Source organism: Eumetopias jubatus, unplaced genomic scaffold (genome assembly GCF_037043125.1).
Source record: "Eumetopias jubatus isolate StellerSeaLion01/CBP00866 unplaced genomic scaffold, mEumJub1_p1.0 scaffold_17, whole genome shotgun sequence".
Lineage (NCBI taxonomy): Eukaryota > Metazoa > Chordata > Mammalia > Carnivora > Otariidae > Eumetopias > Eumetopias jubatus.
In genome coordinates, this window is record NW_028274823.1 from 64822112 (window position 1) to 64894200 (window position 72089).

The following is a 72089-nucleotide window of genomic DNA, read 5'->3' on the forward strand; positions in this document are numbered from 1 at the left end:
AATTTGATATATGTGTTAGTCTGTTCAGGCTATTACAATAAAAATATCATTGACTGATTTATAAACAACAGAAATTTATTCTCATATTCTAGAGGCTGGGAAGTCCAAGATCAAGTTCCCAGCAGGTTCTGTGTCTGGTGAGGACCTGGTTCCTGATCCGTGAATGGCCATCACCCGATATACCCTCATATGGCGGAAGGGGCAAGGAACCTCTCCAGGGACCCTTTTAGAAAGACACTAATCCCATTCATGAGGGTTCCATTCACATCACCTAATGTCTTCCCAGAGGGCCCACCTCCTGACACCATCACAATAGGGGTTTAGATTTCAACATATGAAGTCCATCACAGTACCCAAGCTAACAAATACGAAAGTACATGGCACAATGCCTGGCACAGAGTCAACATTGAGTAAATGCAGTATTTACGCCTGATTTCCTTTCCTTGAACTGAGTGATGCATTGGAATTTGTAATGGGGCCCTGAGTGTGCGCCATTATTCCTGCACTCTCATTGCAGCTGGGGTCTAGCGGGTAGTATGTGAGGGTTTGCTGTGAATGTGTGTACATGGGTTTGATGGGGTAGGAGGGGGAAAGAGAGGCAGACAGACAGACAGAGATGGAGATCAGAGGCAGAGAGAGTGGGGGGGGGCGCAGGCAGAGGGAGAGAATCTCAAGCAGACTCCCCGCTGAGCACAGAGCCCGACTTGGGGCTCTATCTCATGAGATCATGACTGGAGCCAAAATCAAGAGTCAGACACTTAACCAACGGAGACACCCAGGCACCCCTATTCTCACTTCTTTTTAGTTTATTCTCTTCTTGGAATTTTGGAAATTTTTGAAAATGTAAATTAGATCTTGCTTAGAACATGTTGACTCTTTGTACTATACTTGGCATTTGATCAGAACCTTAGTCTTGGTCTGGCAAGAGCTCCACTACCTGGCCCCAGTGTAATCCTCCTCCCTCAGCTTCATTTCCCTCTTCTCCGCCCCCCGCCCCCCACTACAGCTCCGCCACACTAAAATTCTCCCAGAATCCCAGCTCGGAGAACTCAAGGCCTCGCCCATGCTTCTCTCTCTTCTCCTCTCCACTGCCCCTTTCTTCCCTCCCTTCCTCTTTCCCTCCTTCTCCTGGCTGACTCCTACCCGGCCTTCATATCTCTGTGCGTATGTGATTTTCTCTGGGAGACTTTCTTCCTAGGCCCGCCTCTTACTCTTTCTCACAGAACACCTCTCCCATGCTTTCTTCTTAGAGCCTGTGTCACATTTCAGAATCAGAGAATAATGTGTTTAGTTGCTTTCTGGACTGTTGCCCCGTCTTCTATGGTGGGGATGTAACAGTCTTGTTCCCCATCGTCTTGCCAGCAGCTAGCCCACTGCCTGACACACAACTTTCCATAATGCTGGTTAATGATGAATAAATATCCCACATCGTAATCCTGGGATAAATCTAACTGTAAGGAACTCACATTTTTTTTTTTTTAACTTTTAGAAGCTGTTTATTTTTTTCCAGCCTTATTTCCATTTTGCTTGCCTTTGTGGAAGAGCAGCTTAAGGCCACTCATTGGTCTTTCCTCCACATTCAGTGGCCCGGGCAGTGGGAACCGGTGGGCTGAGCACTCCAGTTTTCAGTAGGGAACTGCTGAGTCGCTACCGAGGGCACCTGCCCCCACTCTGGACCGGGCCACGACTTCAGGCTGAGTAGCAGGGGACTCAGGAGCTGGAGCAGCCCATTCACCCTGAAATTCCCCCAGGGTTACTTCCTTTCCAGCAGCGGCCTACTCTTGGTCTCTTCAGGCTCTCTACCGAAGTAGAGATCACGCAGGACTCCCATGGTCGCTCAGCCCTGGGATCAGTCACCGCCAGAAGCCACCGGGGAGGCTGCCTGGATCTGGTTGGTGAAGGTCCCAGAGGTGAAGCGGCCCGCAGTAGGAGTGGCTCCAGGGCCAGCAGCAAACGTCAGCCCAGCTCGCTGGCTGGGACTCCTGGAGGACAGGATGCTCACAGCCCCCCCCCCCCCGGGTTTTCAAGGGCAAAGATGGCACGAGCTGCCGGCAGAAGCTTCTCCCAGGTTGTCTTCAGATGTATGCTGTAGATGCCCTCACTTTTCCTTCCGCAGATGTACTGGTCCATGTGGAAGCCAAGGTTAGTGCCACCCAAGTGGGTTCTTGCTGCAAGGAATTTGAGGGCATCCTCTTCCTTCACTGGCAGGACATCAAGGGCTCTGGACATTGTGAATGTTTCCCTTTCAGGTACGACGGGAAACACAGAAGGTCGCCGTGGGGACCCCTCTTGGGGTAGTGTAGAAAAAGGTGGAATTCACATTTTCTCTCCTCACAGAGGAGTCATAGTTCTTAGGTTTGCAATCCCAGAGTCTTAGAGAAGCCACCCAGAAAACGGAAGTCCTGTTTATCTCTAGATTTAATTTTTTGTTTGTTTCCTTATTTGGAAATTTCCTTATTTCCTTCCTAAAATTGAGGTATAACTTAATGCAGAGTAAATTGCACAAATACTAAATGCACAGAAGGTGAATTTTTCATATGTACACCCCATGGAAACATAACCCAAATCATGATCAAGAATACTCTAGAAACCATCAGGCTCCTTTGTACGCTTCCGATTCCTTAACGCCCTCCCTGCCCCAGCTGGTCAGTGGAGATCCACTGATTTCCATCTCTGTAGGTTAGTTTTACTGCTTTGAAACCTCATGCTCATGGAATCATACAGTGTGTATGTTTTTGTTTCTGCTTCTTTTCCTCAGTATGTTTTGAGATCTTATCAAGTTGCTGTGTATAACAATAATATCTCGAGTAGTATTTTGTTGAACGTATATACTACAATTAATGCATTCTACTACTATCAGATGTTGGATTGTTTTCAGCTTTGGACTGTTATGAATAAAGCTGCTAGGAATACTCTTGCACACACGTTTTGGTGGGCATGTCTCTGGGGATAGCATGGGGAGTGGGATTGGTGGGTCTGTATCATTAAATCAGGTTCTTTTGTCCTGTGGTGCATCCTTCAGAAAGTCCTGGCACATCTCAATCTAAACTTACAACTGAGATAAGCCGGGGGTCAACATCCATGTTGCACTTGGCTTCTGGTCTGCGAGGAATCCTTTCTATGGCTTTTAAATACATTTCAGGGGTTTGTGTCAAAGTCATTTTACTATTTGACCCTGAACCTGTGTGATGACGAGCCTGAGCTACGTGAACAAAAAATCATAATCGGAAGGGGGTCTTCCTGTTGAAGCTTCGGCAGGAACCCTGATAAGTCATCTCAGAGATGGAGCTCTGAGCCAATAAGAAAACATTATTTGTTTAAATCAGTGAGCTACGGAAACATTTCTAGGACACTTTTTTCAATTACAATTATCCAAAGGCAATAGTTTGGGCTGTTCCTATGCACGGTGGTAGCTGTTACTAATGTGTCATTTATTCACTGACTTACAGCACTGTCAGTAGTAACACTGACCGTCTGCTATGTCCTAGGCATGGGAGACTTCCTGGCATAACCGTGTAGTGATTTCTTTTTTCCCTTCTACAGGAACACATAGAGTTAATAAGCTGCGACTACTGAACAACATTCAGTAAATTCTGTGTGTCCTTTTCCCAAAAGATAAATTCGACCAAAGGAGGAAAAATATAAGCCCCGTAGATTCTTTCACTAAAGGCCTCTTTGTCTAGAAAGGGCACTTGCTTATTGTTTCATATTTCTACCAGAGAATTCCCAAACATACCTCAACGCCCTTCACGACGTAAGAACAGCTCAGAGTCTGTTCCAGGAGCTGTGGTCAGGGCAGTTGGAATCCCATCCCCATTGGAGGTACTGGGGCTATTGCTTCTCTAGACCACAGACAGGGCTGAGACTGCCCCGTGGCTACTTCTAAGAACTCAAGAGGCTTATCAGCGTGGGGGGCTGGGACCACCCAGCAGGGGAAGATGAGAATGTTCAGTAAAGGAACTACTGGATACAGGACACAGGAAATATCTGAATCATGCTTTAAGCGGAGACTCAGAGACAACCACACCATTTGGATACCTCTAAGGAGTCCTGAAACATCTTTCTCATTGCAACAGCACCCCAGGGATAGGAGGCGGTCCCCAATTTTGGCTAAATTCTACAATAGCATTCAATGATTTCATTCCATTCTCACTAGACGCTTACTAGAAACAGATATGATCATCCCCAATGCTAAATGGGTAATGGGGATTTGAACCCAGGCAGCCCAACTACAGAGAGCCTGACAGTGGGTTCCAACCTAGGGTGACACCTTCCATTCTCCACCCTACCTTCTCAGACTTCATCTGAAAATACCCTGCAGGGGTACCTTTACCATGCAGAGGAGATGAAGAAACAAATAAATATGAGGGAGGAGGAAATGGAAAATAAAACCCCCACTGGGTCTGGCTATTAATGTGTCTGCACTGTTCCTACACTTGAATAGATCTGGTTCTGAGTCTGCTACTGAAAAGGAACCAAAAATGACCTTGAATTGAAACTCTTGCCTAGGGAGGTGCGGTGATGAGCTCAGAGAGACCACAGCACATCTCTGCAAGGGCTCTGAGCACCACTGTCATGGTTGCTTCCAGTGGGCTGAGGGGGTGCTGGTTAGGTGGTTTCCGGTTCTGATGGACTACCTGTCTGCCAATGCCAAGCCTGGGTTTTCCTCTCTACAGGATGGAGAGGATGGGAGGTGAGATGGCCTTTCCAAGGGGGAGAATCTTCCATCAGTGGCTTCTTAAGATGTGTTGGCTTTGTGGAGGCAGAACCCCAGTTAACAGGAACATGGGGCAGGGTTCTCTTGAACAATTACCAATGTTAGCCGAGACCTCCCCGACCTCATTTCCTATTGTTCTCCTTATTTGCTCTGCTTCAGCCACACTGGCCCTTTTGCTCTTCTTGAAACATGCCAGGCACATTCTTGCCTTAGGGCCTTTGCACATGCTCTCTCTTCTGCCTGGAACCTTTTCCCTTAGATACCCCATAACTTTTATCTCTCTCAAACCTCTCTTCAAACATCCCCTTTTAAGACCATCCCTTGTTACCTATGCTAGCCATAATTGCATTCTGAACTCCAACCCTCCCCCCCCAACACATACACATGCTCTTTCTCCTCTTGCCTGCTTTTGTTTATGCAGAACACCCTACTATCCCCCCTACTGTACATTTTATTGACTTCTCCTGTTTTTTGACTGTCTCGCCTAGTTGAAAGTAAGTTCAACGAAAGCAGGGATGTTTGTCTGCTTGGTTCTGTGTTCCAGCACCTAGGATAGCATGTAGCCAGTGCTCAATAAAAACATGTTGAGTGAATTAGTGAGTGAATTAACGAATCCTAACTCTGCCAGTTAATAACCAGGCAACCTTTCACAAATTAGTTAACTTTTTTCTATGCTTCGCATCTGCGAGGTAAAATTGAGATGATAATTCCTACCCTCCCCTTGTGAGTTTTAAACAAAATTACAAAAGTACACACCAAGCACAATATTTCCATGTCCTCAATGATTTACTTTGTGAGTTCAATGAAGATAATACAAGTAATAGAAGCAAACATTTCTAGATTATTTCGTATGGGCCAGGGACTGCTTTAAGCATTTTTCTTCAAGATTTTATTTATTTATGTGTCAGAGAGAGAGAGAGAAAGAGAGAGGGAACACAAGCAGGGGGAGTGGCAGAGGGAGAAGCAGACTCCCCGCTGAGGAGGGAGCCCAATACGGGACTTGATTCCAGGACCCTGGGATCATGACCTGAGCTGAAGGCAGACGCTTAACCGACTGAGCCACCCAGGCATCCCTGCTTTAAGCATTTAATGTAGCTTAATTCATTTAAGTCTTACAACATCCTGTAAGGTATGTAGTATTATTATCATCATCCTTATTTGAGAAATAAAGACACTGCAGGAGAAACTTGCCCAAGGCGACATAACTAGAAAGTCATTGAATCTGGATTTGAACTCAAGCCTGTCTGTCTCCAAAGTCTGTAACTTAGCCACATCACCACACTGCTTCCCCTTGACAAGAAGACACAATTAATATAATGCAGGCATAGAAAAAATTTATCTGAGTAGTGAAAACTTCAATTTACAGTTTAGTTTTTAAACTACTAGAATGTCTTCATAGATCAAGCACGATAATCATTCAATTTCTAAATCAATTGGAATATTTAGATAGTGGCCAAACTGTATTTAACTCCAAGCCATGAAATATCTTTGGCCATGGAATACCACCATTGAGGCGATATTTGGAAACTGTGTTTTATTTAGACACAGTCTATATGACCCAATACATTTACATTTTTAAATAGAGAGCAGTGTCATTTAGTTTCCAAAGCCGAGTGGAAACAAAAACTAGGGCCATGTAGACACGCCCTACACTGAGCACCTGCTTTTGAGGTGGCCTCAATTCCGATCCTGTTTTTCTTGTGACCTGGCTTCCATCACTTGTGACTCCTGTGCCTTTAGTATATCTCATCACCAGCAGTTGGTCACTCGTCATCTATTTTAAGTTTGTTGTTCAAATGCTACATCTCGCTCATGGGAGAGAGCTTGAGGAGGCCGTGTCTTCTCCATTCATGGTGTTGGTTCTATAAGTCACCATATACTCAAAGCGGGGCTCAACACGCACACATTTTCCAAGTCGTCTTTAAAGGTTTTCGGTTCCCTTTTTTTTTTTTTTGGTTTCTATTGCCCTCCCAGTAGTGGTTAAGACATTGCCAGTTTGTCTTTCTTCTCATGATTTCTCTAGAAGGCTTCATGGCCCAGGAAGGAGTTCAGCTGGGACCCAGTTTTAATTTCTCATTGTTTTCAGTCTGGCTCTTCTTCGTGCGAGGAATAGTAAGTCATTCAAGTCAGCTGGAGACAAAGGATTTTAGCATATTGTATTATGTCACATTATATTTCTTTCTTTCTTTCTTTCTTTATTTATAAAGGTTTATTTAATCATTTTAGAGAGAGAGCCCAAGCAGGGTGAGGGGCAGAAGGAGAGGGAGAGAGAGAGGGAGATAAATAGACTCCTCGCTGAGCGTGGAGCCCTAAGTGGGACTCTATCTCACGACCCTGAGATCATGACCTGAGCCAAAATCAAAAGTCAGCCTCTTAATTGGCTGAGTCACTCAGGCACCCTGTCACATTATTTTTAAATGATAAAGGAATTTTCATGGAAATCCAAGAACAGGAGCCATATTAAGTCTTGGCCTCAAGGAGCCCAGAGCTCAAAAGTGACTCTAGGATCACAAAGGCTCCTGGCTGTTCAGCTGCAGAAGTTCATGGATCTTTGATTTCTCTGGTTAGACAACACACTACATGTCTACTTCTGGTCCTAGTACTAATTGATGGCTATGTTTGCTTCAAGTTCAGGGCCTTAAGAGAGAATCTGATTGGTCCAGTCCATCTTTTAGGGCAGACTGTAATTCCCTGTGTGTCCAGTCGGCCCAGGGGCCTGGGCCGGGGCCAGTCATCATTGGACAGAGGAGGTGGGGCACTGAATACTTAACGTGGCAGTCTGGGCCTGCCCCTTCAGCAGGAAGTATGGGCTGGGTGGATCCCCACAAAAGAGGCTGTGGGTGGGCTGACACAGTGCTGACCTTTTCAGAATACAGTCTTGTAAAAGAATGATGTGTTACCCAAATCACATAGTGTTATACCCAGGTAAGATGTTGTTATATTGACAAAGATACAGATGCAACATGGAAAGACATGTACAAAACCACATGCATTAGCCATTTGCCATTAACATGCTTAAAACATGAAACCAATGTCATTACTTGTGATATGTTTTATCTAAAAACGTTTGTCCTTTCGTCTGACAAGTCTAGCTGTTAAAACCCTGTGGCTTTCTCAGTCAGGGCCTCCAAGTTTTGGTGAGTAGATAGCACTCGGCACAACGTTAGCTGATGCCATTCATAGAGAGTTCAATGTGATAACCAATCCGAAGTTGCATCAACCTTTGCAGTTTCCCAGCTAGTTATTGAGGTTTTTCTGTGATTGAGTTGGTCAAAACCCACTGATTAGTTATTACCTTGACTAAGTATCCACTGTGCTTTAAACATGGACAGAATAGACTCATGGCTTCAGAGGTCTCTTGTGTCACGTCTGTGGTGCCTGTGGCACTGGTGAGTATTTCTCTGAAGACTGGTCACAAACCACCCGGGGACCCTGAAGGACAAGGGACATATAGAGGGGCCATTTTGATCAAGATGAGACTGGCAAAGGGCACAGGTCCAGGGCTGGATGCATTGCTGCCATGGGTAGGAGTTACCGTGGCTGTGGCAGCGAGGGGGACTGCAGATATAAAGGTGTGCGACATGACAGACTTGGCCAGCATCTCAGTCCTGGAGGAACAAAATGCCCTGGACACGACCACAACCTTACGTTTAAGGTAATTGTCTTAAGACAGGTTGAGTCACTACCCACAGCAGGTGTCAGTGACCTGCATTTGTATGAACTCTACTCTCTTTTCTCGAGTCCCCAGCAGAAACCAGTCTCTCCCGTCACTGAAGGGCCATAGCACTCCAGCCCTGCTTCTCCATGGCCCACATCACTTTCTACCTGTATTCATAAGCTATCTGATTTTTCCCCACCCTCTGATGGACATTTCTTTCTTTCTTTTTTTTTTTTTTAAGATTTTATTTATTTATTTGACAGAGACACAGCGAGAGAGGGAACACAAGCAGGGGGAGTGGGAGAGGGAAAAGCAGGCTTCCTGCTGAGCAGGGAGCCTGATGCGGGGCTCAATCCCAGGACCCTGGGATCATGACCTGAGCTGAAAGCAGAGGCTTAACCGGCTGAGCCAGCCAGGTGCCTCCGGACATTTCTTTTAAGAAAACATTAACATCTGATTCATCCTGGTGTTTCTGCCATGGCTCAGAACACAACAGGCATCAAATAAATACGTATTGGATAAATGGGAGTAAGAATGTAAACTGCCTTTTCAGTCACCAGATCGACTGGGTTCCAATGGTGCCTCACTGCTCTCTCTGCACACTTACAGTATCTGGCACAGGAGGAAGGTCAAGGGGGGACAACTGCTGATTGAAACTAATTTCAGTGTCAAGTTTACTTAAAATCTTCAAATGTCTCTAATGGAGATACCATGAAACACCATCAGTGTTTCTTGTAATATAGGGAAGGGCACACGGGCCCAGTTAATTACGAGAATGAGGACGGAATCCTTAGGGCAGATCAGGAAAGCTGTCTACATGTCGAGAAGGAAGAGAGGTGGGTAATCGTGACATTTCTTAACTGTTTACAATGTGCCAGGCCCCATGGTAAGCATTTTACATACATTAACTCATTTAACACTCAACTGTGAATGTTAAAAGTAATTATCTCTTTATTTTTTGTGGTTTCAGGTTTTTACTTAAATTCTAGTTAGTTAACATAGAGGGTAATATTGGTTTCAGGAGTAGAATTTAGTGATTCATCACTTACATACAACACCCAGTGCTCATCACAGCAAGTGCTCAGGAATTATCTCTTTGCTAGCTACAGATTCTGACTTTTCTATTCTAAAGATGTGTTATTTGTGTAATGATTGTTTTAAAAAATATAATCCCAATTTTACAGCAACTTACTGACGTGTAGCTAAAGTGAGGGCAAACAGAGGACTGGGATTTGCTGGCTGTCTTATTGCCAAGTTCAGCTTGATTGTCAGTAGTATAGTTACAACAATTGTGGATAAGGTTTTGGAAAACTGGGCTCTTCTCAGAATCCAGATCAAGTTAACATTTTCTAGCTAATAGAGAAGTAACTATTTCGTTCTCTAAGCAAAGGGTTTCTCTAAAATCACAGAATATCAGAGGTCATCTTGCCCAATTTTCTTAGTTTTCCAATGATTTGAACCCAAGGAGCTTTGAGGCTTTGGCCTTGAGCAAACCAGTGATGAAACGGGGCATTAGACATTAGCTCTTCGGACTGTAGGGACATTTCCCCATTTTGCACACTGTCAGTCAGAAACCCAGCAAGATGTTGGTGGCATACTTAACTGGATAATTGAGGAAAATTTAATGAAGGGACTATTTAAAAGGTACGGACAGAGTTAAGAAGACCAGCAAAGGCCGTGAAGTGCTCCAGGTCATGGGAGGATGAAGAGCTGTTACATCCAAAGGCCCCGGGGGAGGCAAGGGCAGGAGCAGTTACAGACCCCCAGGGAGGAGGGGCACCTAGAAGGCTCCTGCCAGGCACTGGGATTGGGTAGAGGAACACAGCCCATGGGCAGCAGCCTGAGTGTGGGGGGCACAGATAGCCCAACCTCATTCTTTTCCCAAATGGAAGCCAAAGGTCAAGTAAGCTTGTTGATTCAGTTCAAAGAGGACGATAGAGCAGGACACAGAGCAGTGAGGAAGGGTAGAAAGTGGGTTCAGAGTTGAAATACCTAGCACATTTGCCCTCTAGAAGATAAATCTGGTCCTATCTTCCCTCTCACTTCAGCTTGAAATCAGTAATAACCTGGACAACAGAGACGATTTTTAAAAATTCTCATGGTACGAATAATATATATTTGTAATAGAAAAGCCAGAAAGTGTAGCTGTCTAAAGAGATTACAATTACTTTCAACATTTATGATATTTACATTTCTAGGCTTTTTCTATTCATTCACGCCACAAATATTTATTGAATGTCAATGTTCACTCTCTTCTGGGCAATGTGTATATTGAAATAAAGAAAATAGACAAAAATTCTTCCCCTCTAGGAGCTAACATTCTAGTGGGGATGAGTCACCATAAACAAGATAAATAACCCAAATGATAGTTTGTGGGATGGTGGTTAAGTGGTAAGAAGAAAAATAAAGCAGGGGAAAAGAATAAGACTGTACTTGGGGAGGTATTATAATTTTAAATAAGGTGGTCAGGGATGTGTGTGTGTGTGTGTGTGTGTGTGTGTGTGTGTGTGTGTGTGTGTGTGTGTGTGTGTGTGTGTGTGTGTGAAAGAGAAAAAGACCAAGCAATGACTGTCTATTTGTCGGGCTTTTCCTCTGGCTACTTGCTGAGTGTTCAGGTAGTGGGGAGTGTAGGTGGTGTGACTTTCCCCCTCCCTCGCAGTTTCAAAATGTCTCTATTTAGATTTTTTTTAAAGGGCAAAGCTTTCTCCACTCCTTATATTAACCATTTTAAAAGTGCCGTGGGGAATCCTCAGTGCAAGTTTATTAGCCAAATTCTTGATATCTATCTGTCCCTTTCTAGCTGAGTGACTTGGGGGAAATCATTTCACCTCTCTGAGGTTCAGATTCCTCATGGGCAAAAACAAGGGTTTTGGTGACCATTAAAGGAAATTAGATTAGATCTGTGAGGGACCTAGTGCCCAGCACACAGTTGATGGTCAGTAGTTGGTGGCTTCTTTCCTTCTCTGGGTGGAGCTGGGTAAAAAGCGTGTTCTGGTAAAAACTACAGACTCAAGATCCACAGAACTAGAGTTTGCCGAACAGGCTCATAATGGTCATAGCTGCATCAATTGGCCACTTATGTACACAATGGAGGCCCATACTCCTGCTTGCACAGTAGACAAGTCATAGAAACAAGGCTTGACTCCAAATGTGGCTGACATCACAGCCAGTGCGCTCGTTGTCAGGTGCTGTGTTCCTCCCCTCCCTGCCCTGCTCTGTCCCCATGAAGAAAGGTCAAGGTTGGATTGAGCCAGAGTGTAGGGAAAGGTTTTCTCTTGGTTTGAAAGCCCTTGAAGATCTCTAGACTACGAGCTCCATTATGACCCTGGAAAGGCTTCCTTACTAAATCCCACCAATGCAATGGTTCTAAAGATGGGATGCTGGGCTGATTGTCTGTGGATTATATAGGGAAGTTAAAAAAAAAAAAGCCAGGACTTTACCCCTTGAAATCCTAGTGAAGTAGGCCTGGGGAAAGGCCTGGCTGTCTATATTTTTATGGCCCCAGGTGTTTCTGATGTGCAGTCAGGTTTGGACATCTCCCTAGGACCCAAACTAGTGCATCTCGGAGATCTTCTCTTTCTTTTTCCTGGCTGCCACCAGAAGCATGAACTGAAAATCTTCCAAATGGTTGTGAGCATGCTGGGTAACCTGATACAGGCTTCATCCAACTCCTTTGATAAAAGTCCTGGGACAGGCCAAGGTCTAGGTGCCTTGAAGCCCTAAGAGGAGAGCCTCCCTCCTGGTCAGCCTAGCAGTCAGTGTTCTTTGGCCACCATAAGAACATTCCATCAACTATACTATCCTACAGTCCACAGCTTCTGTAAGGACACGATGAGAGACCTTGTCAAAAGCTTTGCCAAAATCAAGGTACACAGTGTCTGTCTGTGCTGCTCCTTCCACTTAACACACTAGAAACGCCATCAAAAGCAAAGTACATTGGCATAACTCTTTTTTTTTAAAGATTTTATTTATTTATTTGATAGAGAGATAGAGAGCACAAGCAGGCAGAGAAGCAGGCAGAGGGAGAGGGAGAAGCAAGCTCTCCACTGAGCAGGGAGCCCGAGCCAGGGCTCGATCCCAGGACCCCGGGATCATTACCTGAGCCAAAGGCAGCTGCTTAACCAACTGAGCCACCCAGGTGCCCCGGCATAACTCTTTATCAGTGAATCCACACTAACTGCCAGTGATTAGCAACTTGTTTTCCAAAAGCTCAGAAGTAGTTTTTTTTAGAAACAGAAGAACCTACTGTCTTCTTGGTAGGTTTCCACAAATGTGAGCAGGGAAAATGGTGCTCACATAAGTCAGTAGAAAAATCCATTTGGGCCTCACTTAGATTTAAACACTGCATTTCCATCAAGAACAAGGGCTCAGATTATCAGCATATCTAGGAACTTTGGGGAGCAGGTTGTTGAGAAGAAAGTGTTGGAATAACTAATACAGTGGTCTTGAAGTTGTACATTTACCACCTGTCTTTGATAATCAAGAAAGGTGAAAGTTACACAGTCCTTTGTATTAAATGTAGATCATTTAGTTTGTCTACACTGGCAACCTCAGGCCCACTTCCCATCTTACTGCTCCCTCAATGACAGCAAATGGATGTGACCTCTCCACTCCTCCATAACAGCAAACATGGAGTCAGTGTTCCTAATTAAAAGGGAGTTTTTAAAATTGTTTTATGTTTTTTATTTTAATTTGTCTTTTAGATGAGTTGGTCTTTTCTTACATTTGGGTGTAGGGTGACTGTCAATTTCCTATGACTCTTTCTGTGCCCCAGCCAGTACTTTGAAAGTGAATTTTATTCGCTGAAGGATATGGCTTCATCAACGTTGCCCGATATGTCTGATCTCTGTGTTACCTTTCATCTTGGTGCTCATGATTTTAGACCCAGCATGAAACACTTTATTTGGCTCATTTATCCTGGGGTTTCCTATTTGAATGAGACCCTCTCTATAAAAATCAATGTATTAAAAAATTGTAGTAGTAATACAAGCTTGAAGAAGTATTCTTTACTTTGGTAGAGGATTCACTACATGATCCTTCGAGTAATGAACACAGCCAAGAAAATATATTTAAATCTATGCTTTCATTTCCATAACTCTGTGTGTCGCATATGCTAGTCTATATTTGTAAAGACTGTCTTGTCATTGTCCATTAGCTGTCTTTTCTCATAAAATACACATATATTCTTTCGTCTTGTTATAAATTATGATTTCAAGTTAATATTTTTCTGGGTATTATTTTTTAATCATTGAAGAACATGTAAAAATGTTGAAGAATCAGAATGATAGTCAGCATCTAGTGAGTGCATTGACACCAGGCACTGCTCTCTCAATGCCATACATGCATTCAGTTATTAAAACTACATATTAAACTATGACATTAAGCTATTATTATTATTCCTTCTTTACCTTTAACTGTTTTTTTAATTCTATTATGTTATATTAGTCACCATACAATACATCATTAGTTTTTGATGTGGTGATCCACGATCCATTGTTTTTGTATAACACCCTTTTTTCCAAAATATCATTCCAAATCTTATAACTTAAAGAAAGCTAGTATTTTTTTTCTCCATTGGGAAAAAAAAGAATTCTAATATATTAATAAAATACTTCTTCATTGCTCTTTTGGCTTCCTAAGTAAGATTGAGCTAGGGCTGCATGAATGAATCTTTCATGTTAAGGCTGGAAACTTTTATCAAGGAGCAGTATTAGATCTATGTTACTAGACCCAGAATGGGATTTAAAGATTGAGCACTTACAATATGCAGGACACTATGGTAGACATTAGGGAGACAGGGATAAAGAAGACACACTATTCAGATTCCTCTTCAGCGTCCATTACAATAAATTATCTAAGTGCAGGTTCCATTTAGGCCACTGGACAAATGTCCTGATGCATTTTAGACCCACACTCACAGTGGGTCTGATTGTATTGTAGTGTAGTGTAGTCTGCCAGTGTAGACTAACTAAATGATCTACCTCTGCCCAATGCTGTCCCCAACTTTCCTGAGCCTCCCTTATGCCTCCTTATGTAATATTCTTGAAGTCTACCTGCGTTTTTCTTGGGCTACTCCACACTCTTCCACTTGGTCTGGATCCAAGGCTCTTCATGACATAGACTCCATTTATTCCCCAATCTATTCCCAAAAACTTTCTGCTGAGTGGATTCCTTGTGTCTCACACCCTTGAACTACCCAGTCTTTTAGACAGAGGGGAATTCATCTACAGACAGTGATGGTTATCTGAGCCAGTACAGACATCGGTTAAATGGTGATGCTCTCACCCAGTCCAGGGGTCATGACCCTCTTTTGGATGTTCTTTCTTCCAAAGTGGGCAGAAGGTCCACCTTGTGATTTCTCTGAAAACCTGTTAAATACTTTGTCTCTCCAGCTTCCTTCTACTTTGTCCTTCGACCCAATGTCTGCAACGTCATTTGTCAAGGCCAATTCCTATAAAATAGTAATGCCCCACCTCATGCATGATCTAGATGGAGGCTAGATTTCCAGCAACCATGGAAATAATTGAGAGGAAGCGTGGCGGGGGGGGAGGGATAAAACCTCAGAGCAGCCAAAATAGCAGTCATCAAGGCCATGCTCTAAACCCTATGGAGACTTCTAGGCTCAGTTTGTTAGCTGCCTATTACTGCTGTAACAAATCACCCCAAACTTAGTAGTTTAAAACAACACAAATTTACTGTCTTACAATTCTGGAGGTCAGAAGTTTGAAATGGTTCTCACTGGGCTACAATCAGGCGCTAGGAGGGCTGTATTCCTTTTTGGAGGCTCTCGGGGAGACCCCATGCACTTTCCTTTGCTAGCTTCTAGCTTGCAGCTTCCTGAATTCCTTGGTTTGTAGCCACCTCCCATCTTCAAAGCCAGCAATGGTTGACTGAGTCTTCCTCATATCAGATCACTCCAACACTCCAGCTCCTCTCTTTCATTTCTAAGGAAACTTGTGATTACACTGGGCCCACTCCGTAATCCAGAATGACCTCCACATCTCAAGGTCATCTGATCAGCAACCTGAATTCCCCCTTCCCATGTAACATAATATATCCAGGTTTCTAGGGATTAGGGTGAAAACATCTTTGCCAGGGACACGATTCTGACTTCCACACCCACGCTCAACTGTACACATCATTAGTCCACTGTAATACAAATATGGGGTGTGAGCTGTTCAAAGTCAGGAGTGCTGTGAGTGGCAGACAGCTCTCTGCAATAGGAAGTGAGAGCTGGGAGCCTAATGTCAAAAAAAAAAAAAAGAGAGAGAGAGATCAAAACCGAAAATCAGCCACAGAACCAGCAAATCGCAGGAGTCTGAGGTCACAGAGAATAGAAAGAATTCTCTCCATCTACTTCATTGGTTCCTGGGGATGTTCTGTTTCATGCACCAAGCTTTAAATGCTGTTCAAAACTATCACCCTGAGTCTTTAAGAAAATGTTTTATTCAGTTTAAAAAGCAAGCAGCACACCATATTTAAAAAATAAAAAAGGATTTAAAAAAATCATAAAACATCCAGAGGAAATCTAGTGAATATTCATCACACTTCTCAGTGAGAAAGGATTCTCTAAGCAGGAAAACAAAGGAAGAAATAAAAAAAAACAACCAAATTTTTATATAAATAGATATTCATATTTATGCCTTAAAACCAGATTGTTTAATTATACATTATGAACAAATTTAAAGGTAAGCAGCAAATTGTGAAAATTATTTGTCACAAGTAGTATAGTTAGTAATCTTGACAGTCAGTAATCACACAAATCAATGAGAAAAATATTAAGGCTACAAGAGAAAAATGGGCATATTATATGTAGAAAATATTCATGGCAAATTAGTCTATAAAAATGTTTAAATTTAATGGTAATAAAAAGTCGAAATGGTTATGGCAGTTTTAACTTATCAAATTAACAGTGATTTTTAAAAAATAATAGTATTTAATGTTGGTGAGGGTGTGGTAAAATAACACTTGTATAAACTGCTGGGAGTATGTAAATGGCACAAATTCTTTGGAAGGCAATTTGTATGTATCAAGATCCTACAGATATTTATATACTTTGACATAGGAATTCCACTTATAGAGATCTATTCAAAAGAAAAAAAAATAGAGACAAAGTTTTCTGCAAAAAGATGCTCATCCTTATTTATAATAAAAGCAACTGATTTATCCAGTGAAGGTAATGGTTAAAAGTAAAATATGATACATTTATATTACAGTCAGAGCCATTAAAACATATTTTCAAAGAATGTTTGATGATCTAGAAAACATTAAGTGAATTGTGAAACATTAAAAAAATACTTCAGCATACATATGATGCAGAATAAGGAAAATTATGCCAAATGTTAATAGTTATGGATCTGTGAGTAACCTTTGCCTTATTTTTTCTTTTCAGAATTTATAAGCTTTTGAAAATAAGCATGTGTTTACTTTTATACTCAGAATATATTGTTTTGTTTTTAATAATCAAAAGTAGAGATGCGTGTAGTACACTTTAGAAAGATTTTTAGATAAAATTGTTGAATGGTTTTGGTATTTGAAACTTCAGTCATGTGAACAATTCATCTATGTGCAGTCCTGTCTCCCAAGATGGTAGATAAGACATTGATGTAATTTGGATATACTGGCTTGCCTTAATGAAAAACAAAACTCTAAATTCATATAATTGGTTAAGAGTTTGGCTTATCAGAGCATTTTGCAAAGTGTGTTTCAGGAAAAATGGAGTGCTTTGAGTTGCTCTGTGACATAAAGTATTTGGAGTTCAAATAAAATTGGGAAATACTGTATAATTTATTCTCTTTTTGGAGGGTCACAATTTACATCTTCAAGGCTCTGAAAAGTCCTACAGTAATGAATCTGCTTTTTCTTTCTTTTTTTTTTTTTTTTGAAGTATGGTTGACACATAAGTTACATTAGTTTCAGGTGTACAACATAGTGATTTGACAAGTCTGTATGTCATGCTGTGCTCACCACAGGTGTAACTACCATCTGTCCCCATACAACACTATTACAATACCACCAACTATATTCCCTATGCTGTGCCCTTCATTCCCAGGACTATTCATTCTATAGAAATCCACTTAGTTTTGTTTCAACTAGAATTTCCCAAAGTAGTGCTTTTCAGAATTCTATTGACTCACACCTATTAACATCTCCCCCCGACCAAATCATGTTTCATGTATGCTATACGTTTTGGAAAATCATGGGTTTAAGGAAAGCTCAGCGGACTCACTTTTGCTCACAGTTTAGACTATGAGGCTAGATGTGAGTCCGATTTCGATAAGCTTTTCTGGGACTGTCAGGAAAATTCTAGCTGGAAGGATGATAAGGTTATGACTGGGCAAACTTGAAGCTCTATGTGGTGGCTACCTGCCTGGGAGGACTTCGAGCTTTATTTCAAGTTGTGAGGTTCCCCTCCCCCACCTCCCACATCCCAACGCCAGTCCCAGCCAGTGAGTAGCTGCCAGCCCCAAGTCCTCTGAGTTGCTGAAGCTTTTCCTTTCCAAGAACACGGTGCCCAAAGGGGTTGGGACTTTCCAGGCATGAAACCTGAAAGGAAAATACTTCTCCGACCCCCTGCTCCAGATTGCAGAATAACGTGTAATCTCATAGTTAAACATGGTACATCTGGGTGCGATGATAGGGTCCATTTCTAGGAAGTCAGCCTTATGTTACAAGATAAAGAATACACGTGGGGTCACCAGAGAATGGTGCATACAAGTTCTTATGTGTTTCAGCGAGTAGCCTGTGAGTGCCTTCTTTCCATCTGGTCTCTTGCCCTCTTCCCACAAGGGTCCTTTTCATCCTTTTCAACCTGTGGGCTTTTCCTTAAGGTTCAGGATGCCAGGCAATGTGCTCTTTTTGGAGCTGGAGGAGCCACACTATGATCTTCAGGTCCAGCCAAAAAAAATGTCTTCGGCTTATAGTGACATCCTCTGACAGCACTCATTAAATGTCCTCCTTATACGCCTAGAATCTCTGCCTCTTTTATCTGGCTTCAGCAGCTTCCCAGGAAAAGGTGGAAGCGGGAATGAGGGAGGGGAAGACTCTGGTGAGAAGCATTTGCTCTCCTGCTTAGCTTCACAGATCCCCAGGACACTAGGGTAAGCTGGGAGCTTCATGATCCCCTCATCCAGCGGCTTGTGGATATCTAAGGTTTCATGGACAGAGGAGAATTCAGAGAGGCCTCTGGAGCCATATTTGCCACTGCAACCCAGTGACTCTGCTTTTTATTATGTTAAGATAAGATTTCGTTCAAAAACAGATCCCTGCTGCTAAAAGAAAAAGACTGAAGGCAATGGGTAGTCCAGCTTTATGCATGAATCTCTCTGCAACAAGCAGTCATGCAGCTTCTTCCCATACTCCTCCAGTGATGGGGAGCTCATTACCATTCCATATTTGGTCGTATAGTATATGAAATAGAAATCTGATTCTCTGAGACTCCTACCCGTTTGTCCTAGTTCTGCTTTCTAGAGACAGATGGAAATAGTTTAAACCAATTTCCAGCTTTAAGCTTGACCAGGGTAGGGACTTTGTCAATTTTGACTTTTGGTGCATCTCTGGAACAATTTCTGGCACACAGCAGGAGCTTAATAAGTGATTAATAAATGAATGCATGAGTACCCTTATATATCTGTTATAAGATTACCATATAACTTGAATCTTAAAAATGACACATCTAAGGGCTCATGGGATGAGAACCTCCCTATCCTCCTAAGAAGTCTGGGATAGAGTGGCAATATGCTAAGGATCTTTGGGTATGGGGCAAGGAGACTTGGGATTTATCTTATTCTGCTAAGTGCTTCTGAAAAAAAGCTTAAACAGGCACTGCATAAAGGCAACTTGATAATCGTGAAGAAAGCTACCAGCCTCTTGTCCGGGAATAAATTGTGACCCAGGCATGAGGGTCATGCTTACGTATCCTCATCATTGGTGGTCACCAATGTTGTAGACGTGAGAGGCACTGGAAAGTCCCACCAGCTCCCATGATAAGGCCAGAAACTTCACCATTAGAGAGTCATTTCTTTGGATAAAGTACTTATCTTCTAAATATAAACACATTGAGTAGCCAACACCTTGGAGTGAATTAGCTGACTGGTTGTTTTCTTTAAGGATAAGAGTCCTTTAAGATACTGGATTGGGGGTGGGGTGGGGAAAGAACTGGGTATCAGAGAGAGAAGGGACAGGGGCAAGTTAGCTGGAAGGTGAAAGAAAGTGCATTTTGTTTAACTTGATACATGTACAGCTCCATGCAAGCTGCCGTTTCAAAAAGGCTATTAGGGGGGATGTGAGGGCAATCTGGCTGCAACATCTGTCACCCCACTGATCGCCAGGGTTGATTCAGCTGATCTGGCTGGCTAGGCAGGTGTCCCCTCCCTCCCTCACTACTCCATGTGCCTCCCTCCTGAAGCTGTGCCCTCAGTCGAAGAGGACAACCTTCCCCAATAGAGGAGGACCGTTCTTCGGTCAAGGGTATACGAGTAGCTGCGCTCCCCTGCTGGAACCTCCAAACAAAAAGGCTATTAGGGGAAGTGTGTTGGTCTGGCTCCATGGAAACCCACTGAAATGGCAGACAACCCCCACCCACCATTGTGAGTCTTCCATAAGAATTTGATGCAATAGCACCAGTGTGCTCAAACATTTTGGAAGATAGGTACAAGATATGTTTAAATGACTGGTGGGGACGATGTCCAAGCTTGCCTGTGACCATCCTCTTACCACAGAAGGGAAAAACCAATCCCTGACAAGCACGAGGCTGATTATCAGCCGTGTGATGAAGCGTTACTTCCTGTGCAGGACATTTTCAATTCTTGAGAAATTCTTTCCCAATCAGAGTGAGTGACAGTTTTAGAAAACGAAGGCCTTTGTTTTCTTCTTCTAAGTGTGTGCTCCCTCCTTCCCTTCACTTCTCCCAAATCATATACCTACCTCAGAAGAAAGGTTTGATTTGGGAGTGCGTGTCCACAATGGGTGGGGGGCATGGTAGTCAAAATATGCAATTTACCTGCCCTAACAGACCTGGAATTACCCATACAGACATCTCTTCCGTAGTCCTTGCAGCCAAATGTTGCTTTTTGTTCCTTTGCTGATAATGCAACTAATATTATTATCCATGTGGGGGTGTGTTTATAATTCTGAGATCACATTAACATTACTCATTTAATGATCTGCAATGTTTTGAAACCAACGTGTCTCGCCATATCCCAGAGTGGGATTTTTTTTTTCTCTACTGATGCTTTGATCGATAAGGACCGCCCATGACCATGACCTTTAAGATGCACAGTCTGTAGGGTGTGGGACTGAGGCTCAAGAAGGCAAAGGCCATCCTATCAGCAGGATCGCTGTTGACTCCCGCTCAGCAAATTACAGTGAACCCTTCAGGGCAGCTTGGATGCTCTCTGCACTGGTGGAAGGCTCAGGAAGCAGCTCTGACTGAGCGATTGGCACTGAAACTGAAGCCAGCACAGGTGGCTTCTTGAGTTTTCCATTCTGGTTGATTAGAAGGATAATGAGGCACTGTGTTCATGTATTGATCACACATGGAAAAAATGCCTGCCTTATGGCAGGCCCAGTGTGCAGGGGTGAGGGTAAAGACTGGCAAGACATTATCCGCCCCCTTAAGGAGTTTTCAGTCTAGCAGAGAGACAGACCTATAAACAAGTGTGGTAGATTACTTACAAAGATATAGTGTGGCAGATCAGAGAAAGTAGTCTGCTCTCCGTGGATGGGGAGGGGCCAGTTAGAGAAGACAAGAGAGAAATAATGCTTGGGCTGGGCCTCCAAGAAGAAATAGGCACTTGTCTAGGTGGGAATGAGATGCAAATACAAAATTCATAGATTTGCATTTGCAAATATGCAGAACAGCATAATGCTTTGGGGCGAATTTCTAAAAGTTTGATGGCCAGGGTCTAAGTTGGAGTGAGAGAAGGGAGAAAGGGAGAAGAGTAGAGATGAAATAGGGGGGCCAGGTCAAAGAGCCCCTTGCAGGCTCAACAAAGGGTTTTTATTCTCCCCTGTAAGCAATGGGAGCCACTGGCTAGACGTTAAGTAAGGTAGTGACTTAGCAGAACTTCATTTTAAGTATCGCAGGGGAGAATGGGTCTGAAGGTGGAAAGACAGAGGAGTCAGGAAAATGCACTAGGAATCTATGGAGATAATTCAAGGAAAACATGAGAGTTGCAACCGAGGCTGTGGGAGCATGAAGGGAGCAGAGACGTTTTGGAAAGACAGAATCCCCATGACTTAGTGGACATGTAGTAGGAGGAAGGGTGGGAGGGGAAGGGAAATGAGAAACCTAAGGTGACACCCAGCGTCCTGGTTTGAGTAACTACAGATGATGTGGGGAGGAGAGGGTGTAAAAGCAATTAATTCAGTTTTGTGCCAGCTGAACTTGAGATGCCTGTGGGATGGCCAAGTGGAGAGGCCCAGCATGTACTTGCTTATGTGGGTTTGATGCTCAAAAACTAGGTCAGAGATGAGGAGAAAAACATGAAAGTTGTTTACATGTAAGTAGTTGAAATCATGGCAAAGGATGGCCACGTCCTGTGAGAAGGACTGACAGCCAGAGACAGATCTTTCAACTCAATCACTGAAAGCAGTGGGCAAAGCAAAGGGGGCCAGAAAGAGAAGAAAGGGCAAGTGGGTACAGGGAGGCAGGGAGGCAGGGAAGAGGCTCTTGAGATGAAGAGACGGATTAACAGCATCAGAGCCTTTGGGGAGGCCAGTGAGGCGTAGGTGGGGGGCGCCCGTTGGAGAAGGCCATGGCTGGTGTTGAGGGAGAACCACTAGAGTGGGGAACTGGGCAGGAAGGTCAAGGTCAAGTGAGGGGGAGCAGGTGGGGAGTGAGTAAATCTAGACGGAGCATTGACAATGCCTGTGGAAGTCCTGCCTGTGGAAAAGAGAGAGCTTCACAAAAATATTTGGAACTACTGATTTTGTCTGTAAGTCATTTCACAAGTGAAAAAACTAGGGCAGCCTGATGGGACAAGAAAGATTTAAAAGGTAGACATATAAACTACTAAGCCCTTGCCACTATGTTCTTGACCCTGGGCTGGGTGCTTTGCCATCATTACCTTGAGTGTTTTTCTTTCATCTCGTCTTTCATTTTCTTCCATGTTTTCTGCTGCTGTTCCCCTCCCCTGTTGGACCCCATCTCTGCTATTGTGGTTTTTTTGCTCCTTAGGGGCATTTGGGGTCTGGATACAACCTGAGAGGTAAGAGATCATCTCAAAATTTTTGAATAAATGGGGGCAATAATAATAAATAATAAACGTTAAACAGTAAGAAATCATGTCACTAAACCCTCATCAGCCATTAAAGAAGTTAGGTGAGAATGCTGTCTGAATGAGGGTAGAGTCCCCACAAACACAGAGGGTTGGTGTGGTGAACGAGGTGGTGGTGGGGCCCGGCATCCATCACACAGAGCTCACCTGGTGCATGTTGTTTCTAACAGCATATCCTAAACCAAGCCTCTGCTGATTGTATAATTGTGGAGCTGGTAATCACCTATTTCAAAGACCTGGGAGCCTCAGACAACTGAAAAATCAAAACGCAGGTTGACAGTAATGCAGAAGACACACCTTCCTGAGTGCAGAGGCGGCGAACTGGAAGAAGTAACGGTTGGAACAACCATCAGGGTTTCCAACTTCTTGAACTTGGAAGGAGTCATTAGGTGAATAAATAGCACACGCCCACTCACCCTAGCAGAAACCAGGAGGACCCAGTGGGTAGACTGGGAGTAGTAATAGAAGCTGTAAGTGTTTCCGGATTGAGTTTTTAATAGAGCTCAGGATCCAGTGGGGCCCTAGACAATTTGTGAAGTAGGCCAAGTTTGGTCCCTCCCATGGCTTCTTCCAGCATTCTTCCTCCCTCCCAGACAGCAGTTTCTATATTATAAGCTCAGAGGAAGTACCAGGCACTGGACTAAGCATATTGAACACATTCACTCATTGGTGTCTTATAGCCATCTACTGAGATAACTACTATCATCATCCCCATTTTGCAGATGAAAAAAAACTGAGGTTTGTGGGATGAAGTAACTTGATCAAGACACATTGTTAGGCGATCCAGGTGTTTCTGGTTCTTATGTCTATGTCTGCGCTTTTAATCACTTGGCAAGAAGGCTGTAGCCAAGATATAATCTTTGAGCTTTGTCCTCAGTTGGCTGTTTCCTCTGAAAGTGTTACTCCTCCCAAAGCTTTTTGGTACTGGAAAAGGCTTCAAGAATCTCGAATCTGACACAAGTCATTTCCTTCTTTGATATATAATGCATTCATGAGATTTGAAAATCAAAAGGATGGACATCAAACAATAGATGTAGATACTATTTGTTTAAGGCATGGAAGGACTCCCAGAGATTTAAAAAATAATTATAAAAATGCTAACTATGCCTTGCCTTCTGGATACTATATTTGACACTACACTTTCAGATTTCACTGAACTCTTTAATTTGTTCTTTTTCTTCATTATTGAACATACAATCAACCTATCCTCCATTGAACATCCAATTGAGGCCAAAGACTGGCCACTTTTAGCACACCTAATCATTTCTATTTTTGTCCTAAATTTATTAAATTGATGAGACCTCTCTGCTTATTTTCACTAATATCAGCATTTTCTTTTTCTGTTTCCCACTCATTTTTGTAAATGAATATTTGAATAATCAGGCATGAACCTTCCATTATCAATATGGCGCTGCTGTCAAAACTGAACAATCGTGTAGCTCCAGTACAGGAGAATTCCCAGCGTCGTCTTGTCAGTTAACGAACGAGCATCTGCACTCAGCATGTGGAAAACAATTTTGGCGTAGGCGTGTCTAAGGTATTGGAAGTGCGGGCTGTAAGAGAATTAGACATATGACAGTCAAGAACTCTAAATAGATCAGTTTAGCAAATGTTTAAGGAGAGTCTACTGTGTGCTCCACCTTGTGCTAGCCTGTGGACACTGAGAATGACCTGCCATTCCATGATCCTTTTGAATGGGTCCATTGATTGGGGTGATATTTGGGGTTGAGAGTGATGGCATCAAATTTCTTTGATCAGACTTTCCAGGTGGCCACTGCATAGCCTTTTGCAACGAAGGGCTCACATTTTTTAAAGCTCACATTTATTAAGATACATTAGGTGCTGGGAACTAGTCTAAGGGCTGAGGACAGAGATACTGGTGAGGTGCTCTAAGGAGCTTCCAGACCAGTGGGGACACAAACAGATAAATAGATAATCCCTTTGTAATTCACTAAATGTGTTGATAGAGTATAAACAGGATGCTGTGGGAATATAGGAAAGGACTCTCAGACCATCCTGAGAATTCAGGGAATGCTTCTTGGAAGATTCTTGAATAATAGGTAGGGATTAGCCAAGTATGGAGAAGTAGAAAGGGTGTTTTAGGTAGAATGAACAACATAAGTAAAAATGCAGACATGCATTTGGGCCTGCAGTTCTGAATCTCTATGAGACAGAGTCGGAGATGAGGTCGGGGAGTCCCAAAAGGACCAGGGCATGCTACATACGGCATAAAAAATCTCACAGCACCTTCTCTGGAACTGGACCTTGCATAAATGGCTCCTCATCCATTATTTGTTGCTGAAATAATGGTGTAATTTTGGTTTTCCCTTAAATGTAACTAAAACCATCTTCTCACTCTAATGATCGGCCAACTTTGGACCTCTTTGAGTGAAGTCCTGATAAAACCAAAACAAAATTATCATTCTCTGGAAGAGCAGTTAACCCCCAAGGATCATGATGTGCACACTAAATTTCTAATTAGGCTGCAACAAATGAAGTTAATTTATCCATAGGTATAATACTATCACAGGAGTGAGATCCACCAAGCTGACCAGATCCAATCCTTAGACACATTTATTTCCCTAGAATGTGAGAAGTGAGTTATAGGAATCCTGTTGTGATCTGCAGAGGTCTTTTACATGAGGGGAGTAGCCATCTCTGCCTCTTTCAACACATATGAGCTGTAGCTAGAACTGCGTAAACCCTCTGCCTAGAGAGCTTGACCTCCCTCCCAAGGCTGCCCAGCAGACCCCCTCCTGTTAGCATTCTCCATCTCACTGCTGCTCATCCAACTTTTCTGGTTTTTCACAGCTCAGCTCCCCAAATGTATCACTTTTTACTTTTATTTTAAATAGCTTCATTGAGATATAATTTTCATACCACACAGTTCACCCAGTTAAAGCTGTTTCGATGACTTCCAGTGTATCCACAGAGTTGTACATCCATCACCACTATCAATTTTAGGACATTTCCCCACGCCAAAAAGAAATCCCACACTCCTTGGCCATTACTCTCCAACCTTCCGTGCCCCTCAGCCCCAGACAACCACCAACCTACTTTCTGTCTCTATAAATTTGCCTGTTCTAGACACTTCATAGACATGGAATCACACTCTATGTGGTCCTCCATGACTGGCTTCTTTCACTGCTTACCTTTTTCTCATGACCTGTCACTTGCTTGTCTGACCTCAGAACCTTGTCCTTGGACATGATGTGGGTATCTTCCTCTTGGCTTCTTGTACCCCCAGTTAGAACCATATCATTGGTCAGAATCAGATGTGCCTGACTATTCTAGTAGGCACATAGTCAGCTCAGGGAGTATCCTTGACCTACGACCAAACCTTTCCCTTGGCACACCAGAGAACCAAGAGAAAATCTGGAAATGGTAACTTCCCCACTTCACTGGTTAAGAGATTGCATGTACCCTTGGGAGTACCAAAAGAGCTTATATTCCAGATTACAAAAATTTACTGGACACGTGTGCTACCATTCACTGAGTTCCCTTGCAGATCATCATTTCTGTTGGACCCATGAATCCTCTTTACACATTTATCTGCATTTATTTGGAAAATGCTTTGTCACCCAAAGGCAGAAAGCTTGCTTATACTATGTGCAGGCAGAAGGAGGAATAATTTTCTTTTGATGTCCCCTTATTTCTCTTAAAGAAGGCACTGACTACACAGGTTGTAATGCGAATGGTGATGTGGATTATCTTGAAATCTTTCAACCTCTCTGGTTCCCTGAGTTGTCCAGGAAGCACAGCAGTGACTAGACATGAGGGACCTTATGATAGGACTGTGAGTCCAGACACCCCCAGTGTTGGGCTTGTGCAAAGAGGAAACTAAGAGGAGGAACTATTCATCAGTACCCATCTTCACCCACGCATCTATAATTACCAACAACGGTTGCAGTGCAACCCAAAAACATAAACACGGTGAGTTGGCTGAAGCCGAGGGCTCTATTTATAGCCTCCATGGACCTACTAATAGCCTTAACACCCTCCTTGAAACAGACCCCAAGTTGGGAGCAGGGGGCAAAGGGGCTGTCTCAATTGTGAGGTGAAGTAATAACGCTACACCTGCAGTTGCACATGGTCCGTGTATAAATGGCCAGCAAAAAACATCTAGCCATTATGAGAGAGGCATATCGCAAAAACAAACCTTCTGGGCAGGCCAGACAAGAACACAGAACCAAAGGATTTCCAACTCAGACTTGGAAATTATAGGGTTTCATTGGGAGGTGTGACAGGGGCCCGTCATCGCTTCTTGGATGTTTGACCTGAAGCATGTTTGTTCAGGCAGGACAGGAAGTGGTCAAGAAGTGTGACATAATGGAAAGAGCAGGGGCTGGGGAGTCAGGCAGCTCCACATTGAGCTGGGTGGCCTTGAATGAGTTTCTTGATCTCTGTGAACCTCAGTTTCCTCCTCCTTAAAATGGGGATACTAAAAATATCTACCTCATAGAGAGCTGTTAGAATCACATATGGCATACAGATCCTTAAATGAGATTTTTAAAAAAGATTTATTTATTTATTTTTAGAGACGAAGAGAGGGAGGGTGTGAGCAGGGGAGGGGCAGAGAGAGACAGAGAGAGAAAGAATCTCAAGCAGACTCTCACTGAGCATGGAGTCTGGCTCCAGGCTCGATCCCATGACACTGAACTCATGACCTGAACCGAAACCAAGAGTCGGCTGCTTAACCGACTGAGCCACCCAGGCGCCCCCTCACAAATGGGATTTTTTTATGAGCATAATTACTAATGATGCATTATCATAAATCAGGATTTCTGAAAGATTTGCACAGTATAACTCACAGTGGGTTAATTCTGTCATGTCTTTGAGATGGTCTATATTATTTTTTTTAAAAAGCTTTAAAGAATTGAGAAATATTTTTAGAAATTCTTCTCCTACATAGATCCTACAGAGCTATTTTGGAAAGTTGAAAATAGTTTAGTTTGCTGTATATTATGTATTTTCAATATTCAAAGATAATATCTATTTATATAGCATAGTTGCAAATTCCATTTCTTGCACACGTTAATAAGGACCAACCTATTTGATTGGATCATTAAATTACATTGTATCTATTCTAATGTTCAGGAAAACAAAGCATAGAAATTCTCTAAGTAAAATGTTATTTAGTCTTAAAGAGGATCAGAGAGGTCATCGTAACCAATCTCCCATACCCCCAATCATCTACAACATCCCTGAGATTTGGGCACCCAGCTCCTGCTTGAGCCCTTCAAAAACTGGGGGGCCCAGAGGCAATCCATTTCATTATAAGGGGGACCATGGATACAGTTAAGAAGTTTTGGGGCACGAGGGTGGCTCAGTCGGTTAAGTATCTGCCTTCGGCTCAGGTCATGATCTCGGGGTCCTGGGATCGAGGCCCACGTCCGGTTCCTGGCTCAACGGGAGCCTGTTTCTCCCTCTCCTCCCCGCTCATTCTCTCTTCTCGCTATCTGTCTCTTTCTCTCAAATAAATAAATAAAATCTTAAAAAAAAAAAGTTCTTCCTTCCATTGAGCCCAGTTTGATCTCTTTTACTCTAATTCATTGGTCCTGTTTATCCAGTAAGGAAAAAAGCAGAACAAATGCTTTCCTTTACATAATGGCCCTCAGACTCCAGAAGAAAGAGACCAGGGCTCTTCAAGCCCTCTCTCCAGGAAAACATTCTTGACCCTCTCACAGAGCCACAAAAGAACTCCTGATCTCTTGCTCAGTTAAATTCCTTTTCTGGGGCTTGTTTGCTTGTTTATCTAGCTAGCTATTTATTTACTTATTTATGAGCATTATGAGTCAATCCTCTTCTTTCTCTCTCTTTCAAGCTGCCTTGACTCTCTCTATGTGGACTAAATCCAAGTGTGTAAACTACATGCAATAACATTTTCTTCTCTCCCCCTCAGCTACACTGGAGCACTTTCATTCCCTAAGTTTAAGTTTGTTGATGCATGTTAAGGAACACAGATTTCACTTTGTTTTAATGTTAATCCAAGCTAGAAGTGGTTTGGAGATAAATCTCTGTGCATGCACGTGCACACACACACACACACACACACACACACATGCGCACACACACCGAGTCATGTAGGGCATTCTAAAGTCAAAAAGAAATTAGTGTCTAGTTATCTCACTTTGGGTTTCTACATAAGTATAGATGCTTATCCATTTGCTCTTTGGGGCATCATACACATTTGTATGTAAATTTACATAAAATTTCTAGCCACAAAGTCCCATATTAAAGTAGTTGCACCAAGACCAAATTGATACTTGCTTGCTAATAGTTCTTGTAGTTCAGGGTGATAATGACAGCAATAGTAACAATAACACCAATGACACTCGTAAGTTACTTGCTGGCTTACTTGCTTAGCTTGCTAACTCCATGCTAAACGCACCTATCTATCTACTTAATAAGAAAAATTATAATAGACGGTAGTATCCCCATTTACAGATGAAGAAAATCAAGTTCAAGTTCAAGTTCCCAAATGCTGAGTACACATGAGTAAACCTTCCCCAGGGTCCCAGGATGAGTAGTTGGCTACTGTCGCTGTCAAGTTGGTTGCCGAAGTCCAAAGTCCAAACAGCTGGCTTCCAAGCAGCTTGCTGTTTAGTTATTTAAAGTCAGGGCCACTCAGAAAGGCCAAGCAGGAGGAAAGCTACAAGGATTCTGTAAAGCACGGACTCAAGGAGTGTGTCATTACCACACCCAGCTGGAACCAAGACAAAGGCACCAGGGCAGAGGCTGGGCAGCCCTCCGAGACCACCAGAGGGTCCCAGATGTAGGTGTGAGGCACATAGCCCAAGGATGAGTTCAGAAAGGGCTCAGTGAGGAAGGGATCAAAGGAAGAGATTTTTCTATTTGCCCAGAGCATAGAATTACATACACAGTGGCTGGGCTTCACTGCCAATGTCAGCATATACACGCTAGAGGTATCCATTTACAGACCACGGAGGGGGCAAGTGCGATTCCTTCTTATCTGATGTTTGAAGTCTCACTTGCCAGGCTCCGCTGGAAAGCTTCATGTGTACCTGGTATTCTGCAATACTGTGCCTTTGCAAACTGGGCTCAAAACACCATTTTGTGAATCAAATCACATTTAAAATAAACTAGGATAGCTGGATCCTTAATGATGTTAATTATAATATATAATATTACACAATAATAATGATAATAAACTATTGTTAATTATTCTGTAAAGTGAAGAATTATTGCAAAATCATTCCCTAATTCGTTTTTAAAACCTAAATATCAACTAGAGGCATCAGATCACCTCTTGCTCACATCCCATAGCTTTTAACATCTACCTCAAACATGGTAAAAATGATATTCAAGGAATGAAGCACAAGGACTCCTATGGTAATCATTTAAATTTTGATGTCTTTTCTGTTTTCAGCCTTTTTCATGTTCATTCCCATATCTGATGTAAATTAACTTGTTCAAACTTAAGGCTGCCTGGGTCGCTCAGTTGGTTAAGCTTCCAACTCTTGATTTTGGCTCAGGTCAGGTTAGGATCTCAGGGTCCTGAGATAGAGTCCCACGTCGGGCTCCACGCTCAGTGGGAAGTCTGAGATTCTCTTTCTCTCTCTCTCAAATAAATAAATAAGTAAATAAATCTTAGAAAAAAAAACAGTTGTTCAAACTGGAGTGTTTGGTAGTTTTTGAAATTGTCCCCTATCACCACTCCCTGCAGACGGAGAAAGAAAAACGAGGCTTGGAGAAGTAGCTTAGCCAAGGTCACCCAGCTAGGAAATGGTGAAGTCAAGATTTTAATCCAGTCACTTTAAGTGTAGCACATCTTGCAATTTCTAAAGCCAAACAATAGATGATTTTTGAGCTATTTTGAGGGAAAATGGTCACTGACGTTTAAAGTCAGTATCTTAGCAACCACAGGACTTCCATGGAGTTCACTTGATTTTCAGCAAGATTCACACTCTGAACCAGGCTAGCCAGCATTAAATGGGTGCTCTCTGCAAGTTCCCAGAGGCCGTTGTGCAACACAGCGCATTCACAGTTTCTGAGTAGCGAGAGGAGAGATGACTAATGGGCATGTCATCAACCAGAAATGGATAGAAAAATTCTTGCCCTTTCCCTGATACTGAGTTAGCCAGTGCAATCAACCACTAGAAGGGCAAGAACAAACCCTAGTTCCCAACCCTAAAGGGAGGAGTAACATGAATTTCAGAGGCTTTCTCCTCAAACTTCTCACCACACCCAGGTGCTGTGCTATTCTAAATCATCTGTTTCTGCACAGCTAGAAAAAAGCATTGCTTGCTATTCCAGTAACGGAAGTTTGGACAGAGAAGCATGATCTCTGTTTTTCCTTCTCTGCCAGTGCATCTATTTTTAACTTCTTTGTTTGTATATTTATTCATTTGTCTTTGTACAAATACAATAAACACCATAAAGGCAATTTGTCCTAAAAAGAAAAACCACAACTGTAATCTCACCATCCTAACTCAACATCCAGTTTCAGTTTTGGAGTTTTCCAGGTGTGAGCATGTACACGTGATCTTCTATACAAGATGGAGGTCTGCTTTTGTGTTTACACTTAGTATTAAGATGAAAACAATCTTCATGCTCTGAACAAACTTTCTAATACCTTTTCCCTGATCCTGAAAACATCACAATGATGTAGGACAATTGTAACTTTTGTTAATATAGGCGTCAAAGTAACAAAGGTAAGAACTTTGGGGGAAATTGAAGATCTAACTGGGTGAACATATTCATTTCGTTAGGACAGATGGCCCTCCCGGCTCTACACTCACAGATTACAGGACTGGCCCGGGGTCACTCGCACATAGAGGGCCCTGTACATGACAAAAGCACACTAGGCAATCGAGTGTGTCAGGCACAGCCGCACACACTGACGGTACCAACACGTGGCAGCCATGTTTTTCTGTTCTCAGGAAGTTCCAAATCTAAAGGTGAGGACAGATGGGGAAACAATCATTTCAACGCAGTTGAGAACAGCCTATAGAGAGGGAGGGTTCTGGGCCTTTAGAGAAGGGAGTAGTGACCCCAGAGACTCCAAGAAGTCTCCCCAGAGAGGGAGGCCTTGGAGGAGTTGGTTCGAATACAGGCACATTGACTATTCTAGGAATATTTCCCCTAAATAATGCCTCTCTTTTATTATCTCCCCATTTGTATCTCCTCTCCCACCTCTCTCCCCAGGGTCCCCATTCCCTGATGGGGACAGATGGCTTACTTTGCAGACCAGTAGAAAATAGTAGCCTACATGTTGTTCTGGTCTACCTCACATGCTGTCTTTCCTGGCTTCTGCTCTCTTTGGGGGCCAGTTGAGTTGTTGTTGTTGTTGTTGTCGTCGTCGTCGTCATCGTTTTCATCCTTCCCCATCCAGTTCCTGTTTGCTGTGAGCTGTATATAAAGCAAAGACACAGACAGTGTGGACACAGTGCGTAAGGAAGCCAAGTGACTGATCCTCTCCATTGTAAAATGAAAGTAAAATTACCACAGCTTGGTATATAATTGATGGTGCATCCAAAGCTGCGCATTGATTGCTCTTTTCTTTTTAGGCTTTCTACCTCCAGGGATGGGAGAAGACGAACTTTTAATATGCTTTTCTCTGACATGGGCTCTGGAAGGATGTACAATTCATGGTCCAGATCTATGACCTCCAGCCAGGACTCAACACTCCTAAAGGCACCCAGACAACCCCTCATTCTCCTACAGAGCAGTGGGAATATCACCAGGTATCTGGTAAGGCAGCAAAGCCTAGAGAGTTGAATACAGAAATGTTCTACTGGTTCCTACTCTAGTCATTGTCAGGCTCATCTCCCAATGCCCAGGGATCCATTAACACTTCACACGAACTGCTGCTTCGAGTTCCTTCATTCAAGTTATCTCTTTCCTTGATAGCTTTCCTGCCCCATGAATAAGTTTGGTTTTCCATATCTAGAGGGTTCCTTCCAGAGGCAACTGAGAGTGGAGGCACTCATTCCTGCTGAGATGCACCTATCTTCAAGAGAAAGTGAGCCAAAGGGTGGCCCTGCAGATATTGCTACATGTACTCTGCCCATCCTCCCACCCCAGTCCCCCTCAGAGACCCTCAGCATGCTCCTGAAGTATCAAGACCTTGACTGCTAAACTCTCAAATGGAAAGGGGCTGTTCCCTTGCTACCATGCCTGGTTCCAGCTGCCTCCAAATAACTTCACGGTCCCAGCCCACCGCCTCAGGGTCTGATGTGAACTAGTTCTCCATCACAGCTTTGCATAGAAAAAGACACAGACAAGATCTGATGGCTTCACGTGTTCCTTGCAAATTGCTCTCTGCTTATACCAGACCCCTCCCTGCCGCTGCCCCCATGTTCCACATGTGCAAATGGGGTGTGGACCTCCACTGGGTCATAGTGCTCTGAATTCTTTTTCCTTTTTTATTGAAGCATATGTAACATCCAATGTTATATTAGTTTCAGGTGTACAGCATATTGATTCAACAATTCTATACATTATTCAGTGCTCCCCGCAAGTGTAGTCTCCATCTGTCACCATACAGCATTACTGAAATATTATCGACTATATTTCTTAGGCTGTACTTTTTATCTCCATGACTTATTTATTTCATAACTGGAAGTTCGTATCTTCTAATCCCCTTTATTTTGCCCACCCCCCACCCCCCACACCTCCCCTCTGGCAACCACAGTTCATTGTCCATATTTAAGAGTCTGGTTTTTGTTTGTTTTGTTTTTCAGATTGCACATATAAGTGAAATCATATGGTATTTGTCTTTTTTTGTCTGACTTATTTCACTTAGCATAATACCCTTTAGGTCTATCCATGTTGTTGCAAACAGCAAAATCTCATTTTTTTTTATGGCTGAGTAATGTTCCTGTGTGTGTGTGTGTGTGTGTGTGTGTGTGTGTGTGTGTGTGTGTGTGTGTGTGTGTATCACATCTTCTTTATCCATTCATCTATTAATGGACACTTGGTCTGCTTCCATATCTTGGCTACTGTGAATGAAGCTGCAATAAACAAAGGGGTGCATATATCTTTTCAAATTAGTGTTTTTGTTTTCTTTGGGTAAATACTCAGTAGTGGGATTATTGGATCATAGGGTAGTTCTATTTTTAATTTTTTAAGTAGCCTCCATGCCGTTTTCCACAGTGGCTATACCAGTTTGCATTCCCATCAATAGTGCATGAAGGTTTTTGTCCATGTCCTTGCCAACATTTGTTTCTTGTGATTCTAGCCATTCTGACAGGTGTAAGGTGATATCTCACTATGGTTTTGATTTGCATTTCCCTGATGATCAGTGATGTTGAGCATCTTTTCATGTGTCTGTTGGCCATCTGTATGTCTTCTTTGGAAAAATGTTTATTCAGGTCCTCTGCCCATTTCAAACTGGGATTTTTTGTGGGTTTTTTTTTTTTTAGTGTTGAGTTGTATAAATCGTATATATAGTTTGGATATTACCCCTTTATCAGGTATATCATTTGCAAAGATCTTCTCCCATTCTGTAGGTTGCCTTTTTGTTTTGTTGATGGTTTCCTCCACTGTGCAAAAGCCTTTTATTTTGGTGTTGTCCCAATAGTTTATTTTTGCTTTTGTTTCCCTTGCCTCGGGAGACATAGTTAGAAAAATGTTGCTGAGGCCAATGTCAAAGAGATTACTGCCTATGTTTTCTTCTGGGAGTTTTATGGTTTCAGGTCTGCATTTAGATCTTTAATTCATTTTGAGTTTATTTTTGTTTATGGTGTAAGAAAGTGGTCTAGTTTCATTCTTTTGCATGTGGCTGTCCAGTTTTCCCAGCACCATTTATTGATGAGACTGTCTTTCCCCCATTGTATATTCATGCCTCCTTTGTCATAGATTAATTGACCATGTAAGTGTGGATTTACTTCTGGGCTCTCTATTCTGTCCAATTGATCTGTCTATTTTTGTGCCAATACCATACTGTTTTGACTCCTGAAGCTTTCTGGTATATTTTGAAATCTGGGATTGTGATACCTCTAGCTTTGTTCTTCTTTCTCAAGATTTGCTTTGATGCAGTGTTATGAATTCTTTAAGTGCATTCTGAGGACTCACTTGAGGCCAGGTTCACGTAACACCTAAGAGAGACTCCCCAAATACCTTCCACCCAGCAGGTAAATTTTGCATACTTATTGAATTATTTGAAATTATTTCGGCTTTTTGGCTAGTGAATCCTACTGTTATCCAGTTGTAACTCGGGGCATAGATGAGCTAGAAGCTCAACAAATGTTAAGTGGGAGAGAAAGACAGAGCAAGAGAATGAAATAACACTGCAAGATAGGCGCTAATATCCTGATGTGAAAGACAAGGGAAAAAGGTAACTGACTGGAAATGGAATTCACTTGCAAAGTGGCAAAGAGCCCAAGAAAGTAGATCGATCCTGGGTACTTCCTGGCTTTAGCACTTTCTAGTTAATACAGCATTGGTCAAGTTGCTTAATTGCTCCCAGCCTGTTTCATCATCCGTAAAATCTATCCCATATGACTGTATGGATTAAACAAGATAATACAAGCAGAAAAGCTTTGCACAGTACCTATCACATAGTTAGAGCTTAACAAACGTTGTTGACTCTTATTATTGCAGAAGTTCGCACAGCGAGTGTGTGATGGAACCACGTCTGACTCCAAACCCCTTGGGCTGCATCGACGAGGCCACGTGTGTGGCCATCCCTGTCCTTCCTCTTGGAGTACAGTTCCAGGAAGTGGATGCGTCACTGCCTGCTGAATCACTCCTGACACGGATCTGGCTGTGAGCAACACGTGCTTCCAGCTCGGCAGCTCCCTGGGTCTCATCTCCCCACCAGCTCAGGGGGTAGCTGAGGAAGTTCATGGGCCTTGCCAACCAGGATTGCTCAAGAGGGCCCAGCAAGGACCACAGGGGCTGCTCCATGCCAGGCTCTGCAGAACCTCTGCGGTGGGAATGGGTGGGGTGGGGAGGTGAGGGGCTGCCTACACCCGAGCACTTGCAGAGGGAGGAGGAAAACCAACAGAACCACTCTCTGGCCAAACCACAATCCATGCAGATCTTTGAAGGAGAAGTTAAACGATGAGAATCGCTCAACCCAGAAAGATGGTGATTTATATGGCCCAAAGACTAAAAAGAAGAAAAGAAAAAAAAAAAAAAAGCAAAAGGAATTGAGATACAACCACAAACACAGGCTGTACCACCAAATGGCACAGTTTTGAGACTAGAGGGAAACAATTCAGACCTCCAGCACTTAAAGACAAGATAAGGAAATGTCAAATTATGAAGTGGGTATGAAAGAGACAATGAATCTATTGCTTATTAAATGACAGAGTTAAAATATATTCCTTGTTATTTATACCCTGCCTGTTTCCAAAGTAAGGATTTGAAACTGCAGCTCAAAATGAAACTGCTTTGGGAAAAACAAAATGAAGTACTTATTTCCAGACCACCCTGAAGTGTGAGAGGCATTTTAATCCTTGTAGGTCCCCCAGCATGCAGGGCCCAACATCCATAGATGCCATGAATCTAAATAAAGTTTGGCAAATTCTTCCCCCAGTCTCATTTACTAATGAGGAAACTGACGCCCAGGGAGGGGAAGGAATGTCCTAAAGAGCACAGTTACTCTGTGTATCAATGAGAGTCTGATTGGGAAAAGAGACACCACACAGAGTGCAACAGAGGAAATTTCATGCAAGGAATTGGTCGCACCGGTGATGGGGTTGCAGGAAAGCCAACAGGGGCCCCTAATTACCAACAGCAGAAAGCCAATGACCCCAGCTGGAAGAGAAAGAAGGAGGAGGCAGAATTGCAGGAGCCCAGGGATCTCTCTCCGGGCAGAAGCTGGGAGCCTCATCTTGTGGGAACTGGTACCACCAAGTTTAGAGATGGCAGCTTGGGATGCTGCCTGCGGCAGAGAGGAAGGAGGAGAAATATCCTGGCTTTCTCCTCACTCCCACCCTCCGATCACCTTTCAATACCTCCCATTGATCAGACCCAGCAAGAAGCCAGGAGACGCAGCGGGGGTGCGAGATGCAAAAGCAGGGGAAGAACAGGGCTCAGACCTGTGACCACACCATCCATCATTAAACACTCATTTCTTGGGCACCCATTTGAGCAACACTGCTGTCCAAGCAGAACACATGAATCTCTTGGTAGCAGCCTTCAGAGTTGCCTCTCGTGTGCAAACTCTGGGGGCCGTGTCCCAGGTTGCCAGTGAGCACCCTCCTGATAAATCTTCCCATCAGGGCAAGGCTCACACAGAATGGAACAACATGATCAATCTTTCTGAATAGCAAAATTTTAAAAATGTATTTGTTTGTATTTCCATAGATTGAGTTGAGTTTCTTTTTCTTTAGGAGGGGTCTTTCGGGAAATACAGACATCCTAAAATTTTCAGGTTAAGAGTGAATGCATTGCCAGGAAGTGATTTGTGGTGGGAAGGACTTTAACCCCTGAAAACAGCATCAGCTCCCCTAAGCTATCCCAAATAGACAAGCAGTTGAGGTAAAACCATGAACTTATGCATATGCAGCTTGGAGACAGGCTTCTAATCTCTACCTTGCGAGTAGATTATGGCCTATAAGATCTCTCTATATAGAGATTCTGGAGCTGCGCTTACCAAGGGGCAGGGGCAAGTGTTGGCCAACTTTCTTCCCACAGGCGCTAACCAGTTGGAAGGCAAGGGTGGTGCCAGAACATTGTCCTGAGACCTCTTGTGTGCCAGGAGTTAACTCTTTCCGCATGGTAGTGGGGGTGGGGTGGGTAGTGGGGTGGCAGGGCAGCAGCAATTTGTCCACTGATTCAGAAGCATCTCAGTAGTTTCTTGTTTTCAAAGATTTCATTTATTTATTTGAGAAAGCGAGAGAGAGTGCTTGCATGTGCACTGAGCAGGGTGGGGGAAGGGGGGCAGATGAGAGGGAGAAGCAGACTCCCCGCTGAGCAGAGACCCTGATGACAAAGAGGCAGGGCTTGATCCCAGGACACCAGGATCATGACCTGAGCTGAAGACAGACGCTCAGCTGACTGAGCCACCTAGACACCCTGCGTCTCAGCAGTTTGATAACCAGATGGCCATACTGGTGCAGACTGCTGAATATGGACATTGCCGTGAGGTTCCTTACACAGGGCGCTCATGGACAGAATGAGAGCCCTTGCAGGTAACCCAGAAAGAGAGTCCTGGCAACTCAAGCGGGGCTTGCCTGTTCGCCTTTGTTTTCTCTCTAGGACCACTGCTGCCTCCAGGGCAGCGACATCTCTGACTTGTGCTCAGGGCTTGGTCCCCAGCACAGCGCCAGGCACACAGGCGAGGAAAGTGACCATGGATGCTCGTGGAATGCATGCAAGCCTGAGATGCTCTCCCTCCCTCAGGGACAAGTTTTGGGGTTTTTTTTTTTTTCCAAGATCTTCCAGAAAAAGCAGAACCTTTGGCCAGACAGCGCAAGTGTGTCACAAAGTTCTGCTTTCACTGTGTGTTAAGTGGAAATGATTAGGCAAGTTAGTAGTAAGAGATTCCTCTCTGCGTTTCCTCTGTAATGGGAGGTCCTGCCTGGGCCTCTGGCACACTCAGACCAACAGTAAAAACTGCCATGATTTGCCCTGATAACCCCAGAATGCCTCACTTACCTGTTATTGGGGCTTATCTACAGAGAATGCTGCTAAAGGGGCCACTTCCTGCACACATATGTTGGTGTGAAGATGCTGGGGTGTATATGTGTATGTACGCGCATGCGCACACACGCGTGCGTGTTTGGGACTGACTTGAAGGAGTCAGTGTTGATAAAAGTATGATGGTGCTTGTTTCAGGTGCCTGTGGCTAACCAAATGCTGCCTTTGGGGGGTGAAATCTGCACTAGGGTCACAAAACTCCTGCCTTAAGATGATGGCAATTGTCCTCACACCACGCCCGTTCACTGAGCACTGACTCGGCGCTAGGTTAGGCATCTGACATCCTCAGGTGTAATCCGTAGTCCTGCACCTCCACTTTCTCCCCATTTTACCAATGAGCAAGCTGATCGAATGTCCTCAGCTCGCATGGGGGTATGTGGGGGTGACCTGACCGCCTGCCTCCAGGCGCTTCCCAGCTGTACTGGACTCGCAGGTGTGTGAGATAAGGTGAGGCATTTTGGCTGGGTGACCTTCAGACTGGGAACGGGTAGGTCTGTCAGAGACTCTCAAACCTGGCTGCATTTTTTCAGAATCCCCTGGGAAGCTCTTTAAAAATACCACTTTTGGGGCCTCTCCCCACAGCAATTAAATCACATTTGTTAAGGATGCAGCCTGGGCACTGTGTGTTTTGTGGTATTTTTTAACTCCCCAGGTGATTCTAATGAGCCTCCAGGGTAGGTAACCACTGCCTGGGATTCGAGTTTTGACCTGGTCATTGACCTCAAGCTGCCTTCTCTGTAAAAGGGGCTTCATGGGGGGGCGGGGGGGGGGGGCAGCAGCTGCCCTCCCAGAAACGGGAGCGGGAGTGCAGGAGCTCGAGTGAGAGAAGTTCCAGTGTCGGAGTCCCAGTTACTAGCTATGTGACTACTGTGCGCAAGCTACTTGGCCTTCCTGAGTCTCAGGCCATGATGGAACCGAAGTGGCTTGTGTGAGTTAAATCATGACAAGTACACAAGATGGCTCACAGACAGTGTGCGGACCTGGCATAGAGGAAGCACATAACGCATGCAAGCTGCTGGGGTTGTCAGTTCCCTGAGTTCTTTGGAAGAGCTGTCTACCCAAGATCGTGGTTGTCCAGTCATGATTCAGTATTGTTTCAGTGAACTGTGGTTCTTGAGTCCTTAGAAATGGAAAATGTTGCCTAAATGAAGGGGAAGGAGGAAAAAGGATGGACTTAGAGGACCCAGAACCAGGAGGCGTTTCCCAATAGCAGAGAGGAGTTGGTCTGATTGACTTCTTCAGGGAGAAGGGTCACAGACCAGTTTAGTGAGGGGCCGTTTTCCCTGGCAGTTACGATTGATCATGTAGGGGGAGTTTCACAGATGCCTGTCACACGCAGACTCCCTGGGGTTTGGATGAACTTCAGCTGAAGGGCGCCAGCTAGAACGGACCACGTACCTGAGGCTTTGCGTCACACCCGAGGCTTTGTGTCACACCCGAGGCTTTGTGCCGCACCCGAGGCTTTGTGTCGCACCCGAGGCTTTGTGTTGCACCCGAGGCTTTGTGTCGACTGCGAGGCAAAGCAGCAGCTCGGGAACGAAGACTAACCTGCTAGCTGAGTTCACCAGGAGCCGATGCTCTGAGCTCCCTATCCAGGCGAAGCCTCTCCACCAACTGCCAGCACAGTAGTAAGACTCGGCCAGGTGAGAGCGAACCCCACAGCCTGGCTGTTCAGAGTCCTGGCAATGCAACAATCTAGCCCAGTAACAGAGGAGGCCAGATGGCCTAGTTGGAAAATAAAGTCCATTCAAGTAACTATGAGAAGGAAAAGAGAAGAATTTCACAGGTTTGAACACAGGAAGGATAAATTCAGATACCTCATTTGTTGTCTGTCTACGGAAGATGCTCCATTCTTTCCACTATAGAACATTCCTTAGCTGCACTTGGAAAGCCAAGTGGCTCCCCCTGGGTTTTCTTCTCCTTCCTGCAGGATTGTATCATGTTGAAGAGTCTAGAACAGGGGTTCTGAGAAGGCCCCACAGCAGCTAAGCACTGTTGGCTTGGGGTCTAGACTCAGAAAACTGTAGTCTGGGACACCTAGTCAACAGCCTCTCAGACCATGACATCGCATGCTCATAGGAAAAATAAAAGCCAACATTTGAAATGTAAAAGCCAAGAATAACAGAACTTGCAGTTGAACTTACCTACTAATTCAGCATTTGCTGCTCTGTTAATCAAACAACTTTATAACTATAGCTATGTCTGTTTTAGTGACTGTTTGGTGTTCTGTCCCAGGGTTCACAGAAATGAGCCAGGGGACCCTGGTGGATCTTCAGGTGTTCATTGGTGCAGGTCCTGAAGTCCCTACTCCTTACGGGGCCTGGAATGGTTAGGATAACTCCCCTAGGCTCCTGCTGCAGGAACACATGTATTTCAGGGTGTTAAGCAGGAAGAGTTATGGTGTCATATGTTGGGGATCTAGGTTCCCATTGGAGTCCAATCAGGAAGGACTCTCTGCCAAAAGAGGAAGAAGGTATGACTCTCCAATCATTGTAGGGAGGCAGGCAGTGCAGCCAGCCAAAATGACATAGGCCATTCATCTTCGAGAACGAAGCTGTTTCTAAGTTATGTAATAGACCAGCAGCCGGTGTCTTTCAGAATACATTTGGAGAACCAACTAAACTGCAAACCCAAATGATAATCCCTTGGCACCTGACAGCAATCACATTAGCAGAGACTGAACATCATGAATTCAAATAGTAAGAAGGGCCCCAAAACAAGGACAATGCCCCTCCCAGTCCAACAGCACTGGACAAGAATAGTGCGCAGCATAGAGAAGAGCCTGGAAGAAGAGGGCCAAATGGGCCGTGGCGGAGGGTGATCTGTAAATGCTGGCCGGTGGTCCCCGCCAGGCCCTTCGGGGAACCTCTGCGTGTGCATCCAGCTCATAGCTGTCTGCAGGCACTGCCTTCCTCTCTGAGCTCCTGCTGTCCTCTGCGGGTTGGAGCCCCACCTGCATGGGTGGAAGGGCAGTGAGGGCCATGCTTGGTAGTCCTGCAGGCAGTTGGATGGGGACACTTACATCACACAACAGTAGGAATCTGGTTCATAAAATCTCTTAGGAGAATTTCTTCTCCTCCTAACCGCTTTACTGCAAGACCTTCAATGGGGCTTCTTTTCCCATGATTCTTCCCCAAAGCAGTTCTCAGCCCAACTCCCACCTTCTCCCTCCTTCTCTCCTGGATGTTTTCCTGTAACATCGAAATCCTGCCCCCTTTCTTGGAAGAGGTTTCCCACTGCCTCACAGAACTAAGGCATTAGCCTGGCACCCAGCCGGCGAGGCTCCCTTCTCCCCCAGGCAGATTCATCAATGCACATCTCAGCCTGGGCAGCCCTCCCCGCGAAGGGCGTCTGCCTGGGGGACACAGATTCACTCATTCGCCAGGTGCTCATCGGAGGCCCACCTTGTATTAGGTTTCTCTTCTGGAAAATAAAACACACAAATATCTCTGCCCTTGGAGCTTCCATTCTAGCAGGGGAACACAAAGTTTTATCTAACACGTACACACATGCAAACACATATTTGGTGATTGATTTCCACATGCGTGTGCACGTTATGTGCGTGCGTGTGTGTAAATCAATAGGTAAATCCAGTCATTTTCACTCTAGCATGTGGGTTCTGTCATCCTCAACAAATCCTTCTGGCATTGTCTTTGTCTACTTGCTCTTCCCCTGAGAGAGGGTGGATGAGTGGGGGCCAGCTCAGCTGGGGTGGTTCCCATGGGGGTGGTAGGGAGCATACCACCTGAGGGCCTCTTACTTCAGATGCAGTACTTAGAAGGAGAATATGGCCTGGAGGGGCTCGGCAGAGTGAGGCGAGGTGACCATCTGTGGAGTCCAGGGGAACACAATGCCACGGGGGCAAGGTGCAAAATGGGAGTCAAGAAGTCAGAACAAGCAAAGCGAGGAGTGGTGGAACAGCAAATGGGAAGTAGTCCCCAACGATACCGGAGGCAGAGAGGAGGTGATGTTTTCGGCAGGTGTGTGAGATATAGCCAGGTTCACTGAAGGGTCTGGGTACACACTCTGTACCTGTGAGTTTCCTTTCTCCTCTTCCTCTCCCTTACCTCATCAAATCCTCCCCCACAAGCCCCACGAAAATAGGAATCTTGTCTGTCTTGCTCAGAATAATGCTTTGCAAATAGTAGGCAGCTGCTAGGTGGTGACTGGCAGGCTGAATGTTGGGCTTGCCCCTCTGAAGCCTTCCCAGCTCACCTCGGCTCCCTGATTTCTTCTGAACTAAAGTCCTCAGTCCCCTGGCATGAAGCTCTTGTAGCATGGAAAGCACACAGAACCAAATCCTGGCTCTGCCTCTTACCAGATGCTTCCAAGCTACTTGAATTCTTTCCACCCTGTTTTCTCATCTGCAAAGGGGGATATTCCTCGCGGGTTGGTAGTGAGAACCACGGGAATGATGTGTAGGCATGGAAGTCCCAGACACTTTCAACCATGACTTCAGCACTCATCTTGCATTGCTACATTTAATGCCTCTTTTGTCATTGCTTCAAATTCTTTAACTTGTCCACTTAACAATACTAGGAATGGCCCTCATTTATGGAGCAGCTCCCATCCACTCCTGCACACTGTTGCATGCATTTGTTCTCTCTAATCGTCACATCCTTCAAGGGAGGCAGGTCTTCTTCTCCCAACTTGTGGAATGAGGAAACAGAAGCTGGGACAGGTCAAGGTGATCAGTCAGGCTTACAACTGTTATCAGTGCTGGAACGGGAATTCGAATCCTGATTCATCCGTGAGGTGGCTTTGCTGACCTCCTAGCCTAGAGCATACCCTTAGGTTGTATGTCTATGCTAAGTTCAAGGCCAGCCATCACAGTTTTTTTTTTCAGGTTTTGCTATATTTTGTTGTGTTTAAATTTAATTTTAGTTTTCTTAGGGTATAATTGACAATTAAAAATTTATGTAGCGAAGGGGTGCAACTTGATGTTTGGATAGATGCACACTTGGGTATATGATCATGATCAAGCCATTATCTCATTGTTACATTTTTTCGTGGTGAGAACACTTAAGATATACCTCTTAACAAATCTGAAGTATGGTTACTTATAGTCGCCATGACGTACATTAGATCTCCAGGATTTATTCATCTTGCATCACTGAAACTTTGTACCCTTTGACCAACATCTCCCCATTTCCCTTCTCCCCCAGCCCTAGGCAGCCACTGTTCTATTCTGTGTTCTTATGAGTTTGACTATTTTAAACAGGAATGACGTCTTCATCATCTGTGTCCCCAATAACCCCTGGCTTCTTTATAACTAACAGATAATCAATCTATTTGTTTGGTTTTAAACATTCTAGTGGAAACAGTATTGAGATAGCCTGATGCTCTCTACAGAGTGCAGTCTCTTGGTTCAGAGAGGTTAAGTAAACTAAAAGTATGAATAGTCTCAAGAAAGTGGTGTAGTCTTGCATGATAGAATTATAAGATACAAGGGATGCACTGGAGGAACATCCCAGGGTCTATGGGGCACTGTCCCAGAAAAGCAAGCACTTTCCCTGGCCTGTTTGACTATGGGTTGGACTGGGTTGGCATGTGATGCCCTGCTTGGCAAGACAGGACAAGAAATGAATCAATTGCCCAGTGCAATGGTATGTGCTATTTTGAAGCTGCCTAGCTCATGAGTACTGCACAATCCAGCAGCCCACTCTAATTTGTCACACCAAAGGCTGCCTTCTTAGTAAACAGTTGTCCACACTTCTGTTCGTTCTGAGTCACCACTTAGTGTTCAAACTGAAATGCCAGCGCAGTCCTTGGAATACACCATGCAGTGTGAAACCGAGGGAGGTGGGGTTGGGTGGGATGGCACTTCCCGTGGAAACTTCCGTGTCCTGCAAGGGAGCCAGAACCTCCAGCTGGAGTTCTGCAAGGATGGCTGCAGGGCAGCCCCTCTTGCTAGCTATCCCCTCCTCTAGGTGAACCTCCTCTCTTTATGGCTGCGGAAACTGGGGATGGACTGGTTCAGTCTTTTCATGACTGTGATCCTACCTCTCCTACATTATCCCCCATCTCATCCCACATGTATTTTCTTAGGATTGTGCTCAGTTGCAAGTAACCAAAAGTGCAGTTAATCCATAGCTTAGACAAACAAGGGGGTTAATATTTTATTATTATTATTATTTTGATAGGCAAGGTTGCTATGATAACTCCATGATATCTTTAGAAATCCAGGTTCCTATCTTTATCATGTGGCTTTTTTTCCTCACGCTTGTCATCCAGTGGTCACCAAATGGCTGCTCCTTTACCATATCTACATTCCAGGCTGGAAAAAACATAGGGGTGATGGATAAGGAAGTAGTCATTAACCATTTTACAGAGCTTTTCTGGAAGCCCTACTTAGTGACTCTGGTTTGTATCTCCTTGGTCAGATGGGATTATATGGATGCCTACGGTGGCAAAAAGAATTGGAGACATATTTGTTTAATTGGACATATCAAAATTCATAACATAATCAGGGTTTGGTTAATAAGGCAAAAGGGGGAATTGATATTGGGTAGGTATATGTCAGTGCCTACCATATGCAGGAAAAGTGTCTCATTTATCATTCTCTCTCTCTTGGACTTACCTACCATGGCACATAGTAGGTACTCAAGCAAGAGAGGAAGTTTTCTGACCCCTAGACCAATACTACTTGCCCAATGTGACTCAGCACATCTTTGACCTTAGAGTCATTCTGAGGGTCTAGTCCTCCCTCCCCTCCAAAACAACAGCAGAACAACTCCAAACTGAAAACAAAGATGGAGGACCCCAGATGTTAACATGTCTCAATTTCCCAACTTGGCTGTAAATTTCACTTCGGAAAGAATGTGGATCATAAACTGTGCGTAAAGGAAGCGTTCATTAAATGCTTGGTGAGGGAGCTCTGAGATGGTTCCATGAGCCCAGCCGGGATCCTGAGGGTCATTCTTAACTTCTCTTTATTGTTCTCCAACAAGTCATCAAGTCGTATCAATTCGACCTCCTAAATACCTTTGCACTTGGCCTCCTCTTTTGAATCACCTTTGCATCCGCCTCTGACCCTGATTCAGTCATGTCTTCCCCCTCTCCCCCAATTAACTATTTTGCTATCCGTTTCTTTGCTGCCACCCTTTCAATCCATTCTCCACGCAGCTCCAGACTGATTTTTCTAAATACCTATGACTTCGTCACAATCCAGCTTCACCCCTTACTTTTAAATTTGTGCTCACAACCTAGCAGTTTCCAAAGGTGCTATGTTCTGTCATGTCCCTGTGCTAAGTGAAGATTCCTTGAGTGAGATTTATTGCAAGGAGTCTCCCTTGTTCACTATTTCCCATCCCCCTTTCTTCAGAGAGCTGTCTAGTTGAACTCCTACATTTTATAGATGAGGAAACTGGAGAACTCACACCTAAAACACCCTTCTTTCCCACCTCAACTAGCAAATTTATGTTCCCTGTTAATATATAGCTCATTCCCTCAACTGAGAAGATTTGTGACCCTCCCCTCTTTATAGCCCAGGCTAGGGGCCCTTTCTATGTGTCCTCAGAGCAAGCTGGGCTTACCCTTTCTTTACATTGTGGCTGCTTTTTCATTATTTATCTTTTCATCTTCCTCAACTAGACTGTAAATTTCTTGAGGGCAGGGATTGCACCTTGTTCACCTTTCTTTAGACTCTAACAGTACACATATTCGGTTATGGCTCCATAAATGTTTTTTGAATGAACGAAGGAATGAATGAATGCCTGGTTACAGACAGAACACACACTGATAGTGACTCTCTCCAAGGTACATAGACAAGATCATCATCCATGTGGCATGGGTGCCTTCCCTTCAATGAAATATCCTGAAGAGATTAGGGCCAAGCGGTGTTTCCATTTGGCCTGGAAACCACTCTTTCCTTCCAGGCTATTGTCTTATCTTGGTGGGGGAACCAAACCAAATCATGCACCTCACCTGTGTATAAAACGACAGGGTTTGAAAACATTTGCGTTTCAATAGCTATATTTTTTAAAAGCTACCATTCCTTAAGAGTTTATGATGTACTGTTCCTGTTTAATGCATCTCGTGCATTTTTTTTTATCTATTCTTTACAACAATCCTAAGTGTTTAGTGCAAAGTAGATTTACAAATTTACACATGAAAAACTCGAGAGGTGGAGAGGTGAGAAACCTGGCCATAGCCCTGGGGTTAGTAATTGGTTCAAACCTGGTGTTTCAGCCTCCAGGCCTCACACCCTATAACGTGACACCCTTTCCAAGCACAATCCTTTTACCCACCCAGCTTGTGCCTCTGTGCCCACCTTACTGCTGAGGACACTGAGCCTGAGTGGTAACAGAATTTACCCAACAGCACCTGGTTAGGACCATCAGGCAGGAGGGATCAGGATGACAGGTCTCCTGATTCTTAGAACTCTTGTCTGTTTAATGGACACAGTTTTTTTTTAAAAGGTGATGACAGTGTAACGGGTTTGTTCAGTGACACATGAAGTTTATGAAGAGCCCCCGGGGCTGCTGTGGTCCTGCAAACCCCCCCGCTGGCTGGGCAGGCCCTTTGCCCAGGCATTCTAAGGAAACAGCTCCCTCTTTAGGCCTCCCGGAAAAACAGCAGGGACTCTGGGCACACAGCGCCAAACTGCCCTGAGCACGTGCCCACGTGGTAGAACTCTGCCAGGTACATTTTGGATGTTTTCAAATGTTCGTCATTGTCGTCGTCGTCGTCGTTGTGTGCCCATGAAGAGATCATATATTATCCGGGACTGTGCAGTTGAAAAATGGTTTGGTGGCTAGCATTAAATCCCACATTAATCTCATCTCTGGGACTTTGTAATGCCTGCCTATGAGGGAATTGGATGGCCTCTTTTTCTCCATCTCCATCATGATGGAAAACAAGGGGGAGGAGAAGGAGCCAGAGATGGTAGCAGAGGCTGCAGAGGGAAGTGATCAGCTTCTGGCTCAAGGGAAGGGGCAGATCCTGAGCTACATCCCATGGGTGGGTCGGCCCGTTGCTGACCAGATGGAGGAAGAAGAGAAGTGCCTGGGCTCCAGGCCCTCCGTGGTGCAAACCTTTTGTGGCATCTAAGGAGCGGGAGTGGAAGAGGAGGGGTGAAGGATGGAGGAAAAAAACAGGGTGTGACGAGCAAATATGAAGACTCAAGACAAAAAGCACAGGTTGAGATATCTCTTCCACGCTTAAAACTAATTAATATTATTGACTGGATGCTCATAAAATCTTTGATCTGGAAGGATTCTAGTGCCACCAAATCCAAATTCACCTCCTAAATTCTCAACCGCTCATTGGACACAAGTGGTCCCTCCCAAAATCCATATTCCCTTTCTTTTGGTGACAATTTTAGGATGTATAAACTGGGGACCAATTTCCTGTCTGTGTGGAGAGCTGGGAGGTCATACAGTTATAGCTCACAAGCAGAGTCTTGCTGTCAGAGAGCCCTCAGTGACACAGCTTGAAGCCTTTTATTGCACCATAGAATGAGTCGCACCTCTGAATATTGGATAAGCAACCGATACTGACTCCTCTGTAAGGCCACCTGGATGGCCCCAGGGTGTCCACATGCCCTCCCAGTGATGCAAACCCTCAGTGGAATGTGCTCTTTTCCCCACTGGCATAGGGATTCCCAGGGTTGAGAGTGAACTTTTAGCCTCGGCCGTGAAGCACTGGGCAAGTCCCGATCCTCTTGGGCCCTTATTGTTCCCCTCTCTGAAATGAGAAGCTGGACAAGAATAGCTCCCCGCTCTGCTGTCCAGAATCTAGAGGATCCTGGGGCGCAGGCCCCTCAGTCTGTCTGATGACCCAGAGAGGCCCTTCTTGCATATGCATGTCATATTGGGTACCCACCAAACATTTTTTTGAACAGAGAGTCCACAGCTAAAAACATGTTTGAAAACTACCCTGCTGTGGTTCACTCATTTATTCATTCATCCAGCAAACATTTATTGAGCACTTGTTGTGTGCCAGGTACCATTGTCGAGGAAACCGTGTGAGTGAAAAATAGATTCATTTGTGCAATAGAAGCTATAACTTAAAATCAGGGCTATTTGGCTTTCTACTATAGACGTGACCTTGGACACAGAGACCACATCCTCATCCTCAGATGGGCAACCAAAACATATACTTTTGCACACATTTAACTTCCTGTTTTCTGGTTGTCTCATTTCCTCGTGAGAACTTGAAGCTTGACTGTTGAATCTACAGTATTCGCCAAGTCCCAAAGTGTTAAAAGAACGCGATTTTCCTAATCAGGAATTAGGACAATTTAGCTGACAAAAGAGGCTTTAGAAAAAACGATTTGTTTATTTATAGGAAAATTTGCCTGAAAGATATAAAAAGATCATGCTTTGTGAATCCTATTTGACAGATATTTTTTATTGAAAAGAATAAGATTTCATGGGAAGAAATACCAAATGTATCATAATAAGGCAGTTAACATATTATTTGTGTGGTCTTCTTCATCATTTGTCCACAGGTAGACTGGTTGAGGGCTGATCCATGGTAAGTATTTTTCTGGGCACGTTCCTATGCATCTCTTGCCTCACCTAATCAGTTAAGCTGCACAGAAATCCTGTAAGAGCTATTTACCAATTTTTAGAGATAATGAAACAAAAGCTCGATATCTTTCCAAAGTTCACAAAGCCAGTTAGAAGCCCATGTTTGAAATCCATGGCTGTCTCATCCTAAAGCCTGTCTCTGTTTTTCCATCACATGGTGCAACCTCCCCGCTTGCTCAATATTATTTGTTCCCAGTGCTTTGCAATCACCTTTGGGCATATCTCTGAGTAATCGTTAGGAAAACCAAGCAATATTGTATCATTTCAAAGGTCGCAGGTGGCTCCTTTAACTCTCTGTTCAGCAGCGAAGGGACAAATGTGTACATTTCCTCATTTAGCACTCAGGAATTTAGGAATTGAGACACCAATATTTTCTGCTTTGAAGATAATTTTACCTTGTTCCAATTAACTACCAAGTTAACCTTACATTAAGGACACAAAATCCTCTAAAAATGGGATTTTATAATGAAGCAGTGAAAGGTTTGCAAAAAGAATAAAGTAATTTTTCCCCTAGATTATCCCATTCAGGGATATTATTTTTTTGCCCCCATAAATCAGGAATAATGATGAACACTAGTAAGTTTTATGTCCTCAAGGTGTTGATGATTAAAACTATTCATATATAATTTCCTAGAATACAACTATAAAATTCTACGTCATGGTGATTATTATCAGTAACAATTTTCTTAGAGAATTTTTCTTTGTAAAGCAAAAATAAGCTACTCCAAAATTATTGTGTTAGCACACATACTCACATTTGGCTTTCAGTGCCAACATTTTCTATTTTCTATCTGAATAGGGCCCTGCCCTGCCTTTTTCCATCTCCAGTTTTGGAAATCAGATTGTAAAAATCAATGGTAAAGATGAAGAATAGTCAAAACAATGTTGAAAAAGGACAAAGTTGGAGGATTCACATTTCCCAACTTTAAAACCTACTACAAAACTATAGTAATTAAAACAGAGTGTTACTGGCATAGGGATAGACAGAGATCAATGGGATGGAATTGGGAGTCCAGAAATAAACTCTTATATTTATGGTCAATTGGCTTTTGACAAGGACACCAAGACAATTCAATGGACAAAGAATAGTCTTTCAACGAATTGTACTTGGATAACTGTATATACCTGTGCAAAAGAATGAAGTTGGACCCCTACCTCAACTTACATAAAAATTAACTCAAAATGTATCATAGACCTAGATGTAAGAGCTAAAACTATAAAACTCCTAGAAGAAAACCTAGGAGTAAATCTCTGTGAACTTGGATTTAGGCAATGGTTTCTAAAAGCACAAAGGACAAAAATAAATAAATAATTGCAATTCATGACAATGAAAACTTTTGTCCTTCAAAGAACACGACCAAGAAACTGAAAAGAAAAACATATAATGGAATAACATATTTACAAACCAAGGGAATTGACAAGGAATTTCCATCCAGAACATGTATAGAAGTCTTATAACCCTATGGTAAAAAGAAAAATAAGCTGACTCAAAAATAAGCACAGGATTCGAATAGACATTTTTTTTCCAAAGAAGATAAACAAATGACCAATAAGCACATGAAAGTATGTTCGACTTTATTAGCATCAGCAAAATACAAATCAAAACTACAATGAGATGATACTTCACACCCACTAGAATGGCTAAAATGAAGAAGACAGATAATTAAGGGTTGGTAAGGATGCACAACTTTCAGAATCTTCATACATTGCTGGTTGGATTGTAAAACGGTACAACCACTTTGGAAAACAGCTTGACAGTCCGTCAAAATGCAAAAGAGTTACCATAGGACCCAGCAACTCCACTCCTGGGTATATACCCAAGGGAACTGAAAACATATGTCCACACAAAAGCCTGTATAAGAATGTTCATAGCAGCATATTTCATAAGAGTCAAAAAGTGGAAACAATCCAAATGTCTGTCAGTTGAGGAAAGGATAAACAAAATGTGTTATATCCATATGATAGAAGAGTATTCAGCAATACAGAGAATAAAATATTGATACATTACAACTGCAACATATTACAGCTACAACAGGGATGAACCTCAAAAACTCTACTAAGAAGCCATTTATAAAAGGCCATATGTTGTGTAATTCCACTGATATCAAAAGGCTAGAATAGAAAATACTTAGGGGTTGCTAGGGGCCAGGGCAGCAAGCAGTGAAAAATGACTAGTAATGGGTATGGGGTTTCTTTTGAGGGCTCTGAAATTAGATAGTAGTGATGATTGTACAACTTTGTGAATATACTAAAAACTGCTGAATTGTAGTCTCAAAAATGATGAATTTCGTGGTATATTAGTTAAATCTCAAAAAAGCTACTTTTAAAAAATCAATAATAATATCATATGACAAGAATCTGTAAGGCAGAAATGCCACTGCCCAGCCATATCTGCTTTCTCTTCCTCCTCCTATGCATACAACTAAATTATTTTTTCCAGAGTCCCTTGCAGCTAGATGCGGCGAGTGACTGGGTTCAGTGGAATGTGAATCAAAGTGATACGCACCACTTTCAGGCCTGGCCAATAAAAATTTACATCTTTCCCATAAAACTCTTATAGTGAAGAAAACTCCAAGGAAATAGAATCTTAACATGGCTAAGGCCTGGATCCCTGAATGACTAGATGGGAGTCAGAGTTCAGTGACCTCCACTGAACTATGACATGAGTGAGAAATACACCTTTATTGTAGCCACTAAGACATGGAGGTTGTTTTGTTACACTTAGCTTGCCTTAACCAATAAAACAGATAAGAAAATTATGACTCAAGATCTATAAAATTTCTTAAGAACCACTTATTTTTAACTGATAAAATTGACCTTATACAAGTTGAAATATTGGTTTCCTTCAAGGATAGACATAAATCTTAGAAATCATATATTCAAACATAATCAAATTTGTTGGTAAAGCAGTTGGATAAAAATTACAAAATGATTTCAGTGTCTCTAGTAGTATATAATATAAAAATATTTCAGTATCTTATAATATCAATTTCCACATGAACTGGAAGAACTTCAGATACGTTATTCATATAACTCTTTCAAGCTTATGCCATTGGCATCTATCATCATAATTTACAAAAAAATATTCTTAGAATGTATATGTTTTATACCTCCAAAGTTAGTATTAATAATGTTATATGACCATATCAACAATCTTATCAACAAGTGTCATATAGTTCATAAGAGAAAACAACAACCACAACCACATACCCATTAGTTGGCAGGATGCCAAGGTCAAAAACTTTCATATTAATTCCAGTGTTAATTTAAAAAAAAAACAGCTTTATTGAGCTATAATTGTATAATTCCATTTATATGAAATACCCATGAAATTCATCCATTATACATGTACAATTAAATGATTTTTTAGTAAATTTGAAGAGTTGTTCAACCAACTCCACCAACCAATTTTAGAACATGTCCATCATCCAAAATATATCCTTCATTTCTGTGTTTGTAGTGAACCTCCAATCTTTCCTCCAACCTCAGGCAATCACTAATTTACTTTCTGTACCTGTAAAATTGTGTTATCTGAACATTTCATATTAATGGAATCGTACAATATATAACTTTTTGCACCTGGTTTCTTTTAGTTGGCATAATGTTTTTGGGGTTCATCCAGGTTGTAGTAGTTAGCTCCTTTTTATTGCTGACTAGTATTCCATTGTGTGATGCATCAGACTTTGTTTAGCCACTCACCAGTTAAATAGCATTTGAGTTTTGCCTGGTTTGGGTTATTATGAACAATGTCACTATAAACATTTGTGAACAGGTTTTGTGTGGACATAAATTTTCATTTCTTTTGGGTAAATGTATAGGAGTAAGATTATTAGGTTGAATGATAAGCATCTTTTTAACTTTATAATAAAACTGCCAAACTGTTCTCCAAATCAGCTGTACCAGAAATGTAAGAAAGTTCCAGTTGTTCTGCATCCTTATCAGGGATTTTTTTAAAACCTATTTTAATGGGTGTGTAGTTGTATTTCATTGTAGTTTTAACTTTCATTTCCTTAATAACTAAATATGTTGAACATCTTTTCATTTACTTGTTTGCTGTACATACATTTTCTTTGGTGAAATGGCTACTCAAATCTTTTGTCTATTCTCTATTTGGGTTGTTTGCTTTCTTCTTTTTGAATTCTAAGAGTTAAATTTACATATTCTAGATATAAGTCCCTTATCAGTTATGTGATTTGCAAATGTTTTCTCTCATCTGTGGATTGTCTTTTCCATTTTTCTTAAGAGTGTCTTTTGAAGCACAAATATTTTCATTTTGATGAGGTCCAATTTACCAATTTTTTCTTTTATGAATCATGCTTTTGGTGTCATAGCTAAAAACTTTGCCCAACAATATCATAAAGATTTTTCTCCCATGTTTTCCTCTGAAACTTTTATTATTTTGCTCTCATATTTAAGTACATAATCCATTTTGAGTAAATTTTTTATATGATGTGAAATTAGGGCTCAAATTCATTTTTGTGCATGTGGATATCCAGTTGTCCCAGCACCATTTGTTGAAAAGATAATTCTTTCCCCATTTAATTGCCTTGACCTTTTGTTGAAAATCAATTGACTAAATTTAAGGATTGGTTTCTGGATTATTAATTCTGATTCATTAATTTATAGGTCCATCCACATGCCAATACTCTAGTGTTAACTTTTAAGACATAATACTATGATAGAGGAAACTTTTTATACTCACAGTAAGCTAAATCTATCATAATAGTGAGGCACAATGTTTTGCCCCATACTTGGAGCTTCTGGAACAAAAGTGGGTTTTTTTATTATTATTCATATTGATATAAAACTAGGTTTGAGAAAGGTGGAAATCAGAGGTTCAGTCTAAATATCGGGAGCTTATAACTGTGTCTTACATAATAATATGTGAGTTGCTACAAACTGCATTTTTAAAGACATATTTGTAATAAATTTCTTCGGTATAATACTGAAAGCTATAGGGCTGACATCCAGTTTGTGCTTATCTAATATAATATAAGAAGTATTATCAAATTTTCCACTTTGAGTAACATTTACATCACTATTGCTGTGTATTATTGAAGCTAAGATGCCATTAATTATAAAATGCACCATTTTTAAACGGACACTAGGAAAGAAAAGAAATGCTTTTGATTAAAATACGTACGGCCATCAACGGAAAAAGATGCACTCTCATTTCAGAGATGTAAAATTCTAAGTAAATGTGCATCTTTAAATTGATGAGATATAGTGTATCAAAGTAACAAAATGTTACTTTTGAATTGTCACATTTCTTCCAAGAGGAATATTGCTATTGTGGGATCCCTTTAAAACTAAATTTTTTCCTCCTTTACTTTATATACATTTTGATAGTAAAATAAAATTCTATAATGATTTCAAAGATTTTGTGTATATTTCAAATGACTTTGAAGTAGGAGATGGCATCTAGGCAGCTTTAGACACACAGTATATCTCTGTCTCCACGAACCATTAATATTTCTTCAGCCAGTGAGAATCCCTATCATTCGAATCCAAGTGCATCCTTATCTTAATGCCCACCAGTTTGAATTATTTTCAAATTATTTACTAACCATTGGAACTTAAGGGATAGATCAGTGATCTATCCTGGGGCAGCGTATTTGAAATCTGGATAATCCCAGAAAAATTTGGGAGGTAGACTCTATACCATGGGCATTAGTCACTGGCGGGGCTGCTGAGAAGCCACAAGCTCAGCCCTCTGTGGAATGTACATTCCAGTGCGGAAGAATTGCCAGATGTGAATAGATCCCTGTCATTTTCTCCAGGACCGAATTCCTACCATGAAGCTGGAGATGCAAATAGACAGTCTGAGCAGCTGCTAACACAGGGTCATCCAAGGGGCACTGTAACTATCCTCACTTCCCCCAAATCTCTCCCTTGGTATCACCCCTTCAAGGTGAAGCCCTACCTCTAGAGAGTTCCTGTCTATGGAGAGATGACACCTATTAGGTATCATTGTTTATTACTGGCCTGGAGGAAAATAGGATCTTGAGGGGAGAAAGTACAGGTTTGGGGCACCAGGTCCCCCAGGTTTTTGGCTCATAAGAAAGCTGAGACTTAAAAAAGAAGAGGATCTACTAGGTAGCAGATATTATAAGGAAACCTGGACTGAGTCAAGAATTTCAAAGCTGTTCAGAGCCTGACGTAACTCTAGGGAACATCTCAGGATCCCTGGTTCCTGGGCTGCATGGTCTCCTCATGTTGAGTCGGCTTCTCTCTGCACATCTGCTCTCCTCCACTGTCACCATGGACTAGCTAATCTGTCATCTATTTTCATGTCCAAATTTTAAGTAAGCCTGAGCTAGTACATTCATCTAGTTGGGTAGAGTCTTTCTTACCTGGCCACCTCATGGGCCACCTCATGGGCCATAATCAGCTAACACATGGGTAGCCAGTAACCAGCCCATGGCCACTTCCGGCCCATTGAGCAGAGTGGGCACTGTTGACATCCAGAACTGAAGAGATGCGGCAGTAGAAGATGCTGACGCCCAGGGAGAGTAAGCAGTGGGAAAAGGAGGGGAAAGACACCACAGATAAGCTTTGTCTTTGAGATCCTGTAGATAAAAGTACTTTGCATCTAAATGCTCTGTAGACCACTGTCCAAGAGTAAGGTGTTTTTCCTAGCAGGCAATTTTGGCTCTGGATAGCCCATAGCAGTTTGTGTCCCACAACAGGTTTTCTCATGAGGACTGAACAAACACGATGCCTTAGCCTGGGTTTTCCCCAAAGCAGAGCCTCAGACAAAGGCCTTTATGCAGGTGACTTATTTATCATGTGATCCCAGGGAGCAGTGAGGGAAGATGGGAAAGGGGAAAAGGAAACAGGGGAGTCAATGCCAAGATTCTTTTGGAAGTCGGCCCCTGCTGTGGGCACCTGGTGCTTTGATCCTTCCAGAGCCTTTTGAGGAACTTTGTAGAATGTGGTCTCAGAAGCATCTGAATTGGGAAGAATCCCTTCGTCTATTGGTAAGGGAGCCCCACGTTTCCATTTTACCCATGTGTAAGTGGAAATCTGCTTCTTCCTGCAGTGAGAGAAGGAGTGGGAAGTATGACCCCAGATCTATTTGACTGAGCCGACAGGAAGCCGGCCCAAGCCTTCACGGAACTGGTTTTTGCTGCAGTTCCTGGAGTAAGAGGTGGGGCCACAGAGATTTTGAAATATATAAGAGGCCTCCAACATGATCAGTGATATGAGGAAACTTCTCTCTTGGGAAGGAGATACAATTTCCTCTGGTCCAGAGTGCTTGATTTCATTTGGCATGCAAAAAATCTCACCCATGTCAACTTCCTTCATTTCCCAAGGAGGAAAACAAAACTACAAACTTACACTTCAGTTACCTATTTCTTAGGGAACTTGGCCTCTCTTAGGAACTACTACACACACACACACACACACACACACACACACACACTGTGTTACACAACTCCAAAAGATGTCATTCACGTTCCAATCCATGGAATTCTGTAAAGCCACAGGGCTATACAGAGTGGCCTACTCAGTATTTCTCCTGGATTTTCCCACTGACCATGATCAAAGTGGAATCCACTTTCAAATAAAAAATCATCCCCAGGAGGTAGAATATCCCATTCTTAGCACTGTGTCCCTTTATTCAAATGCTCTCAACCTTACTAAACTGTGAATATCCCACAATGGGAAACATTCAATTTGTTATATGTTACTTCTACTTTAGCTAAGTGAAGAATCAAGTTCTTTTTAAAAAAAATTTATTTATTTATTTTAGAGAGACAGAGTGAGAAAGAGCATGAGAGGGGAGACCGTCAGAGGGTGAAGCAGACTCCCCATTGAGCAGGGAGCCCGATGCGGGACTTGATCCTGGGACTCCAGGATCATGACCTGAGCCCAAGGCAGTCACTTAACCAACTGAGCCACCCAGGCACCCAAGAATCAAGTTCTTGATGGGAATGAGAGCAGGGAGCATGAATGAGGGGACTGAATACTGGAAGAGGAAGGGTAGAGAGTGTGTGTCTAGAAGCTTCTAAAGACAAACTTAAGTTACTTCACAGTTTGAGCTGGGAATGACCTTTCTCAGGCTTGTTGAATTTGGTCCACTGTAGCCAGAGCAGTATAATTCCCCAAGACTTCACGTTCTGTAACTTGGCACCAATCACATTGTTCCATCTAAGCCTTTATGGAATCTTCAGAAGCAATGTGTTAGGAGAATTTCAAAGCTAAGGAAGACAGGAACCCTTATGGTACATCGAAGCCATCTATGTGGACTCTTGGACTCCAAAGTATTTACAGTCTAAGATCCTGGGGTCAACACAGACTCAGAGAGAGACCAGTGGATAGTCATTTGCTGAAAGTGTGGTATTGTATCAAAGAGGATGTAACAGAAAACAGAAAGATTACCTCAGAACCCAAAGCACTGAAGGTCTGGCAAACGCTGGGCCAAATCTGACCTCCTGCCTGTGTTCATAAATAAAGTTTTATTGGCATACAGCCACACTCATTCATTTACCAACGGTCAGTGGCTGCTTTTATGCTGCTGTGGCAGAGACGAGTATGGTTCGCAGAGACTAAAATAGTTACTATCCAGCTCTTTACAGAATAAGTTTGTCAACTCCTGGGTAATCTAACCTCGGTGTGTGTTGATACTCCTGCTTTGTTTCTGTACAAGGCAAGCATTTACCATTGGTTGAGAACCACAGTGAGGCTCTACTCTGAATTTTCAACTGAGTTATCCCAGAACAATAGGATGGAGCATTCAGATGCACACTGCCTCAACCTCCCCATTTAAGGATCTTTTCCTGGAGGGGCTGCAGCATTCATTCACCAGTTGACCGACCCAGAGCATCAGCGGAGTGCCAGGCACCAAGCTAGGTACCGGGAACATAAAGATGGATAAAACATGCTCGCCTCATTGTTCTGTGTCAGGGGTGCCTACAGAGGCACCATGAGGCAGTTGTTGCCTGTGACCCAGTCTTCCTTCTCTATCTCTCTTTTCTCTCTTTCATCTCTCTCCCTCCCATCTCCCCCTCCACCTTGACTCTCTCCGGCCTCTTTCTTTCTTTCAGCCTCCCTCTTGCCTACAACTCAGGCCTGCCAGTGCCACCCAGTGGCTCTGACAGGCATTACTCAGACTTGCGGACTGCCCTCAGGGTAGGGAACGACCACGAAGAAGTCAGCCGGAGCCTATAATTAGAGATCCAGAGACAACTAGAAGGCTCTGGTGAATTTTGTGATTCTCTCCTGATTGTTCAAAGCATTAACTTTTAAAGTCATTTATACCTGGGTATAAATGAAGGGATGGAAGGTGGGTTTGTTAAAGGGGAAGAGACCAAGAGTTCCCTAAATGATTCAGTTAACAGAGGTGACTGCATGCTGCTCTGAGCAGAAATTGCATTTGAGTGTTCCTGGGGTGTTATTTAGATGGGATGTGATGTGGATAGAATACTATGTGCAGTAATGGTTTTAGGACTGTAAGCAGTTTATTGAGCCATCCTAGTGGGGTCAAGGGAATTGCCTCTCACATAGATAATTTCCCTGCAAGGCTGCTGTGGTGAGCCCTTTGGATTCTTGCAGGGCTGACCTGAGACCCTTGATTCTCTCCCTCCTGCCAGGTCTCTGCCTATGAGGAATGGACCACAGGGTGGGGTGGGGGAATGACTGTGGTTGCTTATAAGAAGGCTGGTTTGTAGGTTGGTCGGGGTGGGGGTGGCCGCTGTCTCTAGGAGGATGGTCCTGGGTGCCTGCGGTTTGGGAAAATTCTGCAGCAAGAGAAAAAGTCCCCCTTTACATTCTGCTACATGATGCTGGTAGCGCAAACATCCTCGTTCCACACCCAGGTGAATTTATGTTGGTGTGAGGGAGGCTATAGCAGCGGGGCCAAGGTGGGCCACCTTGCTTTTCCTTATCGCCCAGGATCCACTCAAGGAGACTGGCCATCGTGAACTGATGCTTATACTGTGACTGTAATTTTCTCACCTGCCGAATTATTTTTTTCTCTTGGAGGAATCCAGGTCTAGGAATTCTATCTCAGTAGGCACCAGACTTGTCCAGGGTCAAATGGAGGTTTTGGCACTAGCCTTTTAAGTATCAGAAGGAAGGAGAAGAGGTCACTACCTCTCTATTATCATCACTGTTAGGGATAACCTCCCTTCAGGGCAGAAAAGTAGTTATTTGAAATATAATGGTATTTGAAAGATTCCCTGGTCCTAAACCATCTCTTCCACTTATCTGCCTGAGAGTCGAAAATTCTACCATGAGAAATTCAATTTTTGGGTAAAGCATTGACCTGTCCTCCATGACTTCTCTTAAAATAAAAACACCCCAAGGGGTGTTCCCCATGAAGTCACTAACCATCTATGGGTATGGTTTCTGAGTTGAATAGAGAAGTGGCGATCAGCTTGGTCCTTTGGAGTCTTCTCCAAAACTATTAATCATTTGCCTTTATTTTAACAGTTAAACTTATCAAAGAAGTTATCAATCATGAACACAACATTTTTAATGCTTAAAATTTAGTATTTTATTTTATTTTTAAAGATTTATTTTCGTTTATTTTAGAGAGCAGGGGAGGTGCAAAGATAGGGGGAAAGAGAGCTTAAGCAGACTCTGCACCCAGCACTGAGCCTGATGCAGGGCTCAATCTCACCACCCTGAAATCACCACCTGAGCTAAAAACAAGAGTCAGATGCTTAACCAACTGTGCCACCCAGACACACCAAAATCTAGTATTTAAACAAAAATGATAGGAACATGAAAGTTGGTTGTGGCTTCTACTTTTCAACTTGGGATCACTGCCAGAAATATTGAGGGGTTCCCAGCTCTGTAGGAAGATTTCAGTACCCATCACCCAGACCCAGCTCCCAGGGAGAGTAAGGAGATGAGAGCACAGGAGGAGGGCAAAAACAAAGGAAGCTTTGTTTCTCACTGCATTTGTGGATTTTTCCACTAACAAACGATAAATGTACCCATCTTTTACACTTGACTGCCCCATAGTGGATTATACCTGACTATCTACATGATAAATAATAGACACTGTTATTCATGATCCTCATAAATTATCCTGGGACCATGCTCTTGTTGATCCTGTAGCTCCTACCTGGACCGTCTTTGTCTGGTCTCTTCCTTTCTAAATGCTGTTGTTTCTTCAACAGAAGAAACACTAGACTTCTCTAGCCACAGAACTATTCTCCTAGATTCAAAATACTATCTGAGCAAGTCTCTTGGCATTTGTTCCTTCCTTACAACGTGGCTTCAGAAATGCATTGCTTTATTACATAAGTTTCAAGCCATGTAACTTAGCCCGTGTAGATGTATATTTGGTTTGGCCAGCTACATGGAAATTCAACAGCTTTGAAATTCCCAGTGTAGATACGATGCTGTGCAGATGACAGCTGCTCAATTCTCTATTCGACGAGTCAATTAAAGGCAATAGAAAAATAAATCAATCAGTCAATAAAGGCAATAGATAGGCCTATATGCTCAGAGGAAAGGTCACATATACATTTTGAGGTCTCTATTCTTTGACTGCCCCCAAAGGACAGGCCTTATTGAACACATAGAATACATTTGGCACCTAAAACATGAAACCTTGGGCTCTCTAGAATCAAGAAAGTAGCCCAGACAAACATTTTCCAAAAGCTCAGCTCACGTGAAGTGCTAATTCCATTCACACCACCATGACTGTATTTTGTTGTCAGTATTTGAAGTGGATGATGAAGGTGTTTGAAGGTGGTTGAACATGGTGACGACAAAGGTTAAGGTGGTTGAGGGGAGCAGGGGCCCTCAGCTGGCCTGAGGGGAAGGAACCCTCTGAATCATTCACGAGTCAGGGTCTGCGACTGGGCCCATCAGGAAAGGCTTTGGTTAGGAAAATGAGTATCAACTAGAAATATACTGTACTAGAAAACTGATCATTAGGATTAAACTCTGCTTCAGAATTAGGTTGAACCATATAAAACTGTCGATCTTTGGCTAATTTTAAACTACAAAGCAATTTCCATGAGTCATCCTAATAGTAAGCCCCATGAAAATGAATGTACAGTCCTCATTCCCATCCTGGCTGTGTTAATATCATGGCTCAAGTTCCATTTGGTTGGAACATCCACTTACACATGGCAAGCCATAACAATTTTTAGTAACAACAGAATGTCATAATTTAAATTCTACCTTAGAAATTACTTATTTAAAAAGTCTTTACTCTTATAAATGTGTATTTATTTATAAATCCTGTGTCCATATACCCTGCTCCTCCAAACATTTTTGAAATCATACTACAACCTTGATGAAATTTAAGGTTATTGTAAATAGGAAAAGCCATTTTAAATAAGCTGTCTTCCCAATTCTTCTTTTCTCTCAAGGTTTATTATTTTTTTGATGGAGGTGTTTGCTCTATTCTGTTTTCTCTAGTGGATTTTTGTGACATATTATGCTTCTCAAGAGGATGGAGTGTCTTCATCCTACCCACTCCCTCTCCCCTGCCACACACAACATTATTACTCTATTTACCTTCTGTCTCCTTTCCCTAACTGAAAACGGAGGTAATATTTACTCACCTCTTCCTTGCTGAGTGTGATAGCAACAACCCAACAGCACCAAAGGGATGTAACATTGGAGCTTGTTTTCTCAGCAAGTGCATCATGGAAGGATTTGTCAGCCCCAGAGCAGAGGTCCAGGGCTCTGATAATTCGTCATCAGGCTCAGAATGTGGAGTTTGGAGTTCTTATCTAAGTTATGGCAGCTACTTCTGGAATACTTTTAGTAAAATCTATTGAACTTTTGGTTTGGCCATTTATTCCCATAATCTTACATTGAAACTCCTATCTACCTCCTTTTGTTTCTACCAGGCTTAGCTGGATTATCAGATTCCTTAGAATTTGTGTTGTATTTCTTTCCAGTGCCTCAGGTTCCTCAAGTTCTTCATAAACGTGTGTTTGTTTTTTGCTGTGAGGATTTGAGAGCGAGTAGCTATTGAGGGCTTAGAATCGTCTGAGAGGTGCTAACTCCTCTATGCTATCACTCGGATAGTGGCCCCACCCAGAGAGTAGACAGCCTCCTCGTCTCGTACCCAACCCAGCTAAAAAAGGACTGATTTGATCTCTGGGTTAGCAGAATAAGAAGGGTCCAGAATGTGCCCTTCAGTCAGGAAATGAAATCTGCTGCATTATTGGGTACAGTTGGATATCTCCCACAGGACCCACAGGGCTGGACATGGTAGTCATTATAGAGCATGGTCCTTGTCTCAAGAAATAAACTTGAATTGTTGAAGCAAAACAACATATATGAGAACTTTAGAGAAAAATTAACTGCTAAATGATACAGTCCTGTCTCTATGTCCAAAGACAGCACTGTAATTATCTTTTTTATTCCTTAATCTGTGCAACTTACTTTGTAGGATCATGATGTGGTAAAACTGAATAGTGGATGAAGGCCCAGAGAATCTAAGTTTTAGGATTGGTTTCCTCAGGAATCAGCTATAAGCTCTTAGGAGAAAATCTTTGTGGCTTACAAATTATTAGACAATAATTTCTTATATACAGCATCAAAAACACAATACAGAAAAGAAAAATGATAAATTGAACTTAATCAAAATCAAAAGCTTCTGCTCTACAAAGATACTGTTAACAGAATAAAAACACAATCTACAGAGTGGGAGAAATATTTGTAAAGCACATATTTGATAAAGGATTTATATCCATAATATGTAAAGAACTCTTACAATTCAATAAGAAAATAATCCACTTTTTAAAAATAGGCAAAACATTGAATAGCTCTTTTTTCTGCCATCTCTTTGTTCTTTACCAAACAAGATATACATATGACAAATAAGCACCTGAAAAGATGTTCAAGATCTTCCATCATTAGAGAAGTAGAAATTGAAACCACAATGAGATACTACTACACACCTACCAGAATGGCTGAAGTCTAAAAAACTTTGTCAGTATCAGTGCTGACAAGGATTCAGAGCAGCTGGAACTCTCGTATATTGCTGGTGGGAATGCAAAATGGAATGGCTGATTTGGAAAACAGTTTGGCATTCTTTTATAAACACATGCTTACCATTTGACCCAACGATCCCCTCCTAGGCATTTACCCCAGAGAATGAAAAGTTTCATTCACATCAAAATCTGTGTACAAATCGTTGGCTGGCTCTGTTCATAATCACCAAAAATTGGAAACACTCAAATGTCCTTCAATGGGTGAATGGATAAACAAACCCTGGTGGGATCCACCCAATGGAATACTACTCAGTAAGAAAAGGGAATTGACTACCGTAGCCGGCTATACCATAGATGAATGTCCAATGCATTATACTAAGTGAAAGAAGTCAGATGCAAGAGGCTACATACTATATGATTCCATTTATATAAAGCTGAAGTTAAAAAGAAAAAAGAAAAAGAATGTCAGGAGGAAAGGCAGAAGTATAGGACTGAAAAGAGATCAGTGGTTTATCAGGGGCTGGGCGTGGGAAGAGAGGTTGACTGCAAAGGAGCATCAGAGAATCTTTTTCGGGGGGACAGATCTGTTCTATATCTTGATTGCAGTGGTTCTTATATGTCTATATGTTAAAACTCATAGAGCTGTAATACCAAAAAGTACGAATATCAACATATATAAATTACACATCAGTTTTTTGTTTTGTTTTGTTTTGTTTCTTAAGATTTTTATTTATTTATTTGAGAGAGAGAGAGCACGTGCATGAGCGGGGGGAGGGCAAAGAGAGAGGGAGAAGCAGGCTCCCCGCTGAGCAGGGAGCCCGATGCAGGGCTCGATCCCAGGACCCTGAGATCATGACCTGAGCCAAAGGCAGATGCTTAACTGACTGAGCCAACTAGGTGCCCCACATATCAGTTTTTTTAAAAGGAAAAAATGTAGTGTCTGCCTCAGTTGCACATTTATTAAATAGGAATGATGCAGCTGCCACTGATGATGAGGATGATGATCTAACCAAACTCACAGGATCTGGGGGAGCTTCTGCAAATGAAAACAAATCTGAGTGCTTTGAAAGACATGAAGTGCTCTGCATTTGCCAGATATTATTAGATTTTTCTGTTTTGCCTTTGTATTGAGCTACCTTGCTTAAACTTTTATTATTTATAAAAGTTTGTCCATTGACTCTTTCAACTTTTTGAAATAAATTCTCAAATAGGCTACAAATGACAGTTAATCTCTTCCTTTCCAGTCTTAGATCTTTTTTTATAACTTCTTTTCTTATTTTCTTGTGTTGGTTAAGACTGCCAAGTCAGTGTTGAGTAACAGATGTGACAAGAGACATTATTGACTTATTCCTAAACTAAATAAGGATGTTTATAAAATTTAAAGATTTTTGATGGGTTTGGTAGGTACCCTTTATCAACTGAAGGAAGCTTCTTTTTACTACTCTTTCTCGAGTTATTTTTTTACTGAATGTTTTTCCTGCATCTACTGAAATCATTATATCATTCAATCTTTTTTTTTAAAAAGATTTATTTATTTATTTGAGAGAGAGAGAGCATGAGTGGGGGGAGGAGCAGAGGGAGAGGGAGAGAATCCCAAGCAGACTCCCCACTGAGCAGGGAACCTGACACAGGGTTCGATCCCAGGACCCTGAGATCATGACCTGAGCCGGTATCAAGAGACAGCTGCTTAACTGACTGAGCCACCCAAGTGCCCCCAATCTTTTTAATAAAAATATTTGTTACCAATCAAACTTCTGAGCCGACCTTTTATATTCTTGTGTTCCCTCCTCTGGGCAACCTGTAATTTCCTAAAGGGCACAGACTTTGCCCTTTGGTCACTGTGTCTCCACCACCTAGCCCAGGTCTGATTGAAAAAGAACATTCACCCCTAGAACTTCACTCATTTGTAGAAAGAGGAGAGCAAACCCACTACCCTGTTGAGGACTGGAGGGCCCAGAAGCCTCTTCTCCCATTTGAATTTTAAACCTGTAGTTTCAAGAAGAGCCTCAGCGCATTCAGTTATGTGTATCTCACATTCTTTTTGCCCCCAAACTGAATAGATTTTTTTTTTTTAGATAGTTAATAGGAGTACAAATAATTTTCCAGGCTTCCTGAGGCCCTGCTTCAAGTTTATATTTGTTTTAATATCTCTCTTTCCTTATCAAGAGTGGGTTTTAGGTTGCACCTAGAAGCTGGAAGAAGTATTCTTCAAAGATCAGGGTGTGAGAAGAAGAGAGAAGGATTGCTGGGAGCACCTGCAGATGCGTAGAGGGAAGTTTCCATCTGTAACCTGAGAGTGTCAGCCAGGAGGTGGCCGTCTGTGGAGCAGGTGGCCAACCCCAGGCTGGCATTCGTGGGGTCTCTCTAGACCTCTGCTCAGAGAGGAGACCCAAGAGATGGTGTTGTGTCACAGAGAGGAGCAAGAGCATGGACTCTGGACAAGAGGGGCTCTGAGCTCATCTTGGCTGTGACAAGTAGTGACCAGGTAACCAGAGATAAGCCACTTAACCTCTCTATTTTTGGTTTCCTCTTCTTTAAAACAGGTATAGAAGTAGGTGGTTTTGAGTGCCTGCCACGACAGACTCTTAAAAACTGCTGGCTATTATTTCAATAGCGATCGCAGAGGCCTGATGTGATATAGAAAATAGGTTCCTCAGTGAGAGGGCACTTAGAGGTTTTCTAAAATTTTGTTTTGTTTTTGATTTCTATCATGAAGCAAAAATATATAATTTTAAAAATGCAGTTATTAAGATGCAGAACAAAGAGAATCATGACTCATGTTTCACAATTTACAGAGCTTATTTATTGTCTCATGTTCTGTAATACTTCAGACAGTTATATAACCTCGCCCCGCCCCCTTTCACGATGCCAAGATATGACATCCGGAAACTAGGGAGGAAGGGTTTTGGGGTAGGGGGATGATGTGTTGCAGGGACAGGCATATGCTTTTTTGATGTTCATGTCCTGCCACTTACCTTGGGTTAAGCAATCCCAAATGCTGACTGATACCAGGAAACAGCACCCCCCCCATTATGATTGTTCTAGCTCTAAAATTCTATGAGATCTTTAGATAAAGTTAGGAGCCATTCTCAGCCTGGCCTGTTGTCAGGGACTGGATTTAAGCCCTTGATTAATTCCCACCTGTACTGACTTCTAAATCTTCCAGTTCTTGAAGTCATAGCCTGGACTTCTCCACTTCTCTGGGAATAAATTTTCTTAGACACTGGTTCTGCCATATCATTCTTCTTTCCAAAGGCCACATTTTCTCCCCACCCCAACCCCCTGCTCTTACCTACCCTGTTAAGATAGGAATCATTCACCAGACTCTCCTGTCTCCATCCCTTTGCCTCCGACCCACCTTGCCAAACTCCCTGCAACTCCTCTCCCCAGGGGCTGTCCTCTCTGCCAGCCAGAAGCCTTTGTGTGTCATTTTCATCTGTGTCATTTTCATTGCCTATCTCCTTGCTTCCATGAGGGTGACTTCTCCATCTGGTCTCCATTCTTCCCTTTCTGGATCCCAGAGATGGAGAGGATTGTAATCTCTTGGCATCTTGGAAAGATATCTGTTAATAGGTTCGCTTGTGTTTGCGTCCATTTAGAGGAAGTACTTTGATATCCATTGGAGTTGGAGTAAAAGTAACAGGAGAAAGATGGTTGCTAAATTGCATTTTAAGAGGCAAAGTCTTGCTAGCAGAGTTTCTGTCCAGCTCCACGACAGCTGGATATGTGAGTGTGTTGTTGCTGCTGAGAGAGTGGTTAGCTGATGATGTTTAGAAAAGTTCAGACCTCACAGCTCTAGGGTTTCAAAGCTTCTCACAGAGACAGAGCGGGCCACGAGATGCTGCAGGAGTTTCCCCTCCCTGAGACAGCACTGGGGGCCTGGGGCAAAAACCAAAACAAAACACAATCACAAAAACAAAACAAACAAGCAAGCAAATACCAGCCCAGGTAAAATTGGATTCAGGTGCCATTTCCCAGAGAGCTCCATGGTTCCCCTTTCTGTGCTACTTCCTGTTTCCTCTCCTGTCTTCTGCAATCCCCTGATTTCAGAGAAAGGACTTCCCATCAACCATTTATAACTTTTTGGGGATCAACATTCTTTTTCTTAACATCTCCAATGCATTTTGGTATTTTAAGACCTATCTCCAATCATGAAGGAACAATCTTTCATCTTTGACGCTGTGAAGAAACGCTGAAGCATCAGTAAGCATTTGGGGGGAAATCCAGAAAGAAAAGAAAGTAGAAAGGGATATTTCCTGATACTCCTGAAGATATACTGTACCAGAAAACTAGTTACTTTGTCTGCAATCTCCACTTTCTCTTTTTGGTTTAATATCTCCATGTTCAAGCTTGGAGGAGCCTACGTATTGTATGATTCCTTCTCTCCAATGCACACCCACCATCCCCACTGGTACCACAGTAGATTGGACCACAGTAGACGTTGGATCCAAATGGAATCAATTCAAAGGGTAGGTTAGCCCGAACGGCTTCTTTCTCGGGGGATTTGGGATGGCGACCTGAAGTGATTGAGACATTTATCCACAGGGAGCAGAGCAGAAAGACCACGTCAGCCATGGCTGAAGCTGGAGCTGGTGGGGGTCAGGAGAGTGAAAGCCACAGAGAAAACCGAAGCTGTAGGGAAGCAGAAACCTTGAGCCAAGAGAAGCTATAGTAGATCCTTACTATCCACATGCTCCATTTTTGTGAATTTCCTTAGTCGCTAAAATTTGTCATCCCCATATCCATACTCACAGTGCTTCTACAGTTATTTGCAGACGTGAACAAAGTGGTGAAAACTTGGGAGTCACTCAGCGCTGTGTTTCCAGCTGAGGGGTGACCCCGGTGACGCTCTGCCTTCTTGTTTTAGCTCTTATGCTATAAACAAGTGTCCTTTCCACAGTTGATTTAGCGCCATGTTTTCCACATTTTTGTGATTTTGTTGTTGATTTCATTGTTTAAAATGACCCCAAGCATAGTCCTGAAGTGCTATCTAGTGTTACTGAGCTCAAGAAGGCTGTGATGTTCAAAAAAAGAAGGCTGTGATGTTCCTTACAGAGAAAATATGTGTGTTACAGAAGCTTCCTTCAGGCCTGGGTTAGAGTGCTATTGGTTGTGAGTTCAGTGTTAATGAATAAACGATAAATATTCAATATGGTGCCTTAAAACAGAAATACACATAAAACAAGGGTATGCATTGTTCAGTCAGCAAAAATGTTGGGACCAGAGGCTTGTGGGAACCTAATCCCATATTTCCCCTACAAGTAATTAGCTCAGCACTTCCTAATTCAGTGATTGTGTGATTTTAGAGAACATAACTGCTGTGAATAATGAGAATCCAGTATGTCTACAGAGAAGAGAATTAAGCAAATTCAGAGGAAAGCAGATGACAGACTGAGCTGCTCCAGAGACAGAGAGAGAGAGAGAGATGCCTTCTCCCTGGTGGCTCCTAGCTTCAAGCTCCGTTCCCTTGAGAACTAGCTGAAATTCATCTCAGTGGCATCTCAATATTTTTACAACCTTTATGTAAGCTTGCTTGAGTTTCCTCTCCTTGCAAACAACAAGGTTTTGACTGAAACGCATACTCCTTATATCACTACCCTTAAGAGGCTCCCTTGGAAAGAGGCAGTGGTCTCTCCATTTGAGGATTGGCCCAAGGTCACAATGAGGTCCATGCCTAATGGCTTCCTGAGCCAGGTGCTGCATCAGAAAACCAGGCTTCCCCTCATCTCAGGGAGGTCTGTGTTCTGACTAAATGCTCAATGATACTTGAAATGAGAGTTTGAGGACGTAAGCTTTAAAAAAACCAACCCACACTTTGATTTCAGTGTGAGTTACCAATGACAAATACATTACAGCAACTTGCTTTGGCTTCTAATTTGAAGGACGCCAGTTTTAGGAATAGTTTTTTTTCCTTGTTGGGAGATAAACACATTTTTGAAAACAAGTTCCAGTCTGAACACCCCTTAGGAAGGGACTGTTTATTTGGCAAAGCAGTGTGTCCCCACATGGGAAATTATATACAAAGAGAAGCACCAGACTGTGCAGAGAAGAAAAAAGTTTTAATTTTCTCTAAGGTTGTGACCTACTTGAGGGAACAGGTTCTTCCCCACATACTTGGTTTGATGGCCACAGAAAGTACATATTCTGAGACAGGAAACCATCAAAATCCTAGAGGAGAACACAGGCACAAACCTCTTTGACCTCAGCCATGGCAGCTTCTTATTAGACACATTGCCAGAGGCAAGGGAAACAAAAGCCAAAATGAACTATTGGGATTTCATCAAGATAAAAAGCTTCTGCACAGCAAAGGAAGCAATCAACAAAACTAAAAGGCAGCCTACGGACTGGGAGAAGATATTTGCAAACCACATATCTGATAAAGGTTTAGTATCCAATATCTATAAACAACTTATCAAATTCAACACCCAAAAAACAAATAATTCAGATAAGAAATGGGCAGAAGACATGAAAATAGACATTTTTCCAAAGAAGACTAACAGACATATGAAAAGATGCTCATCATCACCACTCATCATCAGGGAAATGCAAGTCAAAACTACAATGAGGTATCACCTCACACCTGTCAGAATGGCTAAAATTAACACAAGAAACAACAGGTGTTGGTAAGGATGCAGAGAAAGGGGAACCCTCTTGCACAGTTGGCGGGGATGCAAACTGGTGCAGCCACTCTGGAGAACAGTTTGGAGGTTCCTCAAAAAGTTAAAAATTGAACTACCCTATAATCCAGCAATTGCACTACTAGGTATTTACCCAAAGGACACAAAAATACAGATTCGAAGGGGTACCTACACCCGATGTTTAGAGCAGCATTATCAACAATAGCCAAACTATGGAGACAGCCCAAATATCCATCGACTGACGAATGGATCAAGAAGAGGTGCTATATCCACACAATGGAATATTACTCAGTTATCAAAAAGAATGAAATCTTGCCATTTGCAGTGCAGTGGATGGAGCTAGAGTTTATTATGCTAAGTGAAATAAGTCAGAGAAAGACAAATACCATAGGATCTCACTCATATGTGGAATTTTCTTTTAAAGATTTTATTTATTTGAGAGAGAGAAAGGGAGAGGGAGAAAGAATCTGAAGCAGACTCCGTGTTGAGCACAGAGCCAAACTCGAGGCTTGATCCCACGACTGCCAGATCATGACCTGAGCTGAAACCAAGAGTTGGATGCCCAATCGACTGAGCCACCCAGGTGTCCCTCACTCATATGTTGAATTTAAGACAGAAAACAAATGAACATATGGGAAGAGGGGAAAGAAAAAAAAGGAGAGAGGGAAACAAACCATAAACAACTCTTAACAGTAAACAGCAAACCAAGGGTTAATGAGAGAGGTGGGTGGGGGATGGGCTAGATGGGTGAGGAGTATCAAGGAGGGCACCTGTGATGAGCACTGGGTGTTGTATGTAAGTGATGAATCACTGAATTCTACTCCAGAAACCAATATTGTACTGTATGTTTAACTAACAAAATTTAAATTAAAAAAAAAAGGTACATATTCAATGTGTCCAAGTACCAAGCCCAGGTCCTGTGGTGCTTTCTTAGCCCTCTGTGGCCTCTGGTTTGTGGTGAGTCCACCCCACTCATCCCTATCTCTCATGCTCCAAATGTGCAATCTCCGTTCCAGTCAACTGTGGATTCCACTAACACACCAGACTGTTTCTCTGCCCATGCAATCTCTCACGTCTGTCTTGTCTGTTTCTGAGCTGCCAGACTCTGCTCTTCAGAGCCAACCCAGGTGCTCCCCACAGGGAACTCTCATTGGTTTCATGAGCTTCTTGGTGAAGCAACTCCATCCCTTTTCTCTGAGCCCATCTGGTTCTTGAAGACAACCTTCTCCTATAACCTACAGCATTTCCTAATGAGGCTGACTCTAAGAATAATGAATGTTACAATTCTCAACTCAAGAATTGTAGTAGTTCAGAGGGGTAATAATAATTTCAAGGCCGCTTACGATCCCAAATTTTCCAAAGCATGGTTGATTTGAGGTCAGCCTCATTTCTTGGGGACCCTGGGGCACATTAGCCCTTATTAATTTCCGTGGTCATCCCAGCACATGGAATAAGTTAGTTTAGCTCCTATGGGTAAATTTTTCATTCCCAAAGAGTAATTTTGTTAGTGCCAACTTGAAAATAATACTACATTGTCTTTGGGGAAGACTTTCCCCAAGTAATGTAAATCCCTTTTTTGCCAGCTCATTCAGTCTCATAAAAGCTTTCTGAGGTAGGGAATCACCCCCTCTTCTTCTAAGGCAAAGAAACTGAGGCCTTACATGAATAATTTACACAGAGAGAAAGTTGGGGTTAAGAGAGAGAAGACATTTTATGTCTAGGTCCAGGTATAGCAAGGGAAACCAGGGAAGTTCAGTCCCACAGGAGGGCCACCACACACAGATGGGCAGGCTGTGCACTGCATAGAGCAGTGCATCCTGAAGTTGACCTGTTTGGCCAGATGTGGTGGCCATCTGGCCTAGAGGACCTAGCCTGAGAAGAAGTGAGAGCTAGAGACAGGGGGTGCTTCCTCTTAGACCTCTCCTTGGACATGCATCTGGATGGATTCCACTCTCTTTTCATCCTGGCTTAGGTCATAGGAAGGGAAAAGTTTGTCAGGTTTGTCTTCTCAGTGTCCTCTTAACAGGGTTTTCATTTCTACAGAAGCACCAAGTCAAGAATTCTTAAAAGGTCAGATTTTCAGATACATTTGGTTACTGTGCAGCCTGTGGCAGAAACAGAGAGGCCACATCCCTAAGAGATCTGGGGCCAAGATCTATGCATTATGGACTTAACTCCTGACACATTTGGCACAGGTTGAAAAACGAAAGAAAAAAATCCCGCCCACTGTCTCAAGAGGCCTTGGGCAGGCACATACAAAGCAAAATGTTTTAGTTGTAGACAAGAAAATGCTGGAGAGTTAGCAAGGGATGAGCTGGTCAGGAAATATCTACTTCCTGTGGAGACTCCCAAAGTTCTCCCAGTCTGGCCAACCCCAGTTGCAGATGATAAAGCCAACAAAACACTGTACCCATGTGAGCACCCTTGGCTCACTCAGCTCCAGTCAGCTGGGCCACTGGCCCCACCTGCCCATGCAGATCCTTCTGGGTTTCTTCCAGAGGCAGAGGATGGTCCTATAAGCCAACAATAAAGACTGGGATTGGAAAAGTGGCATGCTAAAGGCAAGGGCAGGTGGATGTATAAACTGTGGCTAAAGATAAATTTCCTGGCTCTTTCAGGGGCAAACAAGAATTTAGGTCGACTTTACTGTGAAAAAAATGGCTTAAAGGCAATAGTGTTTATTTAATGATGGATTTTTTCAATACCATGGTATAAGAATGCTGTGATTCAC

General features: G+C 42.8%; 1 long non-coding RNA gene across 1 annotated transcript; it reads left to right on the plus strand.

Moving 5' to 3' along the window:
• Positions 1–32075: 32075 nt before the first annotated feature.
• LOC148162179 (uncharacterized) lies at positions 32076–36152 on the plus strand. Its single transcript, XR_015767092.1, has 2 exons — positions 32076–32368; positions 35222–36152. It is a non-coding gene; the product is annotated as an uncharacterized LOC148162179 (long non-coding RNA).
• The last annotated feature ends 35937 nt before the right edge of the window (positions 36153–72089 follow it).